The 72,089-nt window shown below is 33.4% G+C and overlaps 2 protein-coding genes and 5 long non-coding RNA genes across 13 annotated transcripts in view; 1 reads left to right on the top strand and 6 right to left on the bottom strand.

The window, feature by feature from the left end:
* LOC113706755 (uncharacterized) overlaps positions 1 to 3,903 on the bottom strand; it is a 5,654-nt gene extending 1,751 nt beyond the window's left edge. For 2 of the 5 annotated variants that reach the window (XR_011820304.1, XR_011820305.1), the window contains exons 1-7: positions 3,639 to 3,903; positions 3,112 to 3,158; positions 1,224 to 1,290; positions 881 to 919; positions 328 to 378; positions 129 to 185; positions 1 to 22 (exon numbers count right to left, since the gene is read on the bottom strand). The exon at positions 1 to 22 is cut by the window's left edge and continues 88 nt beyond it. This is a non-coding gene — a long non-coding RNA (uncharacterized lncRNA). Of the gene's footprint in view, positions 23 to 128; positions 214 to 327; positions 379 to 880; positions 920 to 1,223; positions 1,291 to 3,111; positions 3,159 to 3,638 lie in introns of all 5 variants that reach the window. The other 3 variants (XR_011820307.1, XR_011820308.1, XR_011820306.1) reach the window with 2 other exon arrangements.
* Positions 3,904 to 17,172: 13,269 nt separating this feature from the next.
* LOC140004298 (uncharacterized) lies at positions 17,173 to 17,970 on the bottom strand. The gene is made up of 2 exons (XR_003452111.2): positions 17,827 to 17,970; positions 17,173 to 17,626 (listed from the first exon to the last, which is right to left on the bottom strand). It is a non-coding gene; the product is annotated as an uncharacterized lncRNA (long non-coding RNA).
* A 5,469-nt stretch (positions 17,971 to 23,439) lies between these two features.
* Positions 23,440 to 27,692, top strand: LOC113706851 (uncharacterized). The gene is made up of 2 exons (XR_003452115.2): positions 23,440 to 26,522; positions 27,082 to 27,692. It is a non-coding gene; the product is annotated as an uncharacterized lncRNA (long non-coding RNA).
* A 4,289-nt stretch (positions 27,693 to 31,981) lies between these two features.
* LOC113706848 (LRR receptor-like serine/threonine-protein kinase ER1) lies at positions 31,982 to 34,828 on the bottom strand. 3 transcript variants are annotated; one of them, XM_072062445.1, is made up of 5 exons: positions 34,545 to 34,828; positions 33,470 to 33,500; positions 33,291 to 33,364; positions 33,029 to 33,185; positions 31,982 to 32,241 (listed from the first exon to the last, which is right to left on the bottom strand). In XM_072062445.1, the coding sequence occupies exons 1-4, from the start codon at positions 34,714 to 34,716 to the stop codon at positions 33,082 to 33,084; spliced, it is 381 nt and encodes a 126-aa protein (XP_071918546.1). In that variant the 5' UTR covers positions 34,717 to 34,828; the 3' UTR covers positions 31,982 to 32,241; positions 33,029 to 33,081. The 3 variants fall into 3 exon arrangements, 2 of the variants coding, with proteins under 2 accessions (XP_071918546.1, XP_027084678.1); XM_027228877.2 differs by having other exon boundaries at positions 34,382 to 34,828; XR_011820319.1 differs by lacking the exon at positions 33,470 to 33,500 and having other exon boundaries at positions 34,382 to 34,828.
* A 2,814-nt stretch (positions 34,829 to 37,642) lies between these two features.
* LOC140013310 (uncharacterized) lies at positions 37,643 to 38,153 on the bottom strand. Its single transcript, XR_011820401.1, has 3 exons — positions 38,108 to 38,153; positions 37,859 to 38,018; positions 37,643 to 37,783 (listed from the first exon to the last, which is right to left on the bottom strand). It is a non-coding gene; the product is annotated as an uncharacterized lncRNA (long non-coding RNA).
* On the bottom strand, positions 38,153 to 39,946 carry LOC140013516 (uncharacterized). Its single transcript, XM_072062820.1, has one exon. The coding sequence runs from the start codon at positions 39,944 to 39,946 to the stop codon at positions 38,153 to 38,155; it is 1,794 nt and encodes a 597-aa protein (XP_071918921.1).
* Positions 39,947 to 45,225: 5,279 nt separating this feature from the next.
* On the bottom strand, positions 45,226 to 46,058 carry LOC113706849 (uncharacterized). Its single transcript, XR_003452113.2, has 2 exons — positions 45,921 to 46,058; positions 45,226 to 45,640 (listed from the first exon to the last, which is right to left on the bottom strand). It is a non-coding gene; the product is annotated as an uncharacterized lncRNA (long non-coding RNA).
* Between the last annotated feature and the right edge of the window lie 26,031 nt (positions 46,059 to 72,089).

Below are 72,089 nucleotides of genomic sequence, written 5' to 3' on the forward strand. Positions count from 1 at the left end.
AGGGTTTGACTTGGCATCTGGACTGTTATATCCTTCAATTTTAGTTTGTAAAGAACCACATTGATCATCTTCCAGTAGCTCAAAGACAATAGTGCCAGGCTAATTGTGATATTTCCATCACCACATACCTCGACTAATTTTTTCACCATAAGGTGTCAGTTTAGATTCTTTATCCACTTCTTCACCTTGAAATCCATAAACAGCCTCCAATGACTTACCCAAAATCCATCAATAGTTGTGCAAAGAATAAACTGCTAAATAAATTTGAAAAAAAAAAAGAAAGCAAAGAGAGAACAAAAACACTGAAACAATAACTCTTGCACATACCTTGAAGGCTGAAATAAGAAAAGTAGCCTCCTTATTTCGTTCTTCCTTCATCTAACAAAAATTTAGTGAAAACAAGCGTCCGCCAAATGAAGAATATAATTAAAACAACCTCATGGTAATAACATGAGAATGATTCAGAGAAAATTATTGAACTTATTCTCCATATTTTTCAACATTATTAACAGTTGTAAATGAAATATACAACCCACCATTTTTTCCTTGCTTTTTTTTACATTAAAATAAAAGTCTATAGTTACATGAAGCAAGATGATATGTAGATTAATATCACAAGTTTTCCTCTCCTTTCTGAGTAAGACCCTTTTGATTTCACAGCCCTTTCAAGAATTCAATATTTTCATTTAATGGTTCACAAACCTTACATGGTTTGAAATTTAACTACTTCAACCATTAACAGCCTAGAATTTAACCCTAAGCATTGAATAAATTATGTAGATAGCATGCTTAGCAAAGCAAACATGACATTCTAGTCGTTAATCAAACAATTTTGATCTAAATCCAAGGAAAAAAGGCCCCAAGATCGAATTCCACTCACCTGAGCTATAAAAAGTTGTCCAAAAAGCGCATTAGCTGGCTGCAAAAAGAAAAAAAATGACAAAATCATTACCAACTAACTAAGAGAGTTTAACAGAAACAGTCAATCCACACCCTCTTACTTTGAATTTTTTACTTATAAAGAGTTATTGGCAATATCAACTGGAAAACAAAAATTTCTATGAACATGAAAAAAAAGAAAGAAATTAAACCATTTCATCTAAGGAAATAATCACAAGTTTCAATGCAAAAAAGCGAAAGCATAAAATATTGGATCTTAAGTAAGGATAATTACTGAATGTAGTTGCTTAAAAAGACTTGACAACCTCTTAATCATGACTTACACTGGAAGTTTAGGAAATACTTCAATAAGAGGTAGAGTGTCCTCTCCATAGTCCATTTCTTGAACATCTATCAAAGAGGAGTAAAGATAGGAGAAGATTACAATTGACTTCGGGTAAAACGAAAGAAAAAAAAAAAGAAAAACAGAGATCCTAAAAGTATTTACTTGAGCAAAGAAATTCCAATCATTCATACTTGGTATCAAATCCCTATTCCTCAACCCGTAGCAAACATATAAAACTTATTAGAGAATAAAATAAAATTTAATCAAGAGAAAAAAGTATACATAGAACAAGAGTGGAGAAGCCAGCAGTTTTCAGAGAGAAAGAAAGGAAGATAAGAACAGAATGGACTTTTCAAATAGAAACTTTGAGTTGGAGAGGATTGAGATATGGAAAATTATTTGATGGGAATTGATTAGTCTTGCTAGCATTGAGCCAAACTCCTCTATTGCAGATACAGGAATTTGAGGGAAGGCCTCTGGTTTTGTAACTCCCAGTACTTTAACTCGCCAGCAAAGAGGAAAACAATAACTTTTTGCACAGAAAGGAGATGGGAGAAATTTTTTTTTTACACAAAAGATAGGAGAGAGATGGCTCTGAGGTCTTTCTGTCAATTTTTCTCATAAAAAATCTGAGGTAAGATGACTCCAAAACACCTCTCCAAAAATAGTTGGATGTGTCAAAGAAGTGATTGTATTCTCAAATTCTAGGAAGAATTGCATGCCATTTATCTCAAAGTAGAGGCATCTTGTCCTCATATTTGAACATCTAAATGTGTTATATTTAGTACAAATTATCCATCCAGTTAAAACAAATTAGGAGTTCTACCAAATTTTCTTCAAAAGTAACATGCCCTTCCTTTAAGTTCTTTCCTGCATAAAAAACTTCAACATAAATTGAAGGTCTGCATCACATTCACCTTTTTTAACCTATCAATTGGAATACCGTCTTCATGTTTGTCACAAAATTTTCTGTTTAGGCTTATCTCAATTAAGTTCATTTTTACAAGTAAAAAAACTATCATAAGGTTCAGTTTTCCAGACTTAATCTTACTGAAATGTTACAAATCTAAGAGAAAATAATGTTTTGTAAATATAGACTTAAGTCAACCAAAACTGATTTTCCTAATAAGAATTTCCAAGCTATTAAACATCGTAGTCCATGATTCAAGAGGCAAAACTACAATTATGTAGCAATTTAATTCTTTTTTTGATCAAGGAATAGAAAATTTAAGGTGTTTTATTAAAACCGTAACTTATTATTTCAAGCAGGTGCTTAGAATATAATATTTGAGAATCCTCGTCTTGGACAAACCTTTAACCACCTACAAATAGGAAAACCATTTAGATTGCCATTGTAACAAAAAAATATATTGCTCAAGATACTCAGTTTAATATCCACTTAAGGTTCATAAAACGAATATTCAAGAGGTTTTACCAAGAGACAATTTATGTACTAAAACAAAAAATTTCAACACAAAGCAATCAAAAGAATAGCATCACACGATCTTTTGTAACTCAAAGTTTTGGCCAATGACCAATGTGACCTGGAAGTTCCTGATTCTCAGAGACGAAATTTATTCATTCTTCAAATGTTGAAAACCCAATGAAGAAAAAGGAATCGGAAGAACTGGAGCAAATAGAAAGACATTTTGAAGATGAAGAAATCTATTTTAAACAAGTGAATCTTTTTTGTTACCATATGGATTTCTTTTCTGAGCAAGAGATCAACAAAACACTTGCACGAAAGACACCAAAAAAATGACTAAAAAGAAAACTCAAACAAGGTTTGAAAAGACCAAAGGCCAAAGAAAAGTATACCATCATTTGAGCTCTGAAAAAAGCAATTTAAAGTAAAAATTAAATTAGAATGATAGGACAAAGCTTACGTTTTTCCCCTCAGCAGTTGTCTTTCACGGGTGGCCAATTTTCCTCCCTGTTACAGAAGAAATCCAAGAAAGGCAAAAACGGAAAGAAAAATGGAACAATAAAACACCAAGTAGGTACAAAAAATAAAGTAAATAAATATCTACAAGCCAGCTAATCATCAATTATTCACCATCTCCGACCATATTAAAAGGTTTTTGTTGAAACTAAAAATAAAAATTTAATGATAAAACTGAAACGAAACAAAGACGTTAATCATGGAAAGAAAGGTGAAGAAAAATACCATATCTGTATTCTACAAATTCATATAGACAGTGGAGATGAAATATTAACCTTTCACTTCCTCGTTGTTTCAGAAAAGGATAAAAAAAAAAAGAAGGGGGAAGAATTGATTGTTTTTAGCCAAGGAAATATCAGGCAAAATGGCAGAGAAATAGAAAAAATCAGCTATAATTACTTGAGGTATGGAGAGAGGGAGATGAAGGAGAACAGGAGGGAGAAATCGACAAAGGGAGGAGAGGAAGATTACCAGTCGCTTTGCATTCTTGAGCCCATCGTCCATCAACTCTGTCAGAAGAAAAAAAATTTGGACCCCAATTGAGATTACAACCTGTTTCAAGTACAATCAAATGCCAGAAATTCAGGGGAGAACTATGGGTCTCACGAAGATGGAATTTTGTCTGGAGGATAACAGCAATACGGATCGGTCTTCAAGAGTTCTTGACCCTGACTGATAGTTGTGCGTTTGACTGAGAGAGAGAGAAAAGCGGAAGAAAAAGGATTGAAGATCCATCAGCATACGATGCCGTTTGATTGATCAAAAGTAAAAAGGGCAAAAAACCCATAAATCCTCAAACCATATGCAAAAAAAAGTTCCAAAGGTAAAAAGTTCTTCAATATAAAAGACTTCCAAAGGTAATAAGTAGATCAACAATTAATTGCAAAAAAGTTGACAAATAATTGGGATTTATTTGGCAACCAAAAAAAGTGGTAATAATTGCAAAAAGCTAGTAATTAAATGTTATTTGCTAGGCAATAAAAAGTGACAATTCACTTCCAAAAAAAAATTATCAATTGATTGCAAAAGTTGGTAATTAGATGTGGTTCATTTAGCAACAGAAAAAAAGTGTTAATAATTGCAAAAAGCTAGCAATTAAATGTTATTTATTAGGCAATAGAAAGTGAAATTGCTAATTAATTAATTAATTAACAATTAATTGCAAAAAATTGATAATTAAATATAATTTGTTGTACAACCCAAAATAAAAGAGGACATTTTTTATGACATTTGAAAAAAAATTTATAATTAAATGCATTTTTTGTGCAACCACAAAAAAAGAAGCCAATTTTTTAATAATTCCAAACAACTGTTATTAAACATGATTTGTTGGGTGACCAAAAACTTGACATTATTAATTAGTTATTAACAATTAATTGCAAAAATTTGGTAATTAGATGTGATTTGTTGGACAGCCAGAAAAAAAAATTTGATAATTAAAGGTGGTTTTTTGGGCAACCACAAAAAAGAAGTCAATTTTTTGCTACTAATTGCAAAAAAATTGTTAATTAAACGTGATATGTTGAATGACAAAAAATAGGACATTAAATTAGTTATTAACAATTAATTGCAAAAAATTGGTAATTAGATGTGATTTGATGGACAACAAAAAAAAAGGAATCCAAAATTTTTGTTAATGTGATTTGTTGGATAAAAAAAGAAAGAAGCAAAATTTTAGCACAATCCTACATGCAATTAGAGGACTACCACTTTTCATCCAATCAAAACTCGCCACATCACCATCTTCATATGCAATTGGGAGGACTACCACCAATCAGCGAATCAGAGGATGACAACTCATCAAATTGGAATCAATTGGAGGACTACCACCAATCAACCAATGGGAGAGCGCCACGTCAGCAATTGGGTTCAATTTGGGCAATTGCATTCACACATTCCAATCAAAACTCGCCACATCACCATCTTCATATGCAATTGGGAGGACTACCACCAATCAGCGAATTAGAGGATGACAACTCATCAAATTGGAATCAATTGGAAGACTACCACCAATCAACCAATGGGAGAGTGCCACGTCAGCAATTGGGTTCAATTTGGGCAATTGCATTCACACATTTACTATATATGTTAATGAAATGACATCCAAACAAACCTAACCTTCCTTAGAATTTTGGGACCAGTCCATGGTATTCAGACGAATTTTTGGACCACTCCTTTGTGAATTATTGGAAGGCAGCCGGCCCAGCGTACGTTTCATTTACGATACCCAGCCATAATTTGGCCCATTGGATTTGATGTTGTTAGCCATCCAACATTGTCCTTCAGCACGTTGGCGTCTTCCAAGGAGAGAATCTTGAGAATCTTTTTTAAGGCTTGGCGTTCATGAGATTAATTTTTGAATTGGGAAATAAAATTTTTGCCGCCGATTTTTATTCCATCCACCAAAATGATCCCAAATGTTTCACCAAAACACATATCTGGTGCCTCCCAATTATTCTAATATCCACCACTAGAGTTATTCCAATTTCTAAATGAGCAAAACACTTGCAACTCATTGAGCAAAACACTTGCAAGAAGGACAATTAAGATATCAAATTCAGAAAACCCTCAAATTTTCAGGAGTAAATGAAGAAGAAGTAGTAGCTGCCTTCCTGGCAGCTGGTAGCTACAAGCATTGCTGAAGCATTTATGCGTTCATCTTAAATATCCCATCTCTCAATTCTGATCAAAGCTTCACTGCCAATCACCCAATTAATTTCACAGAGAAAAAGATGGTGTGGATCGGGTACGTAGGCTGTGTTAGAGAGGAAGCCAAAGAAAGAGAGATGGGCAGACGTTCCTCTCAAAGAATATATGTAGTCTTTGCGCATGATATGTAGTCTTTTTTTTCTCATTGTATTTGGTTTGCGTGGACGACAAATAAATAGAGGTTAGTGATTGTCGACCCTCTCCAACCCTATACTTCTATCTTTATACTCCTTTTACTATTTAAGATTTGTTACCTTACTTTTACCCTTCCCAATGCTAAACGTCTATCTTTCTATTCCTTTTTATTATTTAGAATTTGTTATCTCACTTTTCAAGTTTTTTTTTTTCAAATAAAAAGTTAGAATTATAGTCGTCGAGAAAAGTAATTGGGTATAAATTTGGTGAAATACAACTATTTTTGTAGCGACCACCCAAGATAATTGTTCAAACAATATTTTTTAAAATTTTTTAATAAAAACTCCAAAAAAACCATCTAAATGCCCTTTTATTAATTCAAAATTCATATAAAAATTTTGTTTTATGTGCAATTTTTGATATATGTGTTATATGAAAAATTATCCTGACAGAATTTGTGCACGTGAAAAATTATCTAGGTGACTTGTGTGTCAGAATATTTATTTCATTGGTTGGAATAATTGTTTAATATGATAAGTTTACGGCTAAAAAAATTGATGTTGTTGCTATAGGTTAAATGGTTAAGGAATGTTTATAATTGAATATGTCATTTGAATATTTGACAAATGTATGTATATACCAGGAAGGAAAGTGCTACAAATATTACTATGTAAATGATTAAAAAATAGGACTAATCATATTATTCCTCAGATTCTATTTTTGGCAAAGGCATATTTAATGTTGTTTTTCCTATTCTTTAATTTTCATTTTTTAAAATTTTTGTTAAATTTCATCCTTCTATGTTATGACAATAAGATATGTTGAATTGTGGAAATTGTTATTTAAACAGGCTGCTAAATTTTGGATATGTGAATTGTCATAATGGTGAGTTTCTTAAATTATCAGTGAGTTATTACTATCGTCATGTGGTAACTGTTAGATGTGATTTGGGATTTGCAGATGAGATTTTGCAGCGATGGATATTGTTCCTTAATTAAAATTTTAGAGTTTTGATTTTATGGTTAGTGGATCTCATAAATTAGAAAGTGGGATGGGATAAGAAGAAGCAATAAGGATGATCGAATTAAAATAAATCTAAAATTGTAGTAAAATGGGATTTAGATTTCTGATATTTGTGGAGGCTCTACCAAAAAATCTATTCTCTAATATATATATAGATATAGATTTAGTGCTAAAATGAGTCACAGGTCATTAATCCGGATCGAGGGCGGGTGATTACAAATGGCTGGGTGAAAGGTGTTAAATTTTTGTTCATGCATCACACCTGTCCCGCCCCACTTTTCAGCCAAAAATTTGAGTGGTATCAGCCCGGACTATCAAGCAATTATTGTTTGGGTTAATTGCAAAATATATACCATTAAACTATTACTAATTCGTAACTTGCACCTCAAATTTCCACCATTAAACTATTACTAATTTGTAACCTAGTGGACTATTTTGCACGTTACCTAATTATTTTTTGGTATATTTTTCTTTTTATCAAGCAATTATCTTACTAGCTCATACTTTTTATCCAAGAATAAATTTTCTTACTTTTTATTTTAGATAAAATTCCATGCAAATCATTTAACAAAAATTTGACAAAGGACAAGGGAACTCATTAAGCTATCTAAATAACACCTAACTTACTATGTCATTAGATATATTCATTTGTAATGCTAACTTTCAAAAAGATATTATCCAAGAATATATTTTCTTACCTTTATTTTGGATAAAATTTCATGCAAATGATTTAATGAAGATTTGATGAAGCATAGGAGAAATCATTAAGATACTGAAATAATACCTAACTTACTATGTCCCTACATATACTCAGTGAAGTCCTTACTGGCTCTCAGATATTATCCAAGAACAAATTTTCTTGCTTTTATTTTAGTTTTCATGCAAATGCTCACTTGCACTTAGATATTATCCAAGAATAATTTTCTTACCTTTTATTTTAGAAGAAATTTCATGCAAATGATTTAATGAAGATTTGATGAAAGATTGGGGAACTAATAACATATTTAAATAATACTCAACTTGTTATGTTGTTGCATATACTCACTTGTAATGCTCACTTGCATTTAGATATTAGCCAAGAACAAATTTTCTCACTTTTTAATTTAGATAAAATTTCATGCAAGTGATTTAACGAAGGTTTGATTAAGGATAGGGGAACTTGTTAAAATTTTTAAATAATACCTAACTTACTATGTCATTACATATATACTCGTTTGTATTGCTCACTTGCGCTTAGATATTATCCAAGAACAAAATTTTTTACTTTGCATTTAAGGTAAAAATTTCATGCAAATGATTTAATGAAGATTCGATGAAGGATAGAGGAACTCGTTACGATATTTAACTTACTATGCCGTTACATATACTCACTTGCATTGCTCATTTACACTTAGATATTATCCAAAAATAAATTTCTTACTTTTTTGTTTTAGTTACTATTTCATGCAAATGATTTATCCTAGAATTGTAAGAGCCCGGTGCAACCCAATGAGTACAAACAAATTCACAATGATGCACAAAGATATATCAAATTTGAGCACAATAAAGAAAACTTAATTAAAGAGAAAAGATAAGAAATGCAAACCAAATATCAAACCAATAGCCTCTTCAATTGATGGCGATGCTAACCAAGATGTACAAGTGAAGGCTCACTCCTTCCTCACCCCAAATACTCTTTGGTTGAGCCAAGGAGTTTTACAACTATTCTAGTTAACCCTCAACAACCTACACTTGAAAGATCACTCACCCAATTAAGAACTATTTTATACAAATGAGGCAACCTTCACCAAGGTTTTACCACTCCAAGTGATTGGTTCACCTTCACCAAGGTTTTACTACTCCAAGAGAGTAACCTTCACTTGAGCAACCTCACAACCCAACTTCCCCAACCCCTTATACAACCAACAAAGAATCTTTCTACTCAAAAATCTCACTTGTAAGCTTGTATTTTGTGTTGGCAAAAGTCTCTAGTCTTCTTGTGCTTTGGGGTTTTTATAGAAGGTGAGAAATGGCTCCAAAAGACTCTCCAACGGTCAAATATTAATTGCTGTCAAAACTAGCCGTTGGCCTGTCGGACGTCCGACAGGTGCCTGTCAGACGTCCGAACCACCTGTCGGACGTCCGAACCCTGCGTCCGAACGTAGGCAGAGAGTCATCAAATCTTTGCGAAATTTCTCGGACGTCCGATGCGATCGATGTGCGTCCGAGGCGTGCGTCCGATCCTTCCGGACGTCCGATGCTTCCTCACGAGCGTCCGACAGAGTTTCCTTCTTGATGTTCTTCATCCTTTCGGACGTCCGATAGTTTCCTTTTGGCCGTCCGACATGAGTGACCTGATTTTGCTTCTTCATTTGGTTGGTTTTCTTTCCTTGACACCATTGAACCTGATTCTAACAAATTTCTCACATAAAAACATTAGACCAAATCTACATTTTGGTTTGTTAATCATCAAAACCAAGGATTGATCGACCAAGGTCAACAATCTCCCCCTTTTTGATGATGACAAACAAAATGAAGATTTCTTTTATCAAATAAGTTCAAATAAAGCTCCCCCTTAGAAAGTGCCAACATGCAAAGAAATTTCAATAAATCCTACTCTCCCTTTTGGCATCAATCAAAAAGCAAACTCCCCCTTTATTTTTCAAGTCAAGACCATAATAGGGTCCTTGGGAGTTATTACAACATGATCTAGCAATCCACATGGATTTCATACCTTTTCTCATATTTTTCTTTACATAGCAATCATTTTGCATGTGTCCAAATTGGCAACAAAAGTGACACATGATAGAAGTATTTTGCACATAAGTGGATTTAATGCAACTAATTTTCTTAGCAAACTTATTTGTGCCTTGAAAAGATTTGCTTTCTTTTGTTTGAGAAAACTTTTGTTTTTCATTTTGGAGAATCTCGTTCAAGTCATTAATTCTTTTCTTTAACAAATTTTGTTCCTCCAACATTTTTTCATAAAACTTTGTTTTCTCTTCCAACTTCCTTTTCAAATTATTTTTGCAATCAAAAACACCTTTTTGATTTTTTAAATCATCATTTTCCATTCTCAAACATTTGTTTTCTTGAAAAAGTTTGGAGTTTTCTTCCAACAAATCATTTATTTTTGTTTTCAAATCTTTATTTTTAGCATAAGATTTTTTCAAACTTTTATGCATTTTAATCATAAGAGTTTTCACATCATCATCTTCATTATCTTCATCACAAGAAGAGTGATAAGAACTTACCTCATCTTCTCCAACGGCCATTAGTGCCATTTGGGCCAACTCTTCTTTTTCTCTTTTTGAATTGCATTCATCCCATGTAATTTTGCAATCTCCTCTTGAACATCTCTTGTTGAAGATCTTCTTGAAACTTTTGATGTGAGGAGTTATATCATTGTCCACTTCCATGATTTCATTACCCATGAAGGATGAGTTATCCCCCACTTGAGATGCTTTAAAAGCTATGCCTCTCTTATACATTCTTGCATTTTCTTCCTCTTGCACTTTGAATTCCAACTTTAATTCATAAGAGATTAGGGTATCCACAAGAGAGTCAATGGACATAGAATTTAAATCTTTTGCCTCTTCTATAGCATTTATTTTGTTTTCCCATTCTTTTGGCAAGGCATTCAAAATCTTTCTATTTTTCTCACCCAAAGAATATTCTTTTCCAAGCAATTTAAGATCTTCAATAATGTCACAAAATCTACTACACATCTTATCAACATTTTCAAGAGGATGCATTTTGAAAAATTCATATTGAGAAACAAGTAAAGATTTCTTTTGTTCTTTAATATCTTGATTACCTTCATGAAATACACACAATTTATCCCAAATATCTTTAGCTGATTTACAACCTTTAATCCTACTAGATTCATTTACATCTAATGCATTGTACAATATACACATGGCCTTGGCATTCAAAGAAAGGTATCTCTTGTCTTTTTCATTCAATTCTTGTCTAGTCTTTAATCTACTCAAATTGGTGATAGAGTCAACTATTCTAGCTTCATAAGGAGCATCTTCTACCACATACCATAATTCAATGTAAACAGATTGTAAGAAAATCATCATTCTTTGTTTCCACATGCTAAAATGAGAACCATTAAACATAGGTGGTCTATCAATAGATTGCCCTTCTAAAAAAGAAACTTTTATGGTTGCCATGATCTTTACTCTAAGCGGTTAAGCTTGATCAAAAGAGACCAAGCTCTGATACCAATTGTAAGAGCCCGGTGCAACCCAATGAGTACAAACAAATTCACAATGATGCACAAAGATATATCAAATTTAAGCACAATAAAGAAAACTTAATTAAAGAGAAAAGATAAGAAATGCAAACCAAATATCAAACCAATAGACTCTTCAATTGATGGCGATGCTAACCAAGATGTACAAGTGAAGGCTCACTCCTTCCTCACCCCAAATACTCTTTGGTTGAGCCAAGGAGTTTTACAACTATTCTAGTTAACCCCCAACAACCTACACTTGAAAGATCACTCACCCAATTAAGAACTATTTTATACAAATGAGGCAACCTTCACCAAGGTTTTACCACTCCAAGTGATTGGTTCACCTTCACCAAGGTTTTACTACTCCAAGAGAGTAACCTTCACTTGAGCAACCTCACAACCCAACTTCCCCAACCCCTTATACAACCAACAAAGAATCTTTCTACTCAAAAATCTCACTTGTAAGCTTGTATTTTGTGTTGGCAAAAGTCTCTAGTCTTCTTGTGCTTTGGGGTTTTTATAGAAGGTGAAAAATGGCTCCAAAAGACTCTCCAACGGTCAAATATTAATTGCTGTCAAAACTAGCCGTTGGCCTGTCGGACGTCCGACAGGTGCCTGTCAGACGTCCGAACCACCTGTCGGACGTCCGAACCCTGCGTCCGAACGTAGGCAGAGAGTCATCAAATCTTTGCGAAATTTCTCGGACGTCCGATGCGATCGATGTGCGTCCGAGGCGTGCGTCCGATCCTTCCGGACGTCCGATGCTTCCTCACGAGCGTCCGACAGAGTTTCCTTCTTGATGTTCTTCATCCTTTCGGACGTCCGATAGTTTCCTTTTGGCCGTCCGACATGAGTGACCTGATTTTGCTTCTTCATTTGGTTGGTTTTCTTTCCTTGACACCATTGAACCTGATTCTAACAAATTTCTCACATAAAAACATTAGACCAAATCTACATTTTGGTTTGTTAATCATCAAAACCAAGGATTGATCGACCAAGGTCAACAAGAATACAATACCACAAAGTAAAGTGATATCAAATATCGTCTTGCAATATACCAGTGCTATTTTTCCTATTTCTTTCTATTTATATTTGTAAAATGTGAAATGCAAAAAGAAAATGGCAGTTATTTGCCTCTTAAGATTTTGAAACTAGTCACGTTTACACTGGACTGGAACCCACAACAAATACAGAATGGACCATTAGGCAAAACATGGCTTACGAAGGCTTTCCTATTAAGTTTCAAGTTAGCCCATCCTGGATCAAGCTAAAACAACTTTAAATTGACCATCGTCTTGTGAAACCAGCAACCCAATCTCCATTACATCTATGGGCCTGTTTGGAAGTGAGTTTTTTGGCCAAGTTTTTTAGCTACTAGTTTTTTAACAACTTTAGCTACAGGAACCCCAAAAAACTTTTTAAAGTTTTTTACCTACACACTTCAAAAATCTATAAACAAAAAATTTCTCAAAAACTTTTCTTCCTCCCTCACCGAACCCACCACACTAGACACCGCTTCCACCACCTCTCCCGGCACTGGTCACCTATTCCGGCGCCTCCGATAACCTCAAAAAAAAATTTTGAATTTTTGAGTCCCTCACTCTCAAAATTTATTATATATGTTATATATTTATAATATTATATATTTATATATTTATTCAAACATATTATAAATATTTTATTTTATTTAAAATATATTTTTATATATTTATATAAATATTATATACCATATAAATTAATATTAATATAAATATGTAATTATACATTTATATAATATTATATATTATATATTTAATATATATAATACATATTATATATATTACACATTTATGTATATATATTTATGTATATTTATATACAATTATATTATGTATTATGTATAATATAATACATTTATACACACACAATATTAATTATACATTTATACATAATACTAATACATTTATATACTTATATTAATTATATTAATACATATATACATAATATTATATATTTATATATTTATAATATATTAATTTATATATTTATATAATATTCATTTATAATAATATACAATTATTACATTTGTAAATATATTTATATTATGTATTATATATAATTTAATACATTTATATATTTTTATGTAACTATATAAATATATTTATTTATAAATGTATTATAAATGCATAAATATATATAAATATTTAAACAATAAAAATTATAAATTATAAACAATATTAATTATACATTTATACATTTATATTAATTATATTAATACAGTTATACATAATCATGTATATTTATAAATTATAATTTATACATTTATATAATATTCATTTATAATATATACATTTATATTAATTATACATTTATACATTTACAAATATATATGTATATTATGTATTATATATAATATAATACATTTATATATTTTTATATAAATATATTTATTTATAAATATTTATAAATGTATTATAAATGCATAAATGCATATTTTTATAAATGCATAAATGCATATTTTTATAAATGCATAAATGCATATAAATATTTAAACAATAAAAATTATAAATTATAAACAATATTAATTATACATTTATACATAATATTAATACATTTATACATTTATATTAATTATATTAATACATTTATACATAATCATCATATACATTTATAAATTATAATTTATATATTTATATAATATTCATTTATAATTTATACATTTATATTAATTATACATTTATAAATTTATAAATATATGTATATTACGTATTATATATAATATAATATATTTTTATATTTTTATATTTTTATATAAATATATTTATTTCTAAATATTTATAAATGTATTATAAATGCATAAATGTTTAAAAATATAAAAATTATAAATTATAAAATACTCAAAAATATGTTTTAAAATTACATCTAAAAATAATCCAAAAAACGTCTACAGTAACATTTCAAAAACTTCTACAAAAAAGTTTTTCACCTTACAAAAACTTCTACAAAATTTTTTCAAAAACTTCTACAGTGCACTACAGTAAAGTTTTAGACAAACTCCCAAAAAACTCAGGTTCCAAACAGGCCCGTAATATCTCACAAAATCCCCTTGCAGTACATTGGCATAAAATATGCCACGTAACCACGACACCTTAACATACACAATTAACTATATATTAGCACTGATAATAAATCCCTTCCCTTTTGGCAAAAAATATATTTCACTTTTAATTTTAATCCTTTTGATTAAAGTTAAACTGATGTTTCAATTTTACCCTTGAAATCTATATCAGGATATCATTCTGGGATTAATTTGCTTCGTTTTTAAAATGTGAGGGACTAATTTATTTTATATTAAAAATAAAGAAAAAAAGTTTTGTTTCCTAAAATGTAAGGGATGAAGCATATCTTTTCCTTTTTTTTTGGTGAGAAATCCTTTTACACAGGAGAGGGATACTGCCCTAATCGATATGGTTTACTGTCTGTATGTCTTGTAATAACACCAGCTCCCTCACCCCCACTTCCCTCCAAGGTTAAGGATATTCTCACTGTCCAAGATATTTTGTGCTGAATACATTGTTCTAACAAACACATGATTTTCATTTTATATTTATTTTTCAAGTATTGTTATTGTTTATATAATCGTATCCTCAAATTTTTGTTATACCTTAGACTATTCAAAGATCCCACTTTGCAGCCACTTTTTTTATTATTATAATATTAAGGGAAAATTATTGAAAACATCGCTTACATTTTGTCAGATGGCTTTTTTGATCTTTCATTTTTAAAAATATAATTTTACATCTCTTATAAATTTATATTGATCAAATTTGGTCCATACTTAAATTTCCGGCTAGTTTTTTGTCGCAATCTACTACGTACCTCACATGTGATCATTTTTAAGAGATAAAATTGTCAAATCAATTTTTTACATTTTATTGATGAATTGAAAATTTTATCCTTAAAAAATAATTACGTACAAGGCACGTGGTAGATTCCTACAAAAAATTATTCGAAAACTTAGATAGGAACCAAATTTAATTAATGTCAATTTGTAAAGGATGTAAAATTATATTTTTCAAAATAAGGAATGAAAAAAGTTATTTTACAAATTGTGATAAACATTTTGAGCAATTTTTTCAAATATTAGACTTTGGAGAATTCAAAAGAACTATACCATCTCCAAAAAATCAGAGAAATTATGAACACGAAATGCAGACAACACATTTCATAACTCGCGGATATTTATCCCGCTTCCTAGGGGTCTAGGACTTAATGCGACCTTTTCGAACGTAACGTGCAGAGCATGTGTTGTCTGAGTAAGTTATATTTTGTTATTTACAAAATTTATTGCAGCGTGGGCCCCAACTTTCGAGCAACCTGTACGAATTCTTTCTCGGTGGCTTCTCCCATCACGTCTCTAATGTTAAATAGATTCAAAATCAAGTAAAATCCAATGTTTTAAAAACCGGACCGTTAATCGAATCGGTGAAGTGAAAGGGTCGAGGTTTAACCGGTCAGACCGGTTCAACCTCGGTTCAATGAATTTTTTTAAAAATAATTTATATAAATATATATGTGCACAAAATAATACATGTAATGGATAATTTAATACTTTATATGATGAAAAGTTTACTATTTTTGAATAACTTGGATTTTTAAAAATAAATTTTTTAAATTATAAGTTAAAACAAATAAATTTCATCTCAATTTCAATTATATCTACCAAAAAAATCTTAAATATAATCCAAAAATATCACAATATTTGAAATTATACAAAATTCACGTCTATGAGAATTTAGACATTGTGAACTTAAATTTTAATTTACATTTTGGAATTTAAATTTACAATTTAAAAAAAGAAGTTTGGAGTTCGAAGAAAATCAAGAGAATTGAAAATAGAAATGCAAATTTGATAAGAAACAAAAAATGAGATAAAAGTGAGTGGTTGTGGTATTAAATAAATTGGGTTAAAGAAAAATAATTCTTTTTTAACTTTTTTAAATTTAATGGACAAAAACAAAATTAAAATATGGAAGAAAATATCAATAAATTAAAAGTAAAGAGGTTTGATTAAAAATGAGTGGCAAAAGAAAAGATGATAGAGAGTGTGTGTGTGTGTGTGTATTGAAGATTAAAAAGAAAGAGTCATGAAAGGATGATATTTTGTAAAAAAAATGGAACAAAAGAAATATGAGTGTTTGTTTTATATAAATAAGTTATCAAAAAAAATTAATAAGATGTGATAGTGCAACGGTTACTACATTGGTCTTCTATTACAAAAGTCTTGAGTTCGAATCTTGGTAACTACATTTTGCAAAAAAAAAAAAAAAAAAAAAAGAAGGAAAACTCAAAAACCGGAAATAACCGGTTCACATCCGGTTCAGCGGTTTCGCGGTCCGACCGATTTTTGACCGGTTTCTTGACAAAGTCAAATCTGGCATTGAATCGGACCGGAGCCATGGCCGGTTCGCGGTTCAACCGGTCGAACCGGCCGGTCCGGTCCGGTTTTCAAAACACTGGTAAAATCTCCTTAGATCCAAAAATGTTTTTTGATTTTCATTTAGAAAACGTAACCAATACGAAAGGATATTTCTTTTTGCCTTGACGAATTGGTCAGAGTGATTAAGTTCTTGAAACTTTTATCCAAAATGGTTTCTCAAGTTGAGTTTTTTTTTTTCCAATTTAGCTTGGTTGATATAATATTTTATAATATTCGGTGTAAATTCATACAATTTATTATAATTGTCTTTAATTCAATTGTATGAGTTGGAAATTTTCAATTATCCTGAAATTATGTTAGTTTATAACAAATATTGTAAGAATTACATCAAATTGGAGAACCCGTACATCCACTTTTAGCACTCTTCTTTCCCTCTCTCTTGCTGTTTCCCTCGTCCCATTGGGAGAATTATGTACGTAATCAATCAATTCAGGTAATGCATCATGAATTTGGCTATGTATTGCATACTGTTTCTTGTAGAAAAAGTACTCATCTATATACTTTCATTTTCTTGAATATGATTCACTATCTCATGAATCACTTATATAGTACTTGGCATAGTTATATCCCACCATCGCGGAAACCGAAATACATACTAGAAAGGTCATATATTATACCCATTATTTAGTACTCCTTTAGCGTACTATATCTTGTAAACTCCTTTACCAAACCCCAATTCTTGCTGAGCCGGCCAAATACAATACTCTTCAGTTCCATCAGTAAAGTGAAGAGTGCAGCCGTTCGCGAAGCAGCAATTGGTGCAGTCTGTGTAGATCTTCTCTCCATCACACTCCACGTACTCGATCCCAATTATGCAATAGAGTGGGCAAATCTGGTCGGGCCCAGGCCTGACAGCCGTGACCTCCACATTTGCTCCCAGAAGGATCATCCCTGTTTTCAGTACCAAAATCATGTGCAAATCAATTGAGAGATGGGATGGATAGTTTTCATTTTTGGATATATATATATATATATATATATATATATATATATATATATATATATATAGATAGGATGAATAGTTCTCTTTTTATTTTTGAAACTGCCCCAACAGGTTTAACTCGTATGCCAAAGAATAAAATTGAACATACCACAAAAAAGAATAGCCATTGCACCAATCTTGTTGACTGCCATGATTCCTTCTCTTTGTCTTCCAAAAGTTTGCCTTTGATTTGAAATGGCTTGGACTTATACCTAGGCTCTTATATAGACTGTGAGAAGGCCAAAGAGTGAGAGTCTATCATGCTACTGGTTGCAAGTATTCTGCTTATTGTGCTTCCACAGAATTGTAGGATCAGTCCATTCAAAATTATTGTGCTTCCGGGTCCATCCAAAATTATTGAATGTGTTTGGATCGGAGAGTATTTGGAATAAATATTTTTAAAAATATTATAACACTTTTTGTGATATGATGTATATGAAATAAAATAATTATTAGAAGGATTTAAAAAAGGTATTGGAGAAATATGCTTATGATGTAATCATATGCTCCCTTCGTCCCGAAATGAATGTCGCACTTCGGGTCTTGAGGTTCTTTTCAACAGTGTCGCATTTTGGTCTAAGTTCCAGCGCTACCCCTTCCGTGCATTACTCCATTGAGTGGCAGAAAGAAAAAGCAGGGATGACAAGATGTGTGGGACCCATACTTTACAAATGTGTCCAGTCATTTTTTTGAGAAAGTAGCTTGCACGGCCATTGTTTGCATTTGCGGTGAGACTCACGCATATTAGAGCAACTCTTGTAGTTTTATGGGACCCATCAAAGAATCTGGTATATTTAAGGGCATGAGATGGAAATGAGGGAAAGTTTTATTGCTAATTATAGCAAATGACATTAATTTTGGGACAGACCAAAAAGGAAAGCATGACATTTTCAATGGGACGGAGGGAGTAATATTTTTACAAAAAAAATGATATGCAAACAAACCCAATCTTCCTTAGAATTTTGGGACCAGTCCATCGTTTTCAGAAGAATTTTTGGACCAGTCCTTCGTAAATTATTGGAAAGCAGTCGGCCCAGTCTACCTGTCATTTATGAGACCCAGACAAAATTTGGCCTAGTGGATTTGGGGCTGTTAGCCATCAAACATCATCCTTCAGCATTTTGGCGGATGGAGGAGGGTTGATCAGGGCTGTTACCACAAAATGACTCTTTTTTCTGTTGAATCCCAAATACTAAATTAAATTAAACATGTAGTCTAAACTCGAGAGGAAAGCTATTTGAATTCTTATTGTTTTTGTTTCCCTTTTTTGTTTGGGCCACAAATTAGTAATTTGTATAACAATGGTTTTTCTCTTGTATATATTTAGAAACAAATCAATTTGATGCCACTCACAGTGAGGAACCAATATGATGTAGAGTTAAATTAAAGTAATTTTATGTGTCATGTTAATATATATATATATATATATATATATATGAATTATCTTTGTTTCTCCACCAAATCTTGGATATGTTTTGCCAATGTGTACCTCAATTTACCACTTCTATACTTACTACTGGTTTCAGTTTTTCAGAGATTGAAATCTCTTTCAAAAATTGCCTACTTTTACTCTACTTTTTGTAGACTTTTTTTTTTTCCCTTAATTTTTGTTAAAAGCCAAATCTCACACTTGGGGGTAAGGAAATGCTGTTGATTTGAACCTTTATCTTGGAAAAGGCAAAAGTGAGACAGAATGCCACTGAATAGTGTTGTTTGGAAGTTTAAATGGGATAGATTTCCATTCTATCTTTATTTCTGGACACATTCTTTGAGCTTTAGGAGATTGGGATTCACAAACTAGAAAAGTGATGGATCCAAAAAGGATATCAAGGGGTAAACAAAGAGCATGTTTCTTCTTTCCATACCCTCTTGTCGTCTCCACAAAAACTAGGAGGGGATCACCACGCAAATGCGCGGTGGGGAGGGGAGTTGGCAGATTGCCATGAGCAGTTGTGCCCAAGACCTGCCGTAGTTGTGTGTTTTCAATAAAAGTTCAAATGTTTTCATTGTGAAAGTACTGCAGCGGTGTCTCAATTAAGCAATGGATTGATTTAGGTATAAAGTTACGGATATAAGAAAGTTGGTTTGAAAAAAAGAAATAACACTAAAGCCAATAGGACAGTAATACAAATAATCAAAAGCAATTTATACTAATGTTTAATGCAAATTATTACTTGTGAAAAGTAAATAAGCTGTACAATTCAAGTTACATTCATCAACAAGAAATCCTGCAACCATCTCTGGCCTTTGCTTTGTAGTTTAAAGATCAAGATTATTAAGCTCCATTGGAACAATGTATTGGTGCTGAAAGATTTAAATAAATCATCACTAAAATTTGTGTATATTGTAGTGAGTGATTGTTGATGTAAATAATGACTATTAATTGGCTGCCATATTATAAAGAAAGAATAAAAAAAGTAGCAAGAATTCAAGAGCAAAACTCCATTTTGCTTCTCAAGGTTCCAGTATCTTTGTTGTACATAGCTCAGATCTGCCAAGAAGCATAATGGAAGTACCTCTTGTACATGAAAGCTAACTCCAGCTAAAAGATTACTTTTGAAGTGATTGATAAAAATTCTTTGCATTTTCTCTGCTTCCTGGTCCCAAAAACTGTATCTGTTTAAGCCTGAAACCTTAAGAAAATAGTTTTGTATTTTAGGAGAAAGATCAAATTCTTAAATAGAACAATAACTAAAAAACCTAACAATTCTTATCAACTTGCAATAAGTTTAAATCACCCATAATATTCTAAACTTTGTTAAGGCATGTAAAAATGCACTGCCTTACACAACCCCGTATGAATTATGAATTTTAGATTGAACAGCTACAAAAAAAAAAAAAAAAAAAAAAAACAAAAAAACAGACATTGAGAATAGAATATAATAGATCAGTGGACTTTCACTCAAAGTTTCTGGCAGTGATTCGTAACAATAGCATACGGATCATACTCCAACCAATGTTAACAACAGTACATTCAAAATCAAGTCTTTCTACATGCAAGAAAAAGGATTGCACTAAAGAGGGGGAAAAACATAATCGTTAGCTTGACTTAAAGGCTCAAGCAAACGAACACCATAATTTTGTGGCACTAATGATGCCCAATGTCAAACTCCACTTTGTGGCAAGACCAGATGTGAGTTTGTGTTCTCGGGTCTCAATTTGTGTGTCTAATTTCTCCATAATTATTGCCTTAATTTCATCTCTTGTAGATCTTCCAAACGACTCACGGTACCCCCAGAGCCAGAGTAAACGTAAATGCAAAAGGAAAACCACAAAGAACCACAGCCAATTAATTATCAGATGGCAATTAATCACTGACTCGAGAAAGAGAAAGAGAGAAACATTTGAAGAAATGTGCGGAAGTATAACTATCCTTCACGCAGTCATAGAAATAGTAAAGAGGTAAACTGTTTTAAAAAAAAAAAACTGGGTCAATTTTCAGGAGTAAATGAAGAAGAAGTAGTAGCTGCCGGGAAGGCAGCTGGTAACTACAAGCATTGTTGAAGCATTTATGCGTTCATCTTAAATATCCCATCTCTCAATTCTTATCAAAGCTTCACAGCCAACCACCCAATTAATTTCACAGAGAAAAAGATTGTGTGGATCAGTGTAGGATGTGTTAGAGAGGAAGCCAAAGAAAGAGAGATGGGCACACGTACAACGCATTGCATTGCAATTGCATGCGAAGACAATAAATGAGACCATGTAGGGCTGGGTGGAAACGTCCGTGATGATGAATTTCAGAATTGATGTAGCGGTCCCAGACATCTATTAGACAGTGGGCTCCGAGGTGGGGATGCTAAGTGCTAACTAGGGTCATCACGGTCTATCTTTGAATTTCAGCCAACACAAGCTTGCTCAGTTTGTCAGCTTAGGTTACTTCCTACTAAAAAATTGCGTGTTCAAATCCTGTTGCCGATATAAAGATATAAAGATTGTATTAACGAGCGATTTATAAGAAATCTCTATGACCGAACTCTGGTCTTGAAAACATGTGAATATCCATCCAAACTTTTTTTCTATAAAAAAAAAAAACAATTTCAGAAAATGCCGAGATTTGTAACTCAGCCAAAAAAAAAAAAAAGTAAAACCGACAATTAATCATTCATTCACAGTAGCAAGTGTTCCTCTATCTGAGGATAAACCTCAACCAGACACCTTGCACCCAGACTGGATATACTTGGTAGCTTAAATCCAGCATCCACAAAGAGTTTTCCCATTCCTTCTCAGTTCTTTCTGTAGCAGGACCGAACGTGATCAGCATCTGCATGTCCATGTCGATCTGTGTTTGAAGTTGTACTTTATCTTGTATCTGGCTTTCCATTAGACTATCTATAATGATCACTTTACCACCAGTCTTTCTCTGGAATGACCTTTCTGCAGTTCTTTTGAATTTTCAGTCTTGATCACTCCTATCATGGAGGATCTACTGTTCATACCACAAAAATCACACGTTACCATCTTGGATATATACTAGTTCGAGATCATGCAACCAAAACAGTTCCGAAGAGAATAGCAAAAAGGGATGCAGAAAATCTTAAAATCCCCTAGAAGAGTGTCTTTTATTACCTAGAGTAAGATTGCATTGGCATGGGGTACACTTTCAAACAAATCTCCAGCAACGAAGTCCAAGTTCTCAGCTCCTTCTTGATTAGCAATTATATGTGGGGGATCAAACACAGTGCAGTTGATGCTAGGAAAGGTTTGGGCATTGGCCTTAGCAATTTTGCTTATGCCACCCCCAACATCAACCAAAGTTGTCAAGCCCTCAGCCACAAACTTACGTTTGGCCCTCGCAGTCTATATACACAAATGAGAATCACTTGCCATGACTTCATTAAATAATTGCCTAAACCAGAGGGTTTCTATACCAGGGGCGTGTTCGACCTCATCACGTACTATTTTTTTTTTAGAGTTCAACCTCGACTCAAATACTATTTGAGCTCAATTTCGAGTTCAATTGTAGCAGTCAAAAATTGGTATCTATTTTTCACGATATTATTCATGGATCGGGTATGGATTAAAATAGAAAAAAATTCACCATAATTTTTTAATAGTCAATCTGAAAAATAGAAATAAGTATTTAATAAGAAAGCAATTTCAAACACCTAAAAAAGGGGGGGAAAAGGAAGCAAACTTAAGATCTGATTTAACAGAACAATTTTTCCATCTTTTTGTATGAGGCTCTAAGATAAACATTTTCACAAGAGTACAAAAGAATTTTCATTCTGGAAAAAATAAATATAAAAAGGTTCCATTTAATTTTTTTTTAAAAAAAGACTAACAAAGAGTTGTTTTAGTGAATTTAACTAAAAGAGTTGACAACCTTTGAAAAGATAAATATACTTGCAAAAATTAAAGAATCTAGAGTCAGTAACTAGGAAACAAAAATAATACAGAAAGAGACAAAGGGAAAAAGGAAATTCTGAGTTAAATGATAAAGAGATACAGTAACAAAAAAAACGAAAAACAAAAGAAAAAAAATTATCAAACATATAAACGGAAGACGGAAGAAATAAGCAACCATGCAACTAGCTGCAAAAGCATCAATCACTACTTCACCCGGCTGCCAAGAAACTCACTGCAAACTTTCATCTTGCTATTCCCTCCCTCACCATTCTCTTCCTCCTAGACCGAATGGATGCAGTCTCTCTCCTTTCAAGCAAAGTATGCATAGATGCATGGAAATTTTTGACACCATCTCTTGACAGGTAATTGCACTTGCTGATTTCAATTTGATTTCATAAGAAACCTGATCACAATTCAAAAATTTTGCTGTGATACTTTTTGAATCTAATTGCTCTTGACATCTGAGTGAGGGGTTCACAATGTTTTTAAAAATCAGATCGGATTGACTGGTTCAATCGATCGAACCGCAAACTGGTTATGTCTCTGATCCAGTTCATAGCTTGGGTTGACAAGAACCGGTCAAAACTGGAAAAAAACTGGTCAATTCTTTCAAACCATATCAAACCAAGAACTGCGATTTTTTATTTTTAAAACATTTGATTTCTTATTTCGATTAACTATCTAGTCTAACTAACCTAAGACTAACTCCACATTCCACAATCGCAGCCTTCTCCTCTCTTTAGTCTTTGTACTCCTATCTTTTTGTTTCCTTCTTAAGACAAAAATCCCAACTTTAATTCCCTTCTTGGATCTCCAATTTTCTTTGTTTTTATTTCAAAAATACAATCTCATTACTCAATGGCAGAGAATTCTAACTTCTAACCATATTTTTTTCTCCATGTATTCTTGCAAAAGTTGAAGCGCACAGCTTAGCAGTTAGCTAGTTAGCTCTGAAATTTCAAGCTATTACTAGGTTAGCTTTACGTTTCTCTCCTTTTTTTCTTTGCTCTTTGTTAGTTACTTGGTGTGTACATGTTTTTTTTGGTCCGTATTTTTTCTATTTAACTTAGAATTATGGGTTAAATTAAATATTTTGAGTTGATTTTAAAATATGTCCACTATTGTCGTATAAACCTTAGAAGAAAAAAAATCCAAATTTTACTATATTTCTTACGAAACTTCAATAATTGACAATGTCTTTGTTGGGTCTCTGGCTAGAAACATTGCATTTATTTAGTGAAATGTGGATGTCTCAAGTCCGCTTACCAGTTGTTTGATGAATTGCTTGCGAGGGACTCATTTTGTTAAATGTTGTAATGATACGGTTAGATAGCTTGGAGTTCATAGGCGGCACTTGAATTGTTTAGAAAATGAAATTGGAGTGGTTTCCGGAAGATGTCATGGATTCATAGTTGCAGTCTTATCCTATTTCTTTCTTGTTTTGGTGATATACAAAGCCTCTATATATTTATGTATATATGTCCTAAGCATCAATATAGATATTTCATGGATCACTTTTCTAGTTATCAATTCCCTTCATAGTGGTGAAGACCAATTTCATGACCTTGTTGTTAATTAGTTGGTGAAGTCCAATTTCATGACCTTGCTAGTTCTCAATTCACTAAATTTTTGCTCAAATTGTTGAATTCCATTTTCAGCATCGTTTTTCCTACCCAATATAAACTTGCTAATTTGATTGACTAATATGAAGACAGTAGGTTTTTGTCAATGTATTAATTACATTTTGCTCAATTTGGAACTAACCATTTTATTAATTTATTTGTTTGACTAATTGTATTTAAATACCTCATTTTAGGATGGATGCTGGTAGTGGTAGTAACTCACAATGTTCACTAGTTGTTTATCATGTTATATCTATGGGATTACTTTCCGTTTGGATTAGCTATTTTTTGGGGTGTTTTTGAAAAATTTCACTGTAGTAATGTATAATTTTTTTTGAAAATTTTGATACTCCCTCCGTCCCACTTTGATAGTCCTGTTTCTTTTTTCACACAGTTTAAGAAAAAGTAGTTAACTTTGTTGGAAAAGTAAATTTAGATTGCTATTTTCCTAAAATACCCTCACATTAAATAGAGTACAACTTTATGGGAACTTGAATTGATGGTAAAAAAAGAATCAACTCTCATTAAATGGGGTAGGTTTATAGCAACAACAACTTGTATTGAATAAGGGTATTTTAGGAAAATGAAAATACAACTACATTCTTCAATTGGAAAGTGGACTGCAATTTGGGACAGACAAAAAAGGAAAACGGGACTATCAAAGTGGGACGGAGGGAGTATATTGTATGGATGAGATGTTTTTTGAGTTGTTACATATTACTGTAGTACTGTATTTGAAAAACTTGTATTTGAAAAAAGGGCCAATCCAAACAGAGTTGGAATTGAACTAGTCCGACCGGTTAAACCTAGATCCGGTCACTTCATCGTTTCAATTAACGGTCTGAATTTCAAAATATTGATTTGGAGAGGATAAAACTGGAAGAAGAGTGCTAGGCCTTTGATGGGTAGCTTAGAACTTAAGCTGAAGGATTGACTTGTAATTTGGTTGAAACTTAAGAGAGGTATATGTTATTAACCCTATAAGAAAAATTAAATTTTGATGTATGTTGCCGTAGAATTTATAGAAAATTTTTTTGAGTTATGTAAAAAATTTTTCTTTTTCTTTTTCCCTTTCTTTTCTCTCCTCTTTTTCTTCCCCACCTCACCACTGCTCTTCCTCCTCCCTTCCCGCTACCAGCCGCCATTGCCAACACCTCCGCCAGCGAAGGTATTATGTGATCGGGTAGAGGGGAACAAGAAGAGGAAAGAGGGAGGAGGAGGAAACAAAAATGGAGGCGGTTGATGGAGCAGCCAGCTAGTGGCACTGACACTAGCATCGGCAAAGTGCTGAGTGGTGATGCTTTGCTAGATTTTAAATGATTCTTTCATGCTCAGGGGCGGAGGGAAGGGGGGGCAGGGGGGCAACTGCCCCCCTCCAATTGTTAAAAAAAAATTTCTAAGTAAAAAAATTTTTATTATTATGTTTTGCCCTCCCAAAAATTGATAAAAAAATTCACTTTGCCCCCCCAAGGGCCCAAACAATAATGTTTGAAAGTTATTTGGACTTGGTCCAAATAACAGAGAATTGCCACTTTTCTTAACGGACTTCATACAAGTGCAAAGAAAAGATAGCCAGTTAACCTGGCAATTGACTCTGCTACAGTTCTTCTTCCTAGAAGGTAGAAACGTCAAAATCTTCTCACCTTGTTCCGCAGAGATGTATCAAATCTGCTCAAACGATACATCATTAATTACTGGAATTGATCCTTGTGAGCTCACAAAGTTATGACTTCTCATCAAGTAGAGACCATTAAAGGCTTGAAGAACTTTCTCCTGTGAAGACCTACCCCCGCACATGGCTAAGGATTGTACCATTGCATTTTGCATGGTCTAGGTAATTTTTCTTTTAGCATTTGCTGAACGTGTCTTTTTTTTTTTTTTCCAGGAAGTAAAGGGGTTGTTTCATATTATTGTATCATCAGAGCAGGTTAATGAATTAGACATTGGTTGCTTAAATTGACCTGTAAATTGCAATGCCAGATAAACTAACACTGATCATCAATACCATTTCAGACTATTGTAGCTATTACCATTTACCAGGTTAGCTTGACATTGCATTTATTTAGTGAAATGTGGGTGTAAAAAGTTTGCCCGCCAGTTATTTGATGAATTGCTCAAGAGGGACTTGTATTGTTTTTCGTACTTGGTCTTCTGAATTAGGGTGATAAGCATTTATTTTAGTTGATTCTGAGACTGGTTTCCTTTTCCAATTTTCATACTAATTTTATTTTGAGGATCCTGTTGGCTTCTTTGGGTGATGGCCGGGCTTTTCAGTCAGGCTGAATGGCCAAAATTTGTAAGGGAATTAGGGAAATCAGTCTTTTGCATTGGTCAAATTCCCATCTCTATAGGCCATAACCAGCATTTCTCAATCAATTTTATTTCGATTACAGGTTGTTGTTTTGTTGCAAATATAGTGGTAATGGCCAACAGGACAATTGATTCTTTTTTCAAGAAAAGACGTCTAGAACCAAGTGGAAGTGGTGAAACTCCTTGTCCTCTTTGTGATTCTTCTCCTAAGCATCAAACAAAGAAATTTTGTAGAGCTGAATCATTAGAGGTTGATATTTCATCCATAGAACGTGATCCTGGAAAGCGAAAATCCATTTGGGAATATCTAGAGCTTCAAAGGGATGAGGTACGGAGAGCATATATTAAGTTTGGGCCATACCAACCTGAGCTTCCGATTGAATCAATGGTTGTTGACAAGAAGGGCTGACGTTTCCTTTTCTCTTAGTATAAATTGTTTCCAGATTGGTTGGAATTTTCTCCAACAAAGAATGTTGCCTTTTGTCTTCCTTGGTCACTTTTTTCCAAGCCAACGGACCGTTTTGGATCAATGGCCTTCACAACTAGTGGATTTAGATCATATGTCCCACACAGTCAAATAGATTTGTAAATATGATGATATTTTTGTATCTGTGAAACGTATAAGTAATTTTTATTTTATATAAAGTTGTTTCTAATCTTGTGGTATATATGTTCACATTATTTTTTTTGTAAATATATTTTACTTTCATTGCCGTAGACTCCCCCCTCAAAGTTAATTCCTAGCTCCGCCACTGTTCATGCTGTTGATTATATACCACATGGTATCAGTGAGGGTACCTCCTGAGAGGACCATAATGAAAGAACCTTTTTTTTGTGTGGATAAATCTATCAATTTTTGCGAATTTCCGTTGATGGTATTAATCTTGCATGTAAAAATCTATACAAAAAGTACTATATGTAGTTCGTGAATTGGTACTACACCGCAATGTGGCATAACTGGTCCACTTATTTGTTAATTTTCCCCGCTATTAATTTAAATTACCATCATTATGGTTTTTGAATTGACGTTTTCTGCGACAAGATTAATTAAAATTTTTTATTTTTTAAATAGGAAAGAAATGGGATTTAAGAAACGAGAACGAAGAAAAGAGATTTAAATCTAGAACCTTCAAATCTAGGGCCTCAATCTGAACAATTAGAGCAAAACTTCTTCAGCAACCTCAAGATTAATTATTGTTTCCACTCATGAACCCCATTTTCAAGGCCGTACCAAAGGTTGATTATCAAGCCAAAATCTTGTAGTTGTTTTCAAATTTTGCCTTTATTTAGCAAAAATGAAATGACCAAAGCTATATTCATCCTGTTTATTTTCATTCGGGGCAAAACATGTTTTCAAAGACACTATTGAATAGATAATAAATTAAGTGTTGTGGAGTGAAATTAGTCCATCAAAAGCTGTGACCAAGAAAAACCCCTGTGTTTGGATGTGGAATATAGCAAAGTTGACATGCACAGAAAATTGATTTTCTAAATCAATTTCTACAGATAATAATCATAGAAAAGTATGGTAGAGCGTGTTTTCCATGCATTACCGCATTATACTGTATTTCTTGGATACTGTAATCACATGGGCTGTGTGTTAGTAAAAATTTTTCAGTCCATCACAAACCTAACTAGCTAGGGTTGAAACAAATGATTTTCAATGATTGACAACTATCCAGCACACAGAAAGGAAACGTCCCCAGTAGCACCAGTGAGTTTTATGGTTCTTGCCTTCCCCTATATATATTAGTCTCCGAATTGAGACCCGAACCATCAAACTTGCTCAGGAGATATCTAGCCGGTGATTTGCTGCTGAAAAATTCAGCATTGAGAAGAAATGGAGAAAGCTTCAAAAATGCTGAAACTATTTACTTTTCTTGTGATTGCTTCAAGCCTCTCTCCTGCACGCACAAAAAAAAAAGTAAGCTAAAATTTTCAACATCAATCCCCTTAAAAGTTAAAGTTCTTACGTTAATGTCTTTGTATAAGTCAAAACTTTGCACCGCTTAGGATTCCAAAAATTTTCTTATATCCCACAATGATCTTAGAAGTTCTCAATTATATCCTCGTAAATGTTGGACTTCTTCAACCCGAGTTTTTTTTTTTATTTTTTTTTTTTACAAAAATGTAAGAGTGTCCCCCTAAATAGTACCATTTTTACTTGCCTTGCCCAGCAAATCTCAACTTCTGGTTTCAACACCGCCCACAAATACATTAAACTGGCACGGACAAGTTGACTTCTGAGTTCAATAACTATTGAGACCTAATCACCATTATTAAGCTTAATTTTATTTAATCTTAAATTTTTAAATCTTATCGAATTTTACTCCAAACAACTCTTTACTTTTGAAAATTTTTGTGTGAAGACATAGAAACAGTTCATGCACTACAGGGACATTGGACATTTCAAGTTGTTGAAGTCTCAACCATTGACATATAGATCTCATTTGGACGCACCAAACAATACATGAGTAAAAAAAGGAACTTGGAGCAAAACCAATTTGCCCTTTCCCATGCTTTACTGTAGAGCTGGCAATTTGTCCCAAGTCCCAATGGGCTACCCATGCCCAAAGGAACTTTGGGCGGGATGGGTATTATAATTTGGTATTGGGTTTAAGTTGGGACACATCCCAACTATACCCATTAATGAATGGGAAAGGATGGGAAATACTTGGGTACCCATTGGGCTCAAATGGCAAGGGCTCCGTTTGGATTAGCTGTTTTTGGTAGGTGTTTTTGAAATATTTTATTGTAGCCGTGTATATGAAAAATTTTTACTATAAAATTTTTTTGAAATATTTGATATACTAATATGGATGGGATGTTTCTTGAGTTATTGTATATTACTGTAACATTGTATTTGAAAAACTTATTTATTGAAAAAATAGTCAATCCAAACGGAGTCTTAGATTCAAAAATTATCTTTAACAATTTTTATAGTCATACCAGCGAATATAATCTAGTAGTCTTCCTAGTCATTATCCACAAGAATTTCCAGCATTTCAGGTAGTTTAGACCTGTCATCCTTGGACAATGATGAGGATAAATATTCAACATCCTAAGGACCTTGGCCATCTTGATATATGTTGGAATATGGCTGTATATCTATCTTTTCCTTTATTTGTTAATCCAATTTTTGGTGGGAATCTTGAGTATAAAGCACTTGCATGTTTATTTAATAAAACTAAAGAAATTTAATAAATCAAAAATATTAAAATTATATAAAAAATAAAAAATGAATTAAAGGAAAAAAAATATGTAGAAAATGAATTTGGGTATTGGGTGGGATGAATCTAAACCCATCCCAAAATGATCCCGCCCAAGTTAGTCCCAAAACACATATGGGTAAGGTTGGACCCAAACCCATATGACTCGGTTCCATTTCAAACCCAAGCAAATCCCGCCCATCCCGCCCATTTTGCCACCTCTACTCTACTGATATCGATTGTTGGAATAAACTTTGTGCCCTGAGTAGATGTGACTTGGAATAAACTTTGTGCCCTGAGTAGATGTGACTAGAGATGTACGCGAGCCGAGTCATAATCGAGTAGATCGCGAGTAGCTCAGTCAACGGCTTGACTTGAACTCGGGTTAACCGAGCTCGAGCCGACTCTCAAGCTACTCGATTTTCATTCGAGTCGAGTTTCGACCCAATATCTTGAGGCTCGAAACTTGTCGAGCTACTCGTCGAGTCAGGGATAATTAAATAATATATTTATAATTTAAATAATATATATGTATTATAATTATAAAATGACCATTATAGGTATAAGTTTTACGGAATTTACAATAAACTCTTCTTTATAATAAAATTTCATAATGGCAAAAAAGTAATAACATAATTATAAAAAGTAATAACTCATTTTTTGGTCGAGTTGAGTAAAAAAACTTGATTAGACTCGACTTGATAAGGTTTGACTAAAGGTCGAGCCTTATCGAATCGAGTCTCGAGGTTAAAGCGAGTTTTTCAAGTCAAGTTTCGAGTATCGATTTTTTATACTCGATCAAGCTCGAGTCGAGCTCGAGCCTAGGTATATATGAGTCAAGTCGAGCTCAAGTATAGCAATACTCGAGCTTGACTTAGCTCGATTACAACCCTAGATGTGACTATATCGGCGAGAGTCACGTCAAACGATGTGTCTAGTTTCTCCATAATTGCCCCTTAATTTCATCTATTGTAGAACCAAGGGATTTGTAGGGTGCTTTCAATAATGAAGCATTTAAGGAGTCATATGCAGTAGTGTCATGTATTAGGCTGATTTCTATTTTTCTTGATGTTGTTCATTTTATTCTCTTGCTTGTATTTGTCGTTCATCGTATAATGTTTGTTCAATTTGTGTCATCGTCTAATCAAATGTGTCGCTATTTACATGGCAAATTAAATTGAAATATCTATAAGGCATCCTTAATCTTCATTTGATCAATGTATTTGCTTTCAAAAATTAAGTTCAAATTAAACTTTTTTAAGTTTATGCCAGGTGAAGTTGTAAATCAATGGACTCCATCTTAGTACTTTTTCTGTTCAGAGAACCAATTTTATTGATAATGATCAACCTAATCTGTGGATAGACTTGTAATTATACAAAATTGGTGTCTTACAAGGAGAGAATATTGTTCAAGGCTTACACGTCTCCAAATTGCTACTTAGTTTAGTTATCAACTCAAATACCTACTTTAGATTTTTTGCAGTACAACAAAAATGACCTTTAACGGCATAAGGTGTTAGTATAGATAATCTAACCTGACACTTTATCTTTCCTCGCACCTCGGACGAGTGTTGTCCCTTCCAATGTGGGAATAGGCTCGTAACATTCAAAAGTGTAAGGAAAATTAAGCTGTTATAGTATTGCATTTATCAATAGAAATCTCTTGTCTTGATAATCCAAAGTGTCATTACTTATTACTTTAGAAACTAAGCTATGCTGACACTTTTAACTGTCAGGAGTTTTTTTTTTTTTTTTTGTTGATATAGAAGCAACCTACAAGTAATGCTCCCTGCTATACATTCCATCAATCAGAAACCCAAAAGACTTGTAAAATTATCCCAAAGAACAAAGTGCATATAGTAATCGAAAAGCAAAATTCAATGTTTAAATATAATTTGTTGAACTAAAAGTTAGTAACAACTAACGTAGCAAATCCCTGAAAGATTCTCATGTGCACAAACTTGAAAGTATCTAGCCTACATATATATGCTCCAGCTACCACAACTGCAGCCAATCCAGTCATAAGCAAAAAGTCTGAAATAAGAGAACATATTATTAGCCCATCGTTGCATTCTCATATAGACGTATGCTCACCTATATATTTGCTATCATGCATAAGGCATAACAGCAATAGGCATCATAGTAAGACTTATATTTAGCTATAAAAACATCTACACCAGTTACAATAATTGGAGAAAATTTAAAATTGCACTTTGTCCATCACAATCTACTTTCTTAACCACATAGTTGAGCTAATCCTCACTTGATTAAAACACAGAATTGAGTGGTTGCTCTATTAACATGGGCATTTAACTCTAAACGTGCAAAAATAACAGAAGAAGAACCATGTCTCATCCTCATATTATGCCTTTAAATACAACCCTTAATGTGGAATTTAGTCACAAATCACCATATTCTAGCATTAGATTCTAACTCCTTAAAAGTTTTATTATCAGCAATATAAAGCTCAATGTTCAGAAGCACATTTATCACATCAAAAGTTTGACACACATATAAAATGCATGTAAGAAACCAAAGTGGAGGAAATCATTAAATTACCATCCGTACCATGTATCAGATTATATAGCTTATTCTGTTGATATGAGAATTAATAGATATAGAACTTTCAAGGGTAATATCAAAAGAATATCCACCTCATATTGTCGATACAATTTCCAAATTAATACCCTATCAAAATTACTACAGCTTACATATCAAATTGCAATTTCTTGTCCAAACTTACTTGAATTGTTTTACCTATAGTTGGCGAAAGAAGATTTTAGAGCACAAGAGAAAAAAATAGAAACAGGACATCTTTTACCTCCAAAAAGTCATTCCCATTGGCTGCAAAAAATGGAAGACCTGCTTCACCAGCTATAGCTTTTGCAAGCAGAGTTTTCCTAGTTCCAAGGTGGCCATGGACAGTAGCATCATGAAGCCTAGTATTAAGCAAACCACAGCAGTCCTGGAGAATATTGCTGCACCCCAAAAGCACCAATATTACAACCAGAGTACCTTGTCTCCGGCATCTTTTTCACTGCAGAAAAGTTACTCTGAACTGGATTTAAAACTGTGGAACATACCTTTGAATTTTGAAGTACCAAGACTACTTATTGAACCTAGCCAGTTCCCTCTTAACAGTGGATTTCCAATGAAACTGAAAAGGGAAGAAAAAGGAATAAATGTCAAAAGATCACCTATATTCCTTCTTGGTAAGCAAAAAAGTAGACATCACCTATATGAAGCCCAGCTTGCCACATACCTGTCAGGTGGAAACCTTGAGAAGTTTCTGCCTACGGGGAAAACCCCAGGAAAATTGTTATAAGAAACATTCATGTGGAAGAGATTTATCAGTAACTACAGATGCTTCAAATGAAAGAAAACAAAGGCAGGATGGACTCACAATGTGGCAAGGCTTAAACAACTGGTTAGTTGATCAGAAATTTCTCCACTGAGATTATTATTATTCAGAATACTACAACAATAACACCCAGACAACAATTTATGATGATATTTACTAAGAAATCATAACATTTTATGCACCTCACCAAAGGTTTGCATTCTACTTGACATTTTATCGAACAAATTATGGACAACAAATTCATAACAAAATAGTCACATTCCACAAGTAGACAGCCGAGATGAATAAAGCTAATGTACAAAAGGACGGTGGACTACTTGGACCAGTTAGTTACACTTATGCTTTTAGAGTTCGATGAATTGCCTCAAAAAAAATTTCTTGGAGTTAATGTTTGATAAGCTATATTCTACAGAACGAAAAAAGAAAAAATATGGAAAAACAAAGAAAGAGACATTATGACATTCACACATCCAAGTATTGTGTGGATTCAACCCAAAAACGAAAGTGGTGCTTGAATTGATGCCCCTAAATTCTAAAGAAAGGAGGAGAAAATGAAGAATTTGAGAGTTGGATTAATCAAGTACGTAGTTTAAATGAGTAACTCGGATGATATGATCAGTTTCTAATTCACTCATGATTGCGTGTGCCAAATGAAGTATGATATAAAGGTACACTCCCATTGGAATATTTTCCAATTGTTAACTTCCACCAATCTACCTCAACTGATGATAGGTGATTATAAGCTCGATATATAGCAATTGATGTCATCTCTGCTATGCATTTAGTATTTTCCAAATCAGTTGTTAAACGTACTCAAAAAATAGGGGGCGGGAGACCTCGGGTCAGGAGAGGACCCGGAGAGTGAGGTTGACCATCTAGAGATCCTTGGTGCCAGAGATGGAGGAGAAAGTGTGGAGAAGGGTATGGATGTCAAAGATGAAGGGCTTCTGGAGCCAAGGGATGAGGAAGTGAGTACCCTCTCCAATGGTGTCATCGATGACACCACGGAACTGGTTGAAGAGGACAGCCCGCTGCCCTCCGTCGACAATGTAGAGGGAGGAGTTGAGGATGATGGCGCCGATACCCAAACCAAAGGCGGCACGGGCTATGTTGGTCAAGAACGAAACTGCCGCCTGGCTGCTACCCATTTTTCCCACCAACTACGTCGGAATCTGACAATAGAGAGACAGAGAGAAGGGGAGGAGGGGCTGGAAATAGTGGAGCCGGAAAATGAAAATTTTCACTAAGTGTTTTGACCAAGTGTTTTGGCCGGGAGAATGAAAATTTTGAGTATTTTACAGCAAATAAATCTTCCGCCAAAATCAAACGATGCCGTTTTGTATGTTTCTTTTTTGTGGTACATCTTACATTTTCTCAAGTGTCATATTAGGTAGTCTAAAGGCACATTATTATTTTTATATCTGATAAAATAAAAAAAATTAGAGTCTATATTATTGAGTTGATAATAAGTGTTATGATAGGAGTGCTATAATTACACAAACCAGTAAGTGTCTTTATAAACATGTCAGGAAAGGTCATTTTTGTTGTAGTTACCGACAAGGTTTACTTTTGAAGTGGAAAATGCAATTTTTGTCCCCTATTTTTATTCCATTCACCAAAATGATCCCAAATGTTTCAATAGAAACAAATCTGGTACCTCCTAATTATTCTGACGGATTGTGGTACCTCCTAATGATCACAAATGTTTCACCGCAGTCCACGAACAGATGGTGGGATGGATTGCTCCCCTATTCCTGCCAAGAATCCGCAAGTCCCAATGCAATCTCTGAGTCATCCGCGGACTCGAGGTCCGCAGATCCATCCGCGAATCTGTTCTTTGGCTTTATTCTTCGTGAGTTTTCAATCTTTGCATTTAATCCATTCCTGAATCTGGTTTTGGGAGGTTAGAATCCGTCAATGGATTGCCCCAAATGCTTTTTTCTTCAGGAATCTTTCCTTCCTTTGCTCAAGTTTCGCACGCATTGCATTTCTTTATTTCTACACTTCATAATCATTTTAAATGCACTTTAATTCATCAAGAATCATTCAAACTTCTACTTGCTTCATTCCAAATGATGATTGAATTGATGAAACCTACAAAACATAAAATTTTAATTACTTAAGTACATAGAAATGTAATGTTTCTCCTTTCAACCACAAAATGCAAAACTCAACTAAAAACCTAGTTATTCAACTCAAACTTAATTGAAAACACAACAAAATACACATAAACAACTACATAAAAACATGCAAAATAAGCATTTATCAAAATCCATTAATATATTTGGAGTCTGTCATTGTTTAATTAAAGAATCTAGTATCCATCAAAAAACCTAATTCGCTTTTGATCAATCAATTTGCTTACCAAGAGAACCATCTATATATTGTGTTTGATACAATAGTGATTATTAGGCACGTTTATAAAAATTCCAGTGAATTGCAAATGTTTCGTGGTCCGATTTGTGTCAGCAGAGCAGCGCAACTTGCACAGTAATTCGACCATCCTCTTCCCTATAGAAGGGACTTCTCATGGATGATTTTGCAGAGAAAAATAGAGAGGAAAAGAGGAGAAAAACCACAACAAAATGTTGATCTTGGTAAGAAATTAGTCTCTTGTTTAGATTAGGAATAGTTTATGATAGTTGTAGTCCATTCTAGTGTTGGCTCAACAAAGAGGCCAAGGATTAAGAAAAGTCATTGTGTAATCTTGATGCAATGGATTCTAGGATGTGGAGTTGTTGGAGGAACTCCTATTTCTTCAATATGAATGAGCAATTTCTTTCCTTTCCTCTTTAGTTTTTGTTACATTGTGTATGATTATATGAGTGACTTGTGCTTATTTTTGTATAGATTTTCATTATGTCTAGCTAATCTTTTGCTTGGAGATGGATGAAACACTTGATTTGTGATCATGGTTGATGCTGGTTAATCTCATGATGCCTTGTACTTGACTTGTTTATTTATTTGGCTTTAACACTTAGGGTTGCTTGACCACCAATCTTAGGTCACACTAGTTGATGGATAGGCAAAGAAATTTGCTATTCATTAATGGAAAGAAAATAAATAAAATCTAACGAGTAAGCACATGAAAGTGGTGGTACCTTAAGTGGGGATTTGTTGTAAATTTCATGAAATAGATTCACCATTCACTTTGGATCTCCCTACAAAAGTAGGAGAACCTTAGGATTGATAGCGCTAGTTAGTTGTGAGAGCGGGTGTAGGTTATAATTGGAAATGACCCCGAGCAAGACAGGAGCCATTAGGAAGACCCTGGCCATTTGATTACCAATTACAATTAGGCTGTGGATTCTATACTCTTGAGTCTTGGGTTAGTCGATTTCCACCTTTTCTTAACCTGTTTTTACTGTTTTCATAGTGTACTTTATTTTGCTTAAGACTTTATTTGGTAGTCTAGATAATAGAGCAAGTTTAAGTCCCTAATAATTGCGTCTATGTGTTCCTTATGGGTTTGACGCTTTATGTTCTTATACTCGCTTATGACCCGTATACTTTCAGATATGTTGTGAGGGGTATTTAGAAATTTATAAATATAAAAATTGACTGTAAATTTGAGTTTAATTTTATATGCATACCTCGTGCATGTCAGGTTTGAATTTAGTAACAGGGGCCTTTTCTTCTTTTTGCTTGAAGAGAACCATATCCTTCACTTTCCTCTTAATACTTTCACTTTGAATATTTAGTATATGGATGCAGGGACGGAGCCAGAAATTTATTTTTGGGGGGGGCTGAAGTGTATTAAAATTTTTTTTTGTGACGAAATAAATATATTTAATAAGTAAAATTTAGAATCAATAATTATAAAAATAATAAAAACATATAATTATACATACCCAAAAATTTGTTATTGATTAACACTTGAAGTATTGGTAGTTGTTGCACTCGAATAACGAAGAGGAGGCAATTGCATTCTGCGAGTCTTCATCCGTTGAAAACGCTGCAATATTTGCTCATTTTCAATTGTTGCAAAAATATCCTTCTCGATGTATACAACCAGACGGTCATTCATCCACTCGTCTCCCATTTTGTTGCGCAAATCAGTCTTGACAATATTCATTGCAGAAAATACTCTTTCAACAGAAGCAGTCGCAACTGGTAGAACTAATGCCAACTGGATCAGACGATAAACCAATGGAAAAACTGTATTTTTACCAGTTTTAACCATTTGTTGAGCAAGACTTCCCAAATCTCCAACTTCTGAAAATTGAGGATCGCGTTGCACATTATAAATATAATTTCAAAGTTGAGACTCAAGATATAAATAATCGTTACTTGAGAAGTCTTCAGGATATAAATCAGCAAGACGGAGTAGTTTCTGCACATTGAATTGAGAGAAAGAACTTTTTGGATCAAGACATGCTATGCAACTAAGCAATTCCGTGCTAACTTCCGAGAAACGATTATTCATCTCTTGTATAATTAAATCAACAACCTGACATCACAACAATAATAAAATTAATAACTAAGAAAATCTGCTAACAAGTAACAAATGTAATGAAATAATAATTTCAAAAATAATACCTCACAAAAAATTTCCACGCGATAATGATGAAAATTAGTGATGGTTTAACCTCTGCGACTGCGCCTGGCATTGCCACGGATTGCTATACTGTCTTCCATATCAATCACGGGAATCATATTCAACTCACAAAAATTGTTGACTTCATCTAAAATTATTTGCCATCCCTCTTCCCTAAAGTCTTGCAATTGAGATTTCATAGTATCAATCAAACTCATGGCTTGGACAATATTTTGATCCCTTTGTTGCAAAACAAGTGACAAGTCATTTGTGATTCCCAATAAATACTTCATCAGGTGCAATGCAAAAACAAACTCATAATCATTCATTCTATCAATCAAACCCCTGGCCATACCTCTATTGTCAGAAGTGGTGGCATCATCTTGTATATTTCCCAATATTCCAATCACCGAAGCCCACATAGAGGATAGACGAAGTAATGTTAGATAGTGTGATCCCCAACGAGTATCCCCTGGTCTTGCTAAACTAGTTTCTTGATTTTTGCCTTTTCCACTAATAATATCTCCACTGTCTAAAAGTGTAACAATCTTATCATGTTCTATTTGTCTTAATTGATCTCTCCTTTTACATGATGCTCCAGTTAAATTGACAATCATAGAGACATAGACAAAGAATTCACTGACAATGATATTTCCCTTAGCAACAGCAACAATAACTAACTGGAGTTGGTGAGCAAAACAGTGAATATACATCGCATAGGGATTTTCTTGTAATATAAGGGCCTTCAAACCATTGAACTCACCTCGCATATTTGAAGCTCCATCATATCCTTGACCTCTCAATTTGGAAAATGATAATCCGTGTTGCGCGAATAAAGAATCAATTGCATCTTTCAAACAAAGAGATGTGGTGTCAGACACATGTACAATTGCAAGGAAACGTTCAATCACACGCCCTTCTTTGTTCACATATCTCAAAACAACTCCCATTTGCTCTTTCACTGAACTGTCTCGAGACTCATCAACTATTAGGGAAAAATAATTGTCTCCAATATCATTGATTATAACACTTGTGATCTCTGAGGCACAAGCATGTGCCAGATCTTTTTGAATCATTGGAGAAGTTAGTTGATTATTTGCAGGAGCATTTTGATTTACAACCTCAAAAATCTCAGTATTTCGCTGGCTATACCACTCAAACAATTCAAGAAAATTGCCTCTATTTGAAGAACTAGTTGACTCATCATTTCCACGAAAAGCCAATCCTTGCTTCAAAAGAAAGCGGGTCACATCCAGAGCAGCAGTTAAACAGGTGCAATATGCAATATCTATTTCGCGCCCACAAGATCGTAGCACATTTGACACACTATGCCTTTGATCTTGAAAACTTTCAAACTGTATTCTAGCATCATTATGGCAACTATTCACAGCTCCAATATGTTCATTAAATCTTTCCATTGCCTTTTTCCAATTATTGAATCCCGTTTTTGTAAAGGCATCCTCTGCATATCGACCTCCCTTATTTTGTGTTTTGAAAAGAAAGCACCAAAAGCAAAACGCCCCATCTTTCGATATGCTATACTCTAACCATACAAACTTTTGATGCCAACTATCTTGGAAACTTCTATGTTGTTTACCAAATGATGTTTTTGGATACCTATGGCCAATCGGTTGGCAAGGTCCCCTAGTCAAATACTCTCTTCGGACATGGTCTCGAAGAGAAATATCAAATTTCTCAACTGATTTTCGTAATCCCGGATCACTAACAATATCATTTAAATTCAATTCCACACAAGATTGATTTTGAACTTGTTCACTAATATTAGGCTCATTTGAAGATTCACCACTACGGACTCGTTTAGGTTTAAAGAATCTCTCCATTTTCTGTCACAATTAAATAATTGTGGTTAAATTCAATAAAATTATGCAATTCAATAATCAATTAATTTAAAATTCATATAAATAATTCTTTAATTTAATAATAAATTCATATTACTTATATTTCTCAATTTATAAAATTCATTATATAAAATTATCAAAAAGTTAAAATAAGGTACAACTAAATACCCATATAATCTCTAATTCAATCTCATAAAATTTTGAATTTATATTTACATTCAAAATTTCTAATTCACATAATTAATTCTTAAAATTTCAAATATAAAACTAACAAAATTTTAAAAACTAAATACAACCTAAAATCTATACAATTTCTAAACTAATTTCTAACTTAAATTTAATATCATTAAATTTTTTAATGTAATCTTTCAAATTCTTAAATTACATTAACATAAACTAAATAAAAATTAATCTTAATCAAATTAATATCAAGATGCTCAAAATTCAAAAATAATTTAAACATATAATTAACAAAAATATAAAGATGAATATTGTAATTTAAACCAAAAAACTAACCTAAAAGATTTATGTGAATGGAATGGTGGAGAGTTGCAGTCTTGGAGCCTTGAATTGAAGGCTTGAAGCAGGATGGTAGAATCTCAACTGAAGCTTCTTGGAGTTCTTGCCTCTTGGAGCCTAGCGTCTTCTTCTTGGAGTTGGAGTCTTGTTTGCCCTTTGGCACTGGCGGCGTGCTTTTGCATCAGATGAAGCCTCATCTGATGTATTTTTTTTCCCCTCATTATACAAAACGACGTTGTTTTGTATTTAGAGGGCAAAAAAAAAAAATTCAAAATGAAATGGGTCATCTTCTTCCTCAGCAGTCAGCACGGCAGGGGCTTTCCAGCTCTTCTTCACTTCCTCTGCAGCATTCATGGAGCCATGGAGGATGGTAGTCGGTATATCTGGATCACCGTGGGAGGGCTGGGCTGGCCGCCGAAATCCCCTATATATAGGGGGTTTTCCGGCCGCTTGGGGGGGGCTTAAGCCCCCACCAGCCCCCCCTTAAATCCGTGGCAGTATGGATGTACCAAACTTAAGAAAATAGTTGTCAAGTTTGTTAAAATTTCATTAATTTTTGGAGGAGTTTGTTTGGAGAGTTTGATGTCTATAGTTCATCTTCTAAATGTTAATTTAGTTTGATATTAATATTCAATGATTTCCAATAAGATTGAAAATCAATTAAAGTTTGTAAAAAAGTTTTCTTTATATGTTTCATTGAAGAAAAAAAATTAGCCTTAGTACAACACTTTACATACTTAATATCTCTTTTAGTTTTAGTAATTATGAGAAAAAAAACTTTGTGACTAAGTATGACAAAAAGTAATACGTATAATGTGCAACACATATTCTCTTACGCTAGTTCCTCTAAATATTGTTCAAAGGGGCATAATTTTAGAAAGTAATATGTACAACGTGCAACACACGTTATCTTGGTTTTTTTTAACCTAAGTACATTTTTGGAATTAATTTACCGAGAACTTATGCATGAATTCCTCCTACATGGTTGTCAAACTGAATAAAGCTAATTTTCTTCCTCATATTCTTCTAATGTTAATCTAGAGTCAAAATCAAGTAAATCCCATAGAGCCAAAAATGTTTTTTTGATTTTCATTTAAGAAAACATATCCAATATGAAAGGATATTTATTTTTGTCTTGGAAAATTGGTCAAAGTCCTAAGGTGGAAGTGAGAAAAATGTGACCTACATCAGTTGGAGTTGATTTTTGAGGAATTAGTGCCCAGTTCAAGAGATAAGAATGTTGATCTCATGGATATATATATATATATATATATATATGAACATTATAAATGATGGATATATCAATTTAACTCATCCACAATTAAGTTTTACATTTATAAATTCTAAATATCCCATATGCGATTTTTCGCAAGTATACGAATCGTTTATTGAACATAAGGGTATTAGGTGCCAATCTCACAGGGAAGATTTTTAATTACCAGTATTTTTTGAATTCCTTTATTATCTAGACTATCACAAGTGCAAGATATTAAATCTACACTAAAAAAAGTAACAAAAATATAATAGAAAACTCCTAGAAGTATGGAATTCCTTACTACTCTTGCAAATGAGATTACCGGTTAAGTGAATGCTATTATTTTAGTTAGTTATGGCGTAATTTCCTAATGTATGTGAAATCTACTCTCGTAGTAAATCAACTATACTTATAGATAAACCATACCTATTCTCGTGGTTATGAAATTAACTACAAGTTCATTTTTTCTATGAAATTACATGAAACAAGTTACTAAAGCCACAAAGGTGCTCCTTTACTCTCGTGAGTGAACTCCGTAGGCTTATCGCTTCCTTGAACTAGTGTTAAATTCCAACTCTTATTACAAACTTAACACCTTAAAATTATCACAATTACTGGCTGGTTAATCATGATTAGAAAAACAAAAGTGATAAATAACTTGTTCAAAATAATATCATCAAATAACCAAATAAACATCATTAACAAGATATAGAAAGTTCATTCATACTCTAGGCATAAAGTTTAGCAAAACATGAAAATAAGATCCAAACTTGTATTATAATTAAACATGAACTCAAATACAAAAGAAAAATTGATAGGAAAGACGTCACCCTTATCACATGAGTTCCAACTCTCCATCTTTGCTCTTCAATCGTCATCCAAATCTAACTAAAAATTCAAAAAGGAAAAACTACACTAACTACTCTATACTACCCTAACTAATAAACTAAGGAGCAAGTTATCCGGCTGGCCACTAAACTTTTGCGATCGTCGAGTTTTGGTCACTCAACTATTAAAAGTCTGGTTTTGACCACTAAAATGTATAAAGTTAAAACGCGAGGCCATTCTGTTACATTTGGCCGTTAAGTTCACAGATATGTCTGTCTGCGTGATTTCCAAGACAAAAGGCAGGGTCAATTTAGGAAGTTCAACATCCACTTGTACCTCTTGTTCCCCTCTTCATAGGTCGACCCAACAAGCTTGCTCTATCTTTCCACTCTCCTATCACACCTTCTCCGTCCAAAACAAGGCCTCTCCAAGTCTGCTCCGCCAGTCCTAGATATGCTGCAGTGGAAGAAAGATGCGGTCATACAGCTCAAACCCCAACACTGAGGTCTAATTACCACCAGTACAGCGGTGGTGGCTTGCACCAACAATCCAGAGGCATGACCAGTGCGGTGCCTAATTACATGGCCGCAACAGAATCTGCTAAAGAAGAGATTGTTGTTCCCTGTCCCAGACCCATATGGTGCAGGCCCGAGCTATGGAGATTATATGAGAAGCCCAAGCTTTAAAAGTGCTTGTGGAGTGCATCTGGGGTTTGAACGGCAATCTAACTATTCATCTTGCTACGCCAAGAGTCTGACAGTAGGGGAGATTTCAGCTTCTTCAACTGGCGACTTGAGAAGGTGGTTAAGGTGATTGAAGGGGATGAAGAGAAAAGCTTCGATCGAGCATTAGATTTGGAGGGCCCTCGTAATCTGTACTATTTGCTTCTTCAATTCCCAATTTGACTGCGTATTTTTTGCTTAGTTCCAGTTATATTTATGTCCCTGCTTTGCTCATCAGCTTTTAATCCATTTGAACTTCCTAAATTGACCCTGCCTTTTGTCTTGGAAATCGCACAGATAGACAGATCTGCGAACTTAACGGCCAAATGTAACAGAATGGCCTCGCATTTTAACTTTATACATTTTAGTGGCCAAAACCAGGCTTTTAATAGTTGAGTGACCAAAACTCGACGATCGCAAAAGTTTAGTGACCAACAGGATAATTTGCTCTAAACTAAGGAAATTCTAGTGAAAACTACATTTTTGGTGAGTTTTTCTAGCCTTCCAAAATTGTGAAAATGGTCTTCAAAGGCTGCTATTTATAGAGGAATTTCATGCAAAAGACAAAGTGTTAAATCATGTTAAGATTCCTCTTGATCCCACAAATAAGCTAGATTTGAGTTGTAAAGCTTCTTTTGCAACTGTCTTGCGCTGTTTCCACCGATATTCTTGCAGGAAAATGGGTCAAAAAACTTGTATCAACAAAAATAAGTTGCAGAAAAAGTTACAACTAAAATTGAGGAATACGCAACCTTGGAATACGCTACTTCAAGCCATGTATTCAAGAGTCGTGTTTTCACTTCTGTGAATTTGGCACCGTTTCAATTGCTATTTTCTGATGATGGAGGCCAAATTAACTCTTGTACAAAATGCAAAAGTTGTAGCCCTTTGCGTTAGCTTTCCAATGCCTAAAGAATTATCCCATTTGGAGTAATGTGGACCAAGATATGACCAAAATACCATTGATTGGTCAGAGCTCTATTTCAACTTTCAACAACAGAGTTACACTTCTGTATTTCGACTTTTTGACTAAGAAAATGATTGAACTGGACTTCGATCTCTTCACACCAAATTAGATCTATCTCTTAGTTTCAAAATGGTTCAAGAATCACCTCAATCCCATGTTTGTAGCTCAATATATTGTCAAAATACCACAAGGTGTCAAAACTGTGAAACTTGCTTCCTTTTGTTTCTGATTGCATTTCCTTTTTTACACTTCATATTCTATTTTTATAACTTCAAACCATCTTCTATCATCTAATTATCTTCACAATTCACTCCATTTGATGATTAAATCATTAAACCTACAAAAACATGAAGTTTTCACCATAAAAATCCATAGAAATGCAATTTTTACCCCTTAAACCACAAAATGCATATTTTCACTAGAAACTTAGTTAATAGCTATAAAAGTAGTTAAAATACTCCAAAACTAACTAATAAAATACACTAAAAGCACTAAAATATACACTACACTTATCAGCTATACTCTAAAGGCTCCATAATATTATTCTGGATAAAACTGAGCAAATGATGCAAAAGAAGTTGGTGGATCAAGTAAAATGAAAGAATTGTTAAGTTCTTGGGACTTTTACCCAAAATGGGTTTCTCAAGTTGAGTTTTATCAAATTTAGTTTGGTTGATATAATATTTATAACATTTGGTGTACACTTATACAATTTTAGTGTAATCATAAAATTTTCTCCAACTTTGTTGTACAAGTTTTGATAAATTTCAATTATACTAAAAATTGTATTAGTTTACGACAAATATTGTAAGAAATACATCAACTGGAGAAGTCCTGATCCACTTTTAGCACTGGTTTCTACCTCTCTCTTTCTATTTCCCTTGTATGTTTGGGAGAATTATAATTTTTCGAGATGTAACTAGTCATTGCAGGTGATATATCATGAATTTGTTTATGAATGACACGTTGCTTCTTGTAAGAAAAGTACTTCCATTTTATTGAACATGATTCACTGTCTCATGAATCACTGACATACTACATAGTTATACTCCAGCCTCGTGGAAACTGAAATACAAACTGAAAGGGGCATATATTTTACCCATTATTTAGTACTCGTTTAGTATGATATTAGGAGTCTAGGAGCTAGCACAGACCCCAATCATGGGATTAATATTTAGCATCAGGCCAATCACAATATAGTGAGCTTCCATCAAGAAAGTAAAGAGTGCAGCCGTTGGAGACGCAACAATTTGTGCAGGTTGTGTAGGTCTTCGTTCCATTACAGATCTGGAACACGGTCCCGCCTATGCAATTTCGTGGGCAGGGCTGGAGAAGCCCAGGCCTGACAGCCTTGACTTCAACATTTGCCCCCAGAAGAATCATTCCTGTTGCCAGTACCAAAATCATTCTAAATCATGTGCAAACCAAATCTTTTAAGAGGGGTGAATGTACAGATATTTTGAAAAATCGTCCTTATAATTTTTGAGAGAAGCTCGAAACCTCATATATATATATATATATATATATATATATGTATATATATACGTGTGTATATATATATATATGTATGTATATATATGTAGATGGGATGAGTACTTCTCTTTTTATTTTTTGAAACTGCCGCAACAGTTTAACTGGTATACAAAAGAATAAAATTGTACATACCACAAAAAAGAATAGCCATTGCACCAATCTTGTTGATTCCCATGGTTCCTGGTCTTCCAAAAGTTTGCCTTCTGGTTTGAAATCGCTTGGGCTTATAGATAGGTTCTTATATAGACTGAGAAGAGTAAAGAGTGAGAGGTGATCGTGCTATGAGGTGCAATCATTGTGCTCATTGTGCTTCCTAGAGTTGTGGGCCAAGTCCATCCTCAATTATTGTGCGTCAGGGTCCCTCCAAAATTATTTTAATGTGTTTGAATAGGAAAGAATTGGGGTTCTCACGGGATTCGGGTTAGTTTACTATGTCAAAAAGTCGTTGTGTTTTGGTAAAAAAAAAAAAAAAAAAAGGAAAGAATTGGGAGCTTACATTGGAATGGGGATTTGATCAGCTTTGCTTTGTTAATCGTTGGGTAGTGAATGTTTCAATCTTTTACTAAACTTCTTTATAGGGCTTGCCTAGTCACCGTTAGAAAAGTCTACATTTAGTTCACTTAACAAAACAATTTAATAATAATTTCATCCACATTATCCTAGATAATACAGGAAGCTACCCAATTTCTTGACATCCTCACGCGTGGCATGAGGCACTTATTCAATTGGTCAAGAATATAATTCATGCCCACCACCTTCCCCAGATTGGTCCAAGACAATTCAGATGAAGGATTTGTCGGAAGTCATTAGTGACTTTGTTGACAAAAGATCACAATGAGCCATAGCATTTAGGGAGAAAACTATACAAATTTGTCGACAAAAGGCCACAATCGGCCATAGCAATTAGTGCGAAAACATTTACTTGTATACAGATAGTACTAACTACACTGACATGGAAGAACGGACAAATTGCCGAAGTCCAATTTTCCAGCTCGAGCGTGACATTTGTGGACGGCCAATCGTGCTTGTGTCTTGAGCCCAATCTACACGTGATTTTCGCACTAATTGCTATCGGGGAATTGACATAGTTTTCTTAAATTCGAGAATTCCTACGCCTTCAATTCAATTAGGTCGGAGTGTTGCTCAATGAATTTAGCATTTTATTTGTAAATATAGTGTTTGGTATCTCGCTGAAAAGTTGTAGCAGCTAGTGTTATGGCTCCAAATTGTGTGACTAAATAGTACTTGTATAGTTTTTGTCTTTGTGGAGTAATTCTAGTAGTAATTGTCCACGAAATGAATGGATCACAGTCCATGGCAGTGCACAGTGTATTTGTTGCTAATCTGCTTCATTTATGATGAAGTAATGTTCGTCATATTTGAGGAATGTTTTGTGTATAGAATATAGTGAAATTACTGTGCATGTATAAGCTGGACGATAGTAGCATGAAATTTGAATAGTAATTAGAGGGAAAATGGGAAAAGCAATTGTTATTAGTTTGTGAACAGGGAAATGGGATTTAATGGGTTGTTGAGGAAGAAATAAAGGATCAAGAATTAAGGAAAATGTGTGTTAGCAAATATAGAGGTTTAAGTGGGATGATTAGCATAGAAATTTGTGGAAAATCATTAAAATGGTATTTATATCACTAAGTGCTGTAGAAAACTATTAAAAATTTTCAAGTAATTAAATTTATAATCATTGACTCGAAAATGTTCTATATAGGGTGTACTATTTTAGGCCTAACAAGAGAAACGGATAAATGATTTTGGAATCTTTCTGTATTTGTGAAGAATTGGACATGAAGTGACTGATGGCCAAAATTGTGGAGTTTTGATATATTGTGAAATTAATTGCGTAAATAATTAAGCAATTTTTGTGGTGGATTTATGTTGTTGATGTCTTTGGTTACAGGCACCAAGATGTATCATATGAAAGTCTAAAATCTTTTTCTCAAGAATAATAGCTGTAAATGGCCGAAACAAGTAAATAGATGGTGCATGATTTTTGTAATAATGATGAGATTTAGTATTTAGGTTAGCGTTTTTAAAAGGATTGTGAATATAAATTTTGGTAATTTTCACGAAGCAAATATCAAGAAAAGTTTGGAAACTGACCTGGTAAAAAGTGGAAGAAGCGTAGTCTTCTGTGTGAAGCTGTGCAAGTGGCTGAAGCTGTAAGTGGCCAAAAGTTGGAGAAGAAAGGTGCAGTAAATTCTCTGATGTGGTTGATTCTTTGCTGGTAAAATGGTGCTAGACCGATGGTAAGCTTTTTGTCGTAAAGTGGTGGATCTTGTGGCAGAGTTAATGGCATTTATTGGGGATAGTAAGTGGGGTAATGTAGGGTCGGTATTTGTTGCATGTAAATGTCTGCATACGTGTTGGGCTTGGGCAATGTATTTTGTACATATAATTATAATTGTCAATTGACGAAAATAGCCTTTACATCCAATAATAATTGCGACGCAACCACTTGACCAAAAATCACTATTCATAACCCAAACTCCCTCTTTTATATTGTTAGATATTCAGGCATCCAGACGCTAAAATAGACGAGCAAAAATGGTGCTACATGTTTGGCACCTTACTAAAATAAATGGGATTCATTTCATCGGTTGTTGTTGTTAGGGAGAAACGCCTCGAGAGTACTCATCAAATAATCCAATATATAAGTTAGAAATCCAATTCTGACTCAAAAACTTAAACTATTAGGTTGTGTTTGGATTGCATTTTTCGTCATTTTTCATGGAAAAAATACTGTAGCGATTTGATATATGTGAGGGAAAAAGGTGATAGGGAAATGTGATCACGAAAAACGACAATATTTTTCGATGGAACCAAGCAATCCAAACACACCCTAAATCGAACCCTTACTTACATATTAAGTGTTCTTTCTCCATTTTTCGAACCAATATGAGACATAATCCTTTACTCATGAATCTAACAAATCTTTCACTTCATGAGTAACCCCTCACATTAAACCCAAGTTTAATGGCTCTTCTCTGAACTGACATTCATACTCAATGCAAACCTACCTTAACACCAAAGGCTGCCTTTTCTTCTAATCATGGACCCACTATTCTTCAATATCCAAAATGGATTCTGAACCCCACCAACCCTTGGCTTCTTGGTCTAAGGACAATTAGATCCCCGGCCAAACCCATGGCGTATCTGGTCTAATACAAACCAAACTCCTTAGCACTTCGATTCACCACCAAGAAGAGAATTTTCACCAGTTCAATTCTGAAAATAATCCACTTGCCTATGAGTAGCTCAATCTATCAACCTGAAACTCTAATACCACTTGTTAGGGAGAAACATCTCGAGATAGCCCATCAAAAAATTCAATATGTAAGTCAGAAACTCAATTTTGATCCAAAAATTTAAACTATTAGGTCTCGAATCCTTACATATTAAGTGCCCTTTCTCCATCTTTCGAACCAATGTGAGATATAATCCTTTACTCATAAACCTAATAGCTGTGCACTAAAGCTCGAGAAAAAAATAGAAAATAAATGAGGCCAGTTGTTGAATAAGTGTTTGAGCAAATATTAAGTCTAAGGTCAATTACCTTCTAGGGTTTAATGTGTAATTGAACTATTAATGTTATAATAAATTATATTTTTATCATATGGATTGCTTACATTTATACAAGTATGATAAAACTCTTAGAATAAACCTAATCAATGAAATCATAGAGTTATAATGGTGAGATTCATTCAATTATAGATAAGTTTATCATATATATATATATATAATAATAATAATAATAAAGTCGTATTCTCATTCTTATCGATTTATGCTTTCTTTTTCCTATGTGGTTTAACAATAGGGCAAGTGGTTTCAACACGCTCTATAAAATAACCTACACTCTTTCATCTCTCTCTTTTTTTGCCTTTGTTTATTTATTCCATGATTAAAAAAAATAACCTATGCTCTATATGGAGCTTATCTCTCTCTTTTCATATGCACAAAATCAATTATCAATATCTATCTAAATTAAATTTCAAATAACCGTCCTTATCATCCATGTATGACTTATAAAACTATTCTTGGCATTCTATCTTATATTCGTGGTCGATTATAATTCTATCATAATCATATATTTGCGGTTGCTTGCTCTTTTGGTTTGTGAACTTCTAGGTATAACAACAAGGTATGACCTGTATAATTTCTTTAGTATGCATGCCTTTAGTAAAAGTATTTTTTATTATCATCTTTTTATATTCTTATTAATATTTCTTTATATTCTTATCAATTCTTATTTCCTACCCGAAGTTATGTACTTTAAACAACTTAAATTAAGATAAAACTACTTTTAATATTCTTATGAATATCTCTTTATATCCTTATCAATTCTTATTTCCTACCCAAAGTTACGTACTTTCAGCAACTTAAATTAAGATAAAGCTACTTTTAATATTCTTATCAACATCTCTTTATATGTTTATCAATTCTTATGCCTACATATAGCCTCTTTATACGGTTAGCTATTTCCAGTGTAAGCGATTGGCACATTAAAGCATCGATTTGGGTTTCCACTCGTCTTGATTATCAGGTAAATCTTCCTTCGATACACATTTTTCTTTTTTAAAAAGACATGTTCATCTTCAATTGTAAGAATTTTGTAACATATCTTGAATTTTGTGTGTTTTGATTTATTTTCTATTTGTTTTGTATGAAGAGATAGGATTTAAAATAGTATTTTCAGCGTAAGTTTTCATATAGAAACATGTTAGATATTTCCACCGAATTGGACAACATTCATATGCTATAGGATGCATGTTGGATGTTTGTTAATTTGCCTTTGTTTCGTTTGTCCAGGGTACTGGGCTTGTAGCTGGTGCTGTGGATCCTTGCTTAGCGCATACTCCAAGAGTTGAATTTGTTATTTTCTCCAGCCTTTTTTTCCCAACCACATGTAAGTCTATTAGTTACTTTAGTTGAACTATCTATTTTTTATTTTTTTACTGCTGTTAAACATTCATATTATAAGCATTTGGCCTATGCCTTTTGAGTGATCATGAATTGAGAGGGGCAAATTTATTTTCGTTCCTTTTGCGAAGACAAAATGTCTACTAAATTTTCATCTTGAATTGTGAGTGATCATGGGTTTTGTTCTTCCCAAATCCCAATTAGTATAACAGATGTTTTAAACAACAACATTTCAATACACTTCCTATGAATCATTCATCAGAGAGTTCAACAAAAATCACAGATGAAGGGAATCCTCATAAAAAGATTTGCATGAGGAGGTAGATTTAATATACTATTTTACTTTCTTAATCTATAATCTTTATATATTGTCTTACACAACTTAAAATGTGATAAATCATTTATTTTTTTATACTTAGTTGTCCTACTTTGCTATCATGCGGTGATAATGAAAGATCAAAAAATACTGATTTGCACGGATAAATGGAGAAGAATGTTCGAAAAAAAGTTTCTAAAGAGTAGAATATTATTCGATACTATTTATTGCACTTTTTATTTCTTTTCAAGTTTTTGAATCTTATAATATTGTCGAATGTTATTTTTTTCATTTTTGAATTATTATTCACTGAATTAGATTTTCACATTTATATTATAACAATACTTTATATTATGATGCACACATAGTAATATACTTAAGAAATGTTATACTAGAATATACATTAAGTTTGTATTTCATATCGACATTTTTATAAAATTGACTAAATAGTTTATTATTTTTCAAAAATTTCCGTTCAACGAATGGCTACAAAATTAGTTCTTAAATATTTCTAGTCGAAATATTAACAAGAAAAGGCATTGTTAATACGGTTAGACTAGCATATACTCTGCCGCTTCAATATGAGAAGTAGTAATGTGACGACCGCACCTCCCTCTAACGTGAACCAAAAGGGTTCGACGGATCGCCTGCCCAACTCTCGTCGGAACTCACTCATTCATCGCTTCAAGAGCAAGTAAAGATGGGCCAATCAAACTTAACATATATACAATCATTAACATAGATATACAATCCTCAAGGTTAAGTACAAAAAGTTCAGGATCCAACCAACTACTAATACTATCACTATTACACAACAAAAGTTCTAGTCTTCCTCTAATTACCCATCCTTGTTCTCAAACCCTGTAAGGAAAACAAATTTAGCAGAATAGAGAGATGAGTTAAAGTTCAGTTAGATTCCCATACACATAACCAAACAATTGAAACAAGGACATTATTCATTTAATAATAATCAATCGAGAAAACATTCACAATATAAAAACAATGAAAGCACACTCATTAAAAGAATACATGCTCACGTAGAGCCCTTCGTTCCATCATTCATTCATGTAGCCCGTCATTCTCCCTCATTCCATCATTCATTTCTTCCCTTATAACTTCAACATTTCATTTCATTCATTTCATTTCCCGCCACTAGCCAATTCACTGGCCAGTTCTCCACCAACCTTCATGGTCATATTCGAGTATACCAAATATTATCCCAGGATCACCAGTCGCCTGACCGAATTCATTTCTGGCTCGAGTCGACTGGCAACAAAGGGCAAGGGCCCAGTTTAGCCAAAAGGCTTATATTCATGCACAAGTAGCATTCAATCATTGAAAATTCACTTTTGTTTGGGTCGAGTGCGATAAAGTACATACTTGCCCATCAAAAATTTATTTAACAATCATTGGAAAGCATTTAACATTCACAACATTTCACATAGTCATTTAAAGCACACACATATGCAAGGAACACTCACCCTAAACAAGTCATGTTTTATCAAAATTCAGTTCAGGGTCGACACCTTGGCCACTCTCGAAATCTGCAGTCAAATATGGTCTACAAAGAGCCAATCATACACGAGTGCAAGCTGCATAACTTATATTTCTATATCAAAGGAAAATGGCATGAAAAGTATAGTAAGTTATATAGGCAAAGTGTACGCATAATTTGTAAAAGAAAATAATCAAAAACGGTTAAGTTCAAAGCCAATATGTGCAACTAAAAATCATGTTTTGAATACTTGTTTAGAATGTTAGAAATTAGATTTAGAACACTTGAAAAGTACATGTTAAGTCGGACCAAGGAAATGGAAAACAAAAAAAAGGCAACGAGAAACAATGAAGATGGTAGTTTTGCCATCCGTTGGTGTTTTGATCACAACTGAAGCCACACTTATCGAATTGAGCAAATTTTATGACGTTTCGAAGTTAAGACATAGATCTATATTTTCTATGAAGACATCGACACCCAATTCTCGCATTTTTAGGATAAAAAATGGACAGTCAAAAGCACATGAAAAACAGGTCAAGAAAATTAGAGTTTTTACGCAGTCAGGAGTACTCTGGCCAAATCATAAGCTAAAATGATCCAATTGATCTGAAATTTTACAGGTAACTCAAATCCCTATAACTTTCATGTTTTGTTCAAAAGTTGAATCAATCTAAAACATGGAGAAATTCGCAGCTAGTTTTCTTAAAAGTTTCGACTCCTAACTCAAACCCAATCAAGATTACATCACTACGCTACCTCTTGTTAACTTAACCCTAAATACAAAAGTTTCGGCAGCACCTCCCCTATTTTCGATCCGTTTCCCCTTAAAAAATCAAGGTGTAAACCATAGCAATCTCAACACAATCAAAGCCACAAGTCATAAGATATTACAATCCTTATTCTAGTGTGATAGCCCCATCTCACCGTAAGGCGAACCAAAAGGTTCGGTGGACCGCCTGTCCAACTCTCGTCGGGACTACGGATCCGGAATAAATGTGAACCTTACAACCGCTCAAAAGAATTTCGAGAAGATGACATTCAGAACCCAATTGAGCCAAACTAAAAGCTGCAATAAGCTAATCACACCTTGAAATACTTGTTCTGAAAGATAACACAGTGCTCAAGCGCTACAATGACTGATAAAAAAAATGAAATGAAGAACGAAAACAAGTCGCGGATGAACAGTGACTGCCACGTCACAATCCAACCAAGTATAAGTAAACTTTGTTTAACATGAGAGAATGTACCTTCCCAAATACATATGTCACATAACCATGAGGACACACTTTAAAATATACATATTAGTAAGTTTATAAACCCAAAAGCAATATCGTTTTAAGATACATTTAAGGTTTCCAAATTGTCGAGGAGCTATATCAAAAGAACAAAAGAATCTCTAACTAGCTCAACTCATTCTTCAAAATATCGAAGTTCCAAAAGATTATTCCCTGTAAGGAAAACAAGGATAACGGAATGGGGTGAGTTAGAAGCTCAATGAGGTACCAAAAGTATAAACAGTTGAACTCATGAGAAAATACTTTTAAGGCACATATACATATCAAATAAGAGAAATGAACGAACACCACAATTTAAAAGATACAGGTGATTCTCAGGAGCCAAATCCCCATTGCAATACTTGATCCAACCTCGTTGACCCTCCGTCAACGTTTAATGAAACACACATGTCCGTAGACCCCTCTTACGCCAAAATCCCGTTCACCAAACATACCTCTTACCGGGCCCGAACGCCAAACAGGAACAGGAATGGTAATACTCGAATATACCGAAAATTCAGAGTCTCCAATACCCATAGATTCTCTAGGAACAGGCACCCATAAATTGTCAATTTCCTCGACCAATCCCTTGTTGGCTCGATTCAATCAACTCCCCATAAGGTTGATCTCAGATTTAACAGGAAAGTTGTTGGATGCACTTCCAAACGACATTATAACAGGCGCAGGTAACAGATTCAAATATATACAGGAAACAAGCCACACATGCCAGAGAACAAGTGTGATAAAGTACACACTCGTTTCATACAAAATAAACAGTCGATAAAGACATTCAAATAGCAATTTGCAAGTACAGATAACTATTTTAGCAATAATTCAGGGGAGTGGTACACTTACCAGTTCAAGTACAGATACTTCAAAAGTTTTCACTCTAAAGTGGTTTTAATCGCCAATAAACCCTATAATAATCAAAATAAAATAATTGAAGTTTCAACATCCAAAATTGAGTAAACGAAATGCACAAGTGAGGCTCGACTACTAGTCGTATGCCTCTACAAATCATTACGAATGCAAGGGTGTAAAACATGATTTTAGGAACGAAAAGGTAACATGAAGACCTAGGGTTCAAACAACCCCAAAAGCCCTTCTTATATATATATCCCAAACCAAACCAAATTCGAAGAAATCCAACATTCCCAAAATTTGGACAGCATATCCGCTACATTTTCTTACTTTTCCATCCTATAATCAATACTAATTTATCTCTAATCAAACATATACAAATCATAGACTATAAAATATATCTTTCGGCATAATAACCACAACTGAAGCTACACTTATCGGATTAAAACGAATCTTATGGCGTTTCGAAGCCAAGACATATAGCTATATTTCTTATGAAGGCCTCTAAAGCCAAATCATACATTTTCATGGTCAAAAATGGAAATCTCCACGGAAACAGAAAACTGTCCACGAAACAGGGTTTATGGGCAGTCAAGGATATTTTGGTCATTTCACATGCTACAGTACTCCGATTGAGTTGAAATTTTACAAGTAACTAGCTAACTCAATTACCAACAACTTTTATGTTTTGGGCAAGGGTTGATTCGGCCTCCTTCAAGGACGAACATGCAGTGTAAAATCAGAGCAGATTACTAACCCTAAGTTGAAATTTCTGCACAAATTCTGAAATTTTCCGCAAATAACTACAACTAACACACAAATGTTTCATTTCACACCATATCAAGCTATCATTCATGACCAACCACTAATTATCATATAAAATCAAAAAAATCACCAATAAAATTTGAAATTTATCAAACTCTACTTTAAATCATGAAATCTTCCATAAAATCACATATTTAGCTACTATATGTCACTAATTTACCACTATTAGAACAAAAAGCGAATTTTCCAAGTAAGGTACCTTATAAACTCAAGAAAGATAATAGTTTAGAAATTCTCCTCCAAAAATCATTCCACCAAATCCTCCAAACTTATTTAGATAACACTTTTATGGAAGGGTTTGCGATTCTATCGGTTGAAACTCCAAATTTTGTCAAGAAATGGAAGGACAAAGTGAAGGCTCTCTCTTGATTTTTCTTCTCACAATGGCCAGCCAACATGCAAGAGAAATGAAGATTATGTTGGTCAATTTTGGTATTTGGTAAAGGTGATGAATAGTAAGTCAAAGTCCAAGTTTCAATAGTTTTGTGACAAATGGTCCTTTAGGGTTTCAATCTTATCCTTTTGTCTACCAATGATAATTTATTTGGCTAACTTCTAATTGTCTCCTAGCACTTTGTACAGTAATATTCCTTTATACGAAACTTTAATTAATCGGTAAAACTTTATCGCACTTAATGTACTAGCGGGCCCCACATCCATAATACGCTTCAAACTTAATATAAACTAATTTAAACTAGGAAAATGACTTAAAAACTCTACTCACTTATAAAAATCTCTGAAAAATCAATATAATAGGGTATAATGAAGAAAAATGCATGCGAGAAAATAAATAAAATATTATGAAATAAAGAAAATGTACGGGTCATCACACTCTCTTCTTCTTAAAGAAATTTCGTTCTCGAAATTTTCTTACCACCAGGATCTATAAAATCTAAACGTAAATGGCGGATCGTACCTTCTATATTCTTAGATGGGTCAGGAACTTGATGTGACTCTAGAGAATATACCCGAGTCGACACCTTTGGTCCAGTCCCTTCCCCCTTCGACTGGTTAGAGTTGGTCTTAGTTGATTGTCGATTCCCACTTCCTTCTCAAGATAGGCCTGGGCATTAGCGATTTGATGATCTGCACTCCCGCAACGTAGACATTTTCTCTCTTTTTTCCAGCAGATATCCTCCGTGTGATTCGACTTTTCACAGTACCCGCAAGGACCATGGGAAGCAGAGCCCGAGCCTCTCTGTGAAGCATCACTTGACATTCCAGAAAATCTTAACCCTCCAGTTCCCTTTTCGAGCTTGGGAGGTGTACTTGTATCCTCTTGTCCCATGCTACTTTCAGGAATAGCTCTTTTTCTCGCTTGAAAGGTTCTAACTTGTAACCTTGCATTTTCAACTCGTTGAGCTTTTTCCACCGCGTCACTGAAGGCATTCAGTTGGGCTACAGCCAGATCTTTCTGAATCTCAACATTTAAACCCTGAATAAAACGTCTTATCCTCCTTTGCTCAGTCACAAGTAGCTCGAGAGCAAACTTAGACAACCTAGTGAATTGACTCTCATATTTGACAACAGTCTGAGCTCTCTGACGAAGTCTAATGAACTCATTTTCTTTCTTTTCTTAAATTAGAGGTGGAAAATACTTCGCGTTAAACTCGATCATAAAGTTCCACTACGTCCTCGGTGTTTGTGCTCTTTCCCATTTCAATCTTATTACATTCCACCAAGAACGGGCTACTCCCTTCAGTTGAAAGACAGCGAATGTCACCTGTCTCTCCTCAGTATAGTGCAACGCCGCAAAAATATCAAGCATATTCTCTAGCCACCGCTCGGCCATATCATGGTCTGGTCCTCCAAGAAATTTCGGTGGGGAGAACTTCTGAAATCGTTCGAGGGCCCTATCCTTCCCCTCTAGATAGTTACCAGGGTTTCCAGATTGAGAAATAGGGTTTTGGCCCTGATGCTCTAATACGTGCTAAAAGATCAGTCCTGCGCTAGATAGTCGCAGTTACCTGAACGTTAAGATCCACTCTAAGTTTAGGATTGGATTCACGCATTGGTTCTCGATTTTCCCCTTCATTCGAGAGTTGCCTACGTCTACGGCCCCGGTCTCGTCCACTATGAGTTCCTTCTATTGGATTAACTAATCTAGGCTCGAAGCACGAATACAATATACAAACTAGCGAGGTCAGTCAGTCAGATATACATCTAATACATCTGCATCAATTCAAGAGCAAATATATATATAACACAACTATATCAAACAAATCACACAGTAACAGTCAGTCAGATACAAGCAAAGGAAATCCTATGGAAGTAAGGGGGTCATTCAATAGTACACACTACAAACTAGACCAAGAGTACAAAAGTAACTAACGAAAAGCTTTTTCCCCCTTCCCCTAGGGTTCCATCCATAATCTACAAGAATATCACAATTTATATCTTAGGCAGGGTTAATCATCCTTAGTGATCCCTACACATCATATAAAGTTCCGTACAATCAGATTTCTAATTCGCCCAAGTCATTTCTAACCTAGGCTTTCATCCCTTTTCGTATTCGGGTACAAGAATCCAAAATAAGATAATTCATCACTCGAGATGGCCAGTCCCAAGAGTAAATCATCTACATTTATAATTCTTACATGACATATGTATCTATAGTCTCCAAATACCAGAATAATGTTTTGAACCCTATAATACACCGTGATTCATAACTTATGCTCAAAAGAGTATTTAGTCCCTTACACTCATTCACATGAGCGAGACCACAATACCACTTAGCCCCAACCTCACTCCGCGCAGAGACCATGCGAAACGGCTCTGATACCACCTGTGACAGCCTTATCTCACCCTAAGACTAACCAAAGGGTTCGGTGGATCACCTGCTCAACTCTTGCCGGGACTACGGATCCGGAACAAACGTAAACCTTACCAACCGCTCAAAAGAATTTCGAGAAGATGACATTCAGAACCCAATTGAGCCAAACTAAAAGCTGCAAAAAGCTAATCACACCCTAACATATTTGTTCTGAAAGATAACACAGTGCTCGAGCGCTACAACGACCAATAAAAAAAATGAAACAAAGAACGAAAACAAGTCGCGGACGAACAGTGACTGCCACGTCACAATCCAACCAAATACAAGTAAACTTTATTTAGCATGAGAGAATGTACCTTCCCAAATACATATGCCACATAACCATGAGAACACACTTTAAAATATACATATTAGTAAGTTTATAAACCCAAAAGAAACATTGTTTTAAAATACATTTAGGGTTTCCAAATTGTCAAGGAGCTATATCAAAAGAACAAAAGAATCTCTAACTAACTCAACTCATTCTTCAAAATATCGAAGTTCCAAAAGATTTTCCCTATAAGAAAAATAAGGATAACGGAACGGGGTGAGTTAGAAACTCAATGAGGTACCAAAAGTATAAACAGTAGAACTCATGAGAAAACACTTTTAAGGCACATATATACATCAAATAAGAGAAATGAACGAACACCACAATTTAAAAGATACAGGTGGCTCTCAGGAGCCAAATCCCCGTTGCAATATTTGATCCAGTCTCGTTGACCCTCTGTTAACGTTTAATGAAACACACATGTCCGTAGACCTCTCTTACGCCAAAATTTCGTTCACCAAACATACCCCTTACCGGGCTCAAACGCCAAACAGGAACAGGAATGGTAATACTCGAATATATCGAAAATTCAGAGTCTCCAATACCCATAGATTCCCCAGGAACAGGCACCCATAGATTGTCAATTTCCTCGACCAAGCCCTTGCCGGCTCGATTCAATCAACTCCTCATGAGGTTGATCTCAGATTTAACAGGAAGGTCGTTGGATACACTTCCAAACGACATTATAACAGGTGCAGATAACAGATTCAAGTATATACAGGAAACAAGCCACACAGGCTAGAGAACAAGTGTGATAAAGTACACACTCGTCTCGTACAAAATAAACAGTCGATAAAGACATTCAAATAGCAATTTGCAAGTATAGATAACCATTTTAGCAATAATTCAGGGGAGTGGTACACTCACCAGTTCAAGTACAGATACTTCAAAAGTTTTTCACTCCAAAGTGGTTTTAATCGCCAAGAAACTCTAAAATAACCAAAGTAAAATAATTGAAGTTTTCACATCCAAAATCGAGTAAATGAAATGCACAGGTGAGACTCGACTATTAGTCGTATGCCTCTACAAATCATTACAAATGCAAGGGTGCAAAACATGATTTTTGGAATGAAAAGATAACATGAAGATCTAGGGCTCAAACAACCCCAAAAGCCCTTCTTATATATATATCCCAAACCAAACCAAACTCAAAAAAATCCAGCATTCCCAAAATTTGGACAGCATATCCCCTACATTTCCTTATTTTTCCATCCTACAATCAACACCAATTTATCTCCAATCAACCATATACAAATCATAAACTATAAAACACACCTTTCGGCACAATAACCACAACTGAAACTACACTTATCGGATTGAAACAAATCTTATAGCGTTTCGAAAACAAGACATATACCTACATTTCTTATGAAGACCTCCAAAGCCAAATCATGCATTTTCAGGGTCAAAAATGAAAATCTCCACGAAAATAGAAAACTGTCCGCGAAACAGGGTTTATAGGCAGTCAAAGGTTTTTTGGTCATTTAACATGCTACATTGCTTCGATTGAGCTGAAATTTTACAGGTTACTAGCTAACTCAATTACCAACAACTTTCATGTTTTGGGAAAGGGTTGATTCCACCTCCTTCAAGGACAAACATGTAGTGTAAAATAAGGGCAGATTACTAACCCTAAACTGGAATTTCCGCACAAATTTTGAAATTTTCCGTAAACAACTACAACTAACACACAAATGCTTCATTTCACACCATATCAAGCTATCATTCATGGCCAACCACTAATTATCATATAAAATCAGAAAAATCACCAATAAAATCTGAAATTTATCAAATTCTACTTTAAATCATGAAATCTTCCACAAAATCACATATTTAGCTACTATAAGTCACTAATTTACCACTATTAGAACAAAAAGCGGATTTTCCAAGTAAGGTATCTTATAAACTCAAGAAAGATAATAGCTTAGAACTTCTCCTCCAAAAATCACTCCACCAAATCCTCCAAACTTACTTAGATAACACTTTTATGGAAGGGTTTGCGATTCTATCCGTTGAAACTCCAAATTTTGTCAAGAAATGGAAGGACAAAGTGAAGGCTTTCTCTTGGTTTTTCTTCTCACAATGGCTGGCCAACATGCAAGAGAAATGAAGATTATGTTGGTCAATTTTGGTATTTGGTAAAGGTGATGAATAGTAAGTCAAAATCCAAGTTCCAATAGTTTTGTGACAAATGGACCTTTAGGGTTTCAATCCTATTCTTTTGTCTACCAATGGTAATTTATCTAAGTAACTTCTAATTGTCTCCTAACACCCTGTACAGTAATATTCCTTTATACAAAATTTTAATTAATCGGCAAAACTTTATTGCACTTAACGCACTAGCGGGCCCCACATCCATAATACGCTTCAAACTTAATATGAACTAATTTAAACTAGGAAAATGACTTAAAAACTCTACTCACTTATAAAAATCTCTGAAAAATCAATATAATAGGATATAATGAAGAAAAATGCGTGCGAGAAAATAAAATAAAATATTATGAAATAAAGAAAATGTATGGGTTCTCACATCTAGTCTATCAAAACCCTTCAAATTCACACAAATAGAGATTAACCGAAAGACATCAAAGCTGAAATTTCCAAATTCAAGTAAGAAAATCACTTATTGAAGTTGTAGACATGCATACCACAGCTCAACCACCTTCTAATATGATTGGACAACCTATCTCAAAGTTACAAACTTAACAAAAGCTGGAATTTCACATCTTATGCTAAAATTTGCATATAACCATAACTAATTGCGATTAAAAGCTAGAAATGCCACCTTAACACTAAACTAGCTTATACTAATCATATAAAGGCCAAATCAAAGATGAAATAAATTATATAAAATCTGAAAAATATCAATAAACTGAAATTTATCATCCCAACCCTAAAATCGCAAGAATCTCCATAAAATCAATCAAAATCAAGTTATCTAACAACTTAATCGCAAGATTAAAGAACAAAAGGAACTTCTAATGATTATACCTTCCAACACCTTGAAACAAGCAACGCAAACCCTTTTCTTCTCAAAACAATCTACCCTTAGCTTGCTATCACCTTAGATGCAAAGTTAATCGGATTAGATTTTGGTAATTGAAAGAAATCTCTCAAGATTTGGTGAAGAAAATCAAAGGAAAAATGGACTTAGCTTGCTTGGTTTTGCTCCTCTTGAGGTTCGGCCAACTTGAAGAAGAAAGAAGAGTTGTTTTGTGTTCCAAATGAAGTGATAAAGATGAAGACTTAAGGGCTCCAAGATTAAATGAAAACGCGACACGTGGCACAACTTTGACTAATGCTTATCTCTTGATCTTGCTTTCTAGTTTCTAATCACTCATCTATGTGGTATTCCTCTCGCTCACTCTTAACACTTCTAGGCATATATTCCTTGGTATATAACTAGTGACGGAGGCAGGATTTTTCCCTTGGGGGGGTCAAAATTTTTTTGAACAAAATTACCTTAATATGTTATGTTCAAAATAATTTTCATTTATTTAAATATATGACATCTTAAAATTTCAAATATTAACTTTAATTATAAAGGTATGTCTATTTCATAAATATGTAACATAGTCATAACTAAAATTAAGACAAGAAATAATCTTTGATTAAATATCTTATAACATCACAAACCATCTAAGTAGCACATTATGAGAAGATGCTCCAATATGTCACTTGTGCAAAAAGAAAAATATAACTATGCCATATAAATATAACTATTTTCAATTAAAAAAAGATAAAAAGTTATGTTAACATACTTTGAAATTTCATCCTCTTTTATTAAAAGTAAATTGAGTTTTACGTTCTTTCATAGAACTAAATTCATGTATAATTGAATCAATGCTAAATTTTTGAACAACTTCCTTTCTTCATGTACATTGTTAAACAATCATTCAAGAAATTATCTTTTATCCTATTTTGGAGCTTTTGTTTTGATTATTTTTATAATTGAAAATGTCCATTCTATAGGTTATAGAATGGAGCCAGGATTTTTTCCTTGGGAGGGGGGCCAAAATTTTTCTGAGCAAAATTATCTTAATATATTATGTTCAAAATAATTTTCATCTATTTAAATATATGACATCTTAAAATATCAAATATTAACTGTAATTATAAAAGTATGTCTATTTCATAAATATGCAGTATAGTCATAACAAAAATTAGGACAAGAAATAACCCTTGATTAAATATCTTATAACATCACAAACTACCCAAATTGTACATTATGAGAAGATGCTCCAATATGTCACTTGTGCAAAACAAAAATATAACTATGCAATATAAATATAACTATTTTCAATTAATAAAAAATAAAAGTTATGTTAGCATACCTTGAAATTTTAACTTTTTTTCTTAAAAGTAAATCGAGCTTTACGTTCTTTCGTAGAACTAAATTCATCTATAATTGAATCAACGCTAAATTTTTGAACTTCCTTTTTTTTATGTACATTGTTAGACAATCATTCAAGAAATTATCTTTTATCTTGTTTTTGAGTTTTGTTTGATTATATTCATAATTGAAAATGCTCGTTCTATAGTTGCAATTGACACAGAAAAAGTGAGAACAAATATAATCAATCTGTCAATAATAGGATAGATCACTCAATTTCTTGTCTTCACCAAATCTTCAAGTAATTATTTGTATATTTGTATATGGGTCAACAAGAGGATAGATCACTAATTTTAAACTTTTTATCAATTACGCTAAATTGTATATTTGTATATGGACCAATAAAGTAATTATTTTTGTTTTAGCCTATTGATAATTATGAATTGAGTCTTTTATTATAATATATCAAATTGGGTCAATTTACTATGGATCATCAATTATATGTTTAATTTTTTGAACGTTAAATAATTAGCACAATAAAAAAATAAATAACTTTTTTTGAAGAAAATTAAATCAAAGGTGGCTACTTAACACACACACACATATATATAAAAACTCTCATAATATAAACTAAAATTGAAAAAAATTAGGGGGGCCAACTTTGTCTTATATATATATATTTATATATTTACACATTATGAATTAAAATATTCAAAACTTATGGCCCCCCTGACTCCGTCATTGTCCATCACCATAAGCTAGTAAAGCAAAAGTACCCCAAAGCCATTAGAACTAGTCGCGTTTTTGTAAGGAAATGCATAGCGAATAATTTAAAATTTTAATGAACATTTATCATGTAATTAATATCTTTTTGTCACAATTATCTCATATTAATTTGAAAATAAGTTGTGCCTATTCTATTATTTGATTAATGTTCATTTCTTCTACTAAAAGATAACTCCAATGAATAAATACTCAAAAACACTTTTTAAAACTTTTCCACTTAACGTTAAGAATTTTGAATTATACTTCTACAAATAGTCAAACATGAAATAACTCTTCTTTCATAAGAGGTGGTAAATCCTCATAAGTTATTCACCATCTTTTCATGCTTCAAGTATATACTTATAAGCTAATGGTGTAAACATTCTCTATTACAAGAGCAATCATATATCAAACAAAATATAACCATCCATATTCAAGATACCACAATAATCTTAAATCTAAGAATTGATTACACAAATGTCATTTAGAGATTAATCCTTTGGCACTTAAAGAATATTTATAGGTGGATCAATCTAGTAAATTTGACTATCCTATCAAGCACTCATATATTAGTTTAGGTGTCTCAAACACTATAGTAGAAGAGATCTACTACTTTTTAAATAGAAACAGTATAGTATATGTTAGTCTAATCGTATGAACAATGTCTTGCCTTGTTAGTACTTTAACTAGAGATATTTAAGAATAAACATTATTTATAATCAAATGAACCTCATTTTCATAACTCATATGATTTCATCGATTATACTCTAAGGACTTTATCATACTTATATAAACATAAGCAATCAATATAATATAGATGTCACTTTTTATGACATAAATAGTTCACGTGCATATTAAACCTAGAAGTTGATTGACTTTAAAATATATGCACTTTCAATCTCCCACTTGCAGTAAATCCAATCACTCATAAATCAAAGATCAAATGATTCTTGGAAAATTGCAATTTTTTTATTTTAGACAAAGAATATTTCTGTTTTTTCTTCGTCCTTTGCATTGAAAGAACAGATTTCAAAATGATATGATTCAACCTCAAACCCATTTAAATGTACATGACTATCATATTTCCTTTAAAATAAGTTTTAGTAAACGGATCAACCATGGCATTGTCCATTGGTACTCTTTCTATTTTCACATTGATTCCTACCAATGATTTCAGCAAATCATGTGGTAGCATCTTAACAAGTCTATGGAACTGTAACGAGACCTTGGTTCCTTCACTAGAGCAAATTTTCTTTATAGTCTCAATATAGGATAAATGATTTAAAATGGAAAGAACCAATCCAAGTTCTATTTGAACTTACAAATCCAAATGCTTCCCTTTGCCATTTCTCAAGTAACAATTTGTTAAGATTTAATTATACAAATTTTAATTGTATTTTGCTTGAAACTATTTCAACACCCAATAATATTATAAATAAATGTATAATTACTTGTAAATCATCTTTGTAAAATTGTTTACAAGTATATTCTCGAACTTCGAATTTAAATCCTTCATGAACCAAAGGAGACATGAGTCTAGTATATTGAAATGATTAATTCTATACAATATAAATAAAACTCCTGATTGGATCACTTAATCTTAAATGAATTTAGCATCCCGCCTACGTACAAGGGAAATTTTGCTATTTAGCTACCGGAAGATTTGACATTCGAGAATGGAGCATAGCTTTGTCCAAAGTTGTAACTTGTAAGTAGAGAATCTGGATTCTTTTAATGGGAATGAAGCTAAAATGATCGATTTGCGTGTGCATGGACAGTTTTGCATGAATTTAGGACCTCAATTGGCCATGTCTTGCACTGGGCCTTCGGCTCAGTGGTCACCACCTACTTGGTGGGGTGGGAGGCAAGGTTCGAGGGTGGGAGGCAAGGGTTCGAACCTTGCCTTCCACCAAAATGCCACATTTCTATGGTTTGTCTCCAAAAAAATTCAGGCAGGTGTGCTGTGCACCCATCTGATTCGGTGGTGGTTCAGTCCCCTCCAACTTATTCCTGAGCCTCCTTAGACTCGTCCCCTTCCCCTTAGTGTAGGTTAGATTAGATTTATCGTTTCCGACAAAAAAAAAAATTGGCCATGTCTTGCCCGTAGACAGTTTTCATGAGTCTTGGACCACGTGGCAACTTTTGTGGGTATCAATCGGGTCCCACCCTTGTCATGGAAGTCAAAATATGAAATTATTGTTGTGGGCCCCACCACCACATCAATCATTATCTGGGTTCCACTCCTGTCGGGAAAGGACTCTTGTTTTTTCAACGCGGACGAGCAAACTCTTTCTTCCCTCGATTTTTGTTACATTTCCAAATAATTATTTGATTATTTGTTTTTTGGCCATAACATTTGCATCTTTTTTATAATTTGTGACTAATCTTCTTCAAGTCAGACCGTGCCCCTTGTAGGAAAACTTTTTCAAATGCTCTTTTCATTTTCATGAATTTCAAATTTGAGATCAATAATTAAAAAATGTAAGATCCTTTTGTTTACACCAACATTAGTCCGCAATTAATCCATTTGTTACATTGTGTATGATTAGATGAGTGATTTGTGGAACAGTTATATTGTATAATAGGAGTGGTGTTTATCAAAAAAATGTCGTCAGACTAACAAAGCCACTAATGTAAAATCACTTTCTTTCCTATAGTTTTAGGATAAAATGAAAAAAGAAAAAATGGGACAGGATAAACAAGCAACGGCTGATATAAAGTTGCATGTTTAGATTTTGCATAGGCTTGGTCATTGCTGGACACATATTCGGTAGTACGTAATTGCTAGTGTGTATACGGGTGCTAATATTATTAAAATAAATTAACAGAGAAGATGAATTTAAAAAAGAAAAAAATTGTATCGACATAATTAAAAAGATTTGTCTAGTAATAGTTCAAAGTATGATAAAATGTATACATCATTCAAGAATTACATTTTTGTGAAAGATGGATCTTGAAATAATAATAGAATTTATATTAGAAAATGAATGATATATGGATAAAAATGAATGTAATTGCATGTTTTATTTGATTTCAAAATGAAATAGTTACAAACATTATACATTTGATTTGATAATTTTGTACGAAAATCAATATTGATAGTTTAATTAATTTTATTGAATTTTGTGAAGTTCGTACTAGAAAAAAATGTTTAGCGAAACTTGTCTTCTTTAGAAGTGAACTTGTTGAGCCTTTTGAAATATTTTAGTGGGATCATTGTGTGTAGACTTCCGTTGTGTGATCAGTTGTTTTCTCCTTTACAATCTTGCAAGTTTGAAATTAAAATGCTATTGAAATTAATGACGAAGCCAAGAGGGGCTAATGGGGGGCCATGGCCCCCTTAAGTTTTGAAAAATTTAATTCAGAGTGTATAAATATATGTGTAAAATAAAGTTGGCCCTCTCTCTTAATTTTTTACAATTTCAGTTTATATTATGAGAGTTTCACCTTTGAATTAACTCTTTTCTTCAAAATGTATTTATTTTTACATAACTTTACAATTTCTAATATTTGATGTTTTTAGATGTCATATATTGAAATAGATGAAAATTATTTTGAACATAACATATTAAAATAATTTTGTTAGGAAAAATTTTACCCCCCAGAAAAAATCTTGACTCTATCATTGATTGAAATGCTTGTAGAGTTGTAGGTGAGATTCGTCCATGGACAGGGGCGGAGGGAAGAGGGGGGCCAGGGGGGGCAACCGCCCCCCTCCAATTGTTTAAAAAAAATTTCTAAGTAAAAATTTTTTTATTATTATGTTTTGTCCCCCCAAAAATTGATCAAAAAATTCACTTTGCCCCCCCAAGGGCCCAAACAATAATGTTTGAAAGTTATTTGGACTTGGTCCAAATAACAGAGAATTGCCACTTTTCTTAATAGACTTCATACAAGTGCAAAGAAAAGATAGCCAGTTAACCTGGCAATTGACTCTGCTACAGTTCTTCTTCCTAGAAAGTAGAAACGTAAAAATCTTCTCAGCTTGTTCCGCAGAGATGTATCAAATATGCTCAAATGATACATCATTAATTACTGGAATTGATCCTTGTGAACTCACAAGGTCATGGCTTCTCATAATCTCATCGAGTAGAGACCATTAAAGGCTTGAAGAACTTTCTCCTGTGAAGACCTTCTCCCGCACATGGCTAAGGATTGTACCATTGCATTTTGCATTGTCTAGGTAATTTTTCTTTTAGTATTTGCTGAAGTCTTTTTTTTTCAGGAAGTAAAGGGGTTATTTCATATTATTGTATCATTAGAGTAGGTTAATGAATTAGACATTGGTTGCTTAAATTGACCTGTAAGTTGCAACGCCAGATAAACTAACACTGATCATCAATACCATTTCAGACTATTGCAACTATTACCATTTACCAGGTTAGTTTGACATTGCATTTATTTAGTGAAAGGTGGGTGTAAAAAGTTCGCTCGCCAGTTGTTTGATGAATTGCTCGAGGGGGACTTGTATTGTTTTTTGTACTTGGCCTTCTGAATTCGGGTGAAAAACATTTATTTTAGTTGATTCTGAGACTGGTTTCGTTTTCCAATTTTCATACTAATTTTATTTTGAGGATCCTGTTGGCTTCCTTGGGTGATGGCCGGGCTTTTCAGTCAGGCCAAATGGCTGAAATTTGTAAGGGAATTAGGGAAACCGGTCTTTTGCATTGGTCAAATTCCCATTAACCTGCATTGGTCTCTTTCCAACAACCTTGCATTGGTCTCTAAAGTTTTATTCAGCTGACTTCACAGATCAAGAGAAGTTACACTTAAGAACTCAATTAGAGCTTTTCCAGATTGAGTTTTTCTGTAATTCTCAGCTTCAAAATTTGTCATCACTTCAGGAGTTGTGCCAAGTGTTAGCAAAGACAAGAAAGTCAATATGCTATACTCTTATTGATAGATTGATTCGTCTTATTTTGACTCTTCCTGTTTCAACAGCTACTACAGAGCGTGCATTTTCTGCTATGAAAATCATCAAGACTTGTTTGCATTCTAGGATGGAGGAAGACTTTCTTGCCAACTCTATGATAATGTATATTGAGAAAGAAATTGCTAGAACTTTTGATATAAATTCAATCATTGATGATTTTGATAAAATTAAAAGTCGTCGTGCACAATTTTAATTTTATATGTCTCACACAGTCAAATAGATTTGTGAATATGATAATATTTTTGTATATGTGAAGCGTATAAGTAATTTTCATTTTAAATAAAGTTGCTTCTAATCTTGTGGTATATATGTTCACATTATTTTTTTGTAAATATATTTTACTTTCATTGCTATAGACTCGCCCCCCTCCCCCAAAGTTAATTCCTAGCTCCGCCATTGTCCATGGATAGAGTATGATATGTAGTCTTTTTTTTCTCTCATTGTATTTGGTTTGTGTGGACCCCAAATAAAGAGAGGTTGGTGATTGTCAGCGCTCGCCAACCCTATATTTCTATCTTTATAGTCCTTTTACTATTTAGGATTTGTTACCTTATTTTTATCCTTCCCAATGCTATACTCCTATCCTTCTATTCATTTTTTATTATTTAGAATTTGTTATCTCACTTTCAAGTTTTTTTTTTCAAATAAAAAGTTAGAATTATAGTCATCAAGAAAAGTAATTGGGTATAATTTTGGTAAAATACTACTATTTTTTTGTAGCGACCACCTAAGATAATTGTCTAAACAATATTTTTTAAAATTTTTTAATAAAAACTCCAAAAACAACCATTTAAATGCCCCTTTTATTAATTTAAAATTCATATAAAAATTTGTTTTTTGTGCATGTTTTGATATACATGTTATATGAAAAATTATCCTGATGGAATTTGCGCATGTGAAAAATTATCTAAGTGACTTTTGTCTCAGAATATTTATTTCATTGTTTGGAATAATCGTTTAATAAGATAAGTTTAAGGCTAAAAAAAGTGATTTATTTCATTCTCGGTAAGTGCTAAAAATGTTATTATGTAATGATTAAAAAATAGGACTAATCATATTATTCCTTAGATCCTATTTTTGGCAAAGGCATATTTAACGTTGTTTTTCCTATTCTTTAATTTTCATTTTTTAAATTTTTGTTAAATTTCATCCTACTACATTATGACAATAAGGTATGTAGAATTTTGGAAATTGTTATTTAAACCAGCTCCTAAATTTTGGATATATGAATTGTCATAATGGTGAGTTTCTTAAATTATCAGTGAGTTATTACTATCGTCATGTGGTAAGTGTTAGATGTGACTTAGGGGGGGAGGGTTGGGTTGGGTTGGGTGGTATGGGGGGAGGGAGTGTAAGTAAGAGGTCTCGGGTTCGAATCCTCCTACTTACACTTTAAAAAAAAAATGTTAGATGTGATTTGGGGTAAGTGTTAGATGTGATTTGGGATTTGCAAATGAGATTTTGCAACAATGGTTATTGTTTGTTAATTAAAATTTTAGAGTTTTGCTTTTATGGGTTAGTAGATCACTTAAATTAGAAAGTGGGAAGGGATAAGAAGAAGAATAAGGATGATTGAATTAAAATAAGTCCAAAATTGTAGTAAAATGGGATTTAGATTTCTGACATTTGTGGAGGTGCTAAAACGAGTCATAGGTCATTAGTCCGGAACGAGGGCGGGTGATTAAAAGTGGCTGGGTGAAAGGTTTTAAATTTTTGTTCATGCAGCACCTGTCCCGCCCAGTTTTCAGCCAAAAATTTGAGTGGTATCAGCCCGGACTATCAAGCAATTATTGTTTGGGTTAATTGCAAAATATATACCATTGAACTATTACTAATTCGTAACTTGCACCTCAAATTTCCACCATCAAACTATTAGTAATTTGTAACCCAGTGGACTATTTTGCACATTACTTAATTATTTTTTTGGTATATTTTTCTTATTATCAAGAAATTATCTTACTAACTCATACTTTTTATCCAAGAACAAATTTCTTACTTTTTATTTTAGATAAAATTCCATGCAAATCATTTAATAAAAATTTGACGAGGGACAAGGGGAACTCATTAAGATATCTAAATAACACCTAACTTACTATGTCGTTAGATATACTCATTTGTAATGCTAACTTTCAAAAAGATATTATCCAAGAATATATTTTCTTACTTTTTATTTTGGATAAAATTTCATGCAAATGATTTAATGAAAATTTGATGAACGATAGGAGAAATCATTAAGATACTTAAATAACACCTAACTTATTATGTCCCTACATATACTTAGTGAAGTGCTTTCTGGCTTTTAGATATTATCCAAGAAAAATTTTTCTTGCTTTTATTTTAGTTTTCATGAAAATGCTCACTTGCACTTTGATATTATCCAAGAATAATTTTCTTACTTTTTATTTTAGATGAAATTTCATGCAAATGATTTAATGAAGATTTGATGAAAGAGGGGAACTAAGATATTTAAATAATACTCAACTTGCTATGTTGTTACATATACTCACTTGTAATGCTCACTTGCATTTAGATATTATCCAAGAACAAATTTTCTTACTTTTTATTTTAGATAAAATTTCATGCATGTGATTTAATGAAGGTTTGATTAAGGATAGGGGAACTTGTTAAAATATTTAAATAATACCTAACTTACTATGTCATTACATATACTCATTTGTATTGCTCACTTGCGGTTAGATATTATCCAAGAACAAATTTTTTTACTTTGCATTTAAGATAAAATTTCATGCAAATGATTTAATGAAGATTCAAGAAGGATAGAGGAACTCGTTAAGATATTTAAATTACACCTAACTTACTATGCTGTTACATATACTCACACTGCTCATTTACACTTAGATATTATCCAAAAATAAATTTCTTACTTTTTTATTTTAGTTACTATTTCATGCAAATGATTTATCCTAGAATACAATACCACAAAGTAAAGTGATATCAAATATCGTCTTGCAATATACTAGTGCTATTTTTTTCTATTTCTTTCTATTTATATTTGTAAAATGTGAAATTACAAAAAGAAAATGGCAGTCATTTGCCTCTTAAGATTTTACACTGGATCGGAGCCCACAACAAATGCATAATGGACCCTTAGGCAAAACATGCCTTACCAAGGCTTTCCTAATTAAGTTCCAAGTTAGCCCATCATGGATCAAGCTAAAACAACTTTAAATTGACCATCGTCTTGTGAAACCAAAATCCCAATCTCCATTACATCTATCTTTCAAAGATCCCACTCTGCAGTCACTTTTTTTTATTATAATATTAAGGGAAAATCATTGAAAACATTGCTTACATTTTGTCAGCTGACTTTTTTCGTCACTCACTTTAAAAAGTATAATTCTACATCTTTTACAAATTCATATTGGCCAAATTTGGTCTCTACTTAGATTTCCGACTAGTT

This window comes from Coffea arabica, chromosome 8c, assembly GCF_036785885.1.
Source record: "Coffea arabica cultivar ET-39 chromosome 8c, Coffea Arabica ET-39 HiFi, whole genome shotgun sequence".
Classification (NCBI taxonomy): domain Eukaryota; kingdom Viridiplantae; phylum Streptophyta; class Magnoliopsida; order Gentianales; family Rubiaceae; genus Coffea; species Coffea arabica.

What these genes read in the sequence shown, in the direction of transcription:
- LOC113706848 (XM_027228877.2), bottom strand. Translation starts at nt 34,562, where the DNA reads ATGACACCATTGGAGAGGGTACTCACTTCCTCATCCCTTGGCTCCAGA. An exon ending in TCCCGCCCCCTATTTTTTGA is followed by an intron (nt 33,501 to 34,381) that starts GTACGTTTAACA and finishes TTTTCCCCGTAG; the next exon opens with GCAGAAACTTCTCAAGGTTT. An exon ending in TCAAGGTTTCCACCTGACAG is followed by an intron (nt 33,365 to 33,469) that starts GTATGTGGCAAG and finishes TTCCCTTTTCAG; the next exon opens with TTTCATTGGAAATCCACTGT.
- LOC140013516 (XM_072062820.1), bottom strand. Translation starts at nt 39,946, where the DNA reads ATGGAGAGATTCTTTAAACCTAAACGAGTCCGTAGTGGTGAATCTTCA.